This window comes from Benincasa hispida, chromosome 8 (genome assembly GCF_027475165.1).
Source record: "Benincasa hispida cultivar pf3 chromosome 8, pf3_genome.v1.1, whole genome shotgun sequence".
In the NCBI taxonomy this organism is placed as follows: Eukaryota; Viridiplantae; Streptophyta; class Magnoliopsida; order Cucurbitales; family Cucurbitaceae; genus Benincasa; species Benincasa hispida.
This window is the reverse complement of record NC_143485.1, coordinates 51007780-51068727: the sequence shown is the minus strand read 5'-3', so window position 1 is coordinate 51068727 and position 60948 is coordinate 51007780. Positions and strand designations below refer to the sequence as shown.

The following is a 60948-nucleotide window of genomic DNA, read 5'->3' as shown; positions in this document are numbered from 1 at the left end:
AACTGAAACACAAAATATTATATTAGAGAATATTAAAGACAAATACAATAAAAATGTGAATAAAATAATCAATTAGGTTAAGTGTAATGTACCTGTTCAGGTTGAAGCAGATCAAACACGTATCTATACTGGTTGACTACATGTGTGGCTGTCCTAGTCACACAAAATTTGTCTCTCCACCTAAATTTTTAAATTGATAATTCAGAATTTAAATTAACTAGATTAGTGATATAAAAATTAAATTGAATTAAAACAACATACCGAGAACCGTAGGCTCGTCCAACTAACTGAGCGTCATTAACCTGATGTAGCTGTGGAGCCATTGTTGGAAATTGCTCTCAAGCCCATAGTAGCAAAAGTATGAGAGACATACTTATCTCTCGAACCTCAGGTCTTGTTGCTTTGCATAGTTGTCTATACAACCATACCAAGCATGCTCCACCTCATGAATACCGGCCCGCATTATGAAGTTAGCTAACAGTGGCAGGAACATCAAGTGAACAAAATGACTTGATTTATCTGAAAAACAGACTTCCACCCATCATTTGTAGTATATATCTCGCGCATATCTTATGACGGTTTCCTCGTCTGCATCATCTGTGAGCTCACGAAATTATATTCCTAACCATATTAAATTTAACCTCAATCCTTTAATCTTGTCGGTAGGTGGGGTCGCACCGAGGTACAGTTGACAAACTTCTAACCAGACATCGTACATCACTCCGGTGACCGGCTCACCGTCAACAGGTAACCCCAACAACACTTCTATGTCTTGTAGAGTGATAGTGCACTCTCTAACAGACACATGGAATGTATGCGTCTCGAGCCTCCATCTCTCGACCAAGGCTGTGATTAGATGTCAGTCCAACTGAATAAATCATGCCTCTCGACGTCTGCAAGATATTTCTCCAGTAGTACGATCTCGCCATACAATATATGATCGATGAATGGACTGGTCGTACAAAACATCGGGATCAACAGATCATGGGTTTAAAGTTGAAAAAAAAAATATTAAAATTGACTATAATTGAATAGTAGAGAAAAGTGTGAGGGTAAAGAATAATGTAAAACTTTATTGATTACAAAAAAAAAAAAAATTGAATATACAATAGATTATAATAAAAAAATTGAATATAAAATAAATTATAATAAAAAAAAATTGAATATACAATAAAATGAATATATAATAAAAAAAATTATTTATTATTCAATCCCTAACTATCTGGAGCCTGTCTTAGTAACGAAGGACACTTCCTTCGATTATGTCCTAACTGGTTACAAAATCCACATCGTTGTCGAGTGGCTGGTTCTGTCCAATCCATCTCGTTGTGATAACGTGAACTTTTCGGTCTACCAGGTCTTCTCAACAACGATGGATCAGGATGTAAGCCGGGCATATTAGGGTGCATGATCCAGTAATCTTCATGCGATACAGGTTGAAATTGAGGAGAGTAACATTCAGCATACGTTGACAATTTGTAGTAGTCCTCAATAAAATCTTCGTAGTTCATGTTAAAATGTGAGCAAACGACCATAAAATGCGAGCATGGAATGCCGAATGCTTGCCACTTGTTATATGAACAGTACCGCTACTTTTTAGGACTTGTTACATGAACAGGTTGAAATTGAGCATGGAATGCCGAATGCTTGCCACTTGTTACATAATCTAATATATTCGAAGTGCTAAAAAATATTTTTAGGACTTGTTGGACGATAAATTATCCAAAAACTCAAAAAGTTTATATATATATATAACATACTTTGTAAAAATTAATAATAAGTTTGGATTAGTTCGTGTTGATTTGAGTTGTTTAGGTGAACTTCTGAATCAATCCAACTCATAAAAAAATTGCATTTATTTAAGTCCAATCCAACTTAATGAGTTAAATTTCCAACCTAAATCATAGGTAATGAATTGGATTGATTAGATTTTTCAGATCATTAGGTTTTTTTAACACCCTTTGTTAGTCAATGGAGAATTGGGAATTTTCTTCCATTGTGTGTTGTATACAAATTTTCAGCCTCATCCTCACCTCACCTCACATAAAGGACATTTTCAAAGTTTGGTTTCTTTTGTTAATACATTGCATTGCCATTAAAAGACCCCTGATTTGTTATTCTATGACTAGTTTGTAGATGGTAAATAATTACAAATAGAATGATAAGTCATATTGGCCCTAAAATAATACTCTCTAGTTGTGGATGCTAAATTACAAATAAAATGATAAGTTGTATGGCTTAAGACAATACTCTCTTTTTGTTTTCTAAAGTTTAAATTCTATTTTAGTTGATGAACTTAGTTTCTAACCCCCTTTTTTTTTAACTACTTTTGTTCATACTTTTATCTTAGTTTTAACAAATTAATAATGTCACTTTCAGCGTGTATCAACATACAAATACTATGAATTCAAGCTAAATTAGTTAGAGACAAAAACAGTGCAAACTGAATTTTATGTATGAAATGATTATTTCATAAAATTTTAGAGACTAAAATAGATATTTTGAAAATTTAGAAACTAAAGACGATAAAGTTGAAAGTATAAAGACCAAAACAAATATTTTAAAATATTAAGAACTAAAATATAACAAACTTGAAAATTGAGGGATTAAAGGGAGATTTGAACTTTTTCTTTGTATTAATGATGTTGACAATTGATATAATATATATGACGATCTAAAAATTGGTTATAAAGCATGCTAAATTAACCAAATTTTTATGACTCATTAGGACTGACTTTGGGGCTATTTGGGGCGCAGAGTTGAGATAGGATGTCTGGATTTCATATGTCTGCGGAGTTCATATATCTGTGGAGTTCATATGTTTGTGTTTGGGGGGTAAATTTATGTGATCCAAGTTTATATGTCTGTGTTTAGGGTGTATAGTTGAGTTCATATGTCTGGGTATCTAATGCAGTTTTTTTAACTCTAAATAATATGCTTTTATGATTATTATTTTTGTTTTGAAACTTTTTTATTCAATAATTCTACCCATCTTGGTTTGAATAAAATATGGATTGCAAATTTTTTTTTTTAATTTTGAAAATTTTTCTTTCTTTCTTTCTTTCTTTCTTCTTTCTTTGTTGGACAATGAACAACAATTAATCTATTACATTTCTTGTAGAGATATGTTTAAATAAAATGAGAAACCAAAGCGAAATCAAACTTTTAATTCTAGCTAATTTTTCTCCATGAATTTCATTATCATCTTCTTTTTCTCCTTCTTCCTATTGTTACTCTATATTTTTACCATGTCATGAATTTTTTTAATTAAATCTCCCTCATCATCGTAACAACCAATGGAATGTCACCACATGTTTTCAATAGTTTCACTTTCGTTTCCTCTAAATTTGGAGGATCATCAAAGAACAAATCTCTATTTTTCACTAATTTTTGTTGAAAAATGTTCAAGGAATTTTTTTTTGGTTATATGTTACATACTTTTCAACTACATACATACTTTTCGTTTAAATATTCTTAACACTCATTTGATATGTGAATTCAATTAAATAAAAATATTTTTTTACAAATATTTACGTATAAATATTGCACTTAATGTAGAAAAAATAATATATTTTTTTATATAACCAACAACCCTACAACATACTTTAACAGTCATCAGTCATATAGTAGTTGGAAGTGGTTGTCGAAGTTGATTATCAAAGATGATTTTTGCTGGAGTTTGTAATCGAAGGTGGTTGTCAGAGCCTGAAGTTTGTTGCATGAAGGTGTATTGGAGTTGGTTGTCGAAGTTTGTCATTAGAGGTGGTTTTCGAATGCCGGAGTTGGTCGGGTGAAAGTGGCTGTCGAAGTTGATCATCAAAGATGATTTTCACTAGAGATTGTAGTGATGGGTGACTGTCGGAGTTCGAAGTTAGTCGCATAAAGTTGGTATTAGAGTTGATTGTCGGAGTTTGTAATCGAAGGTGGTTGCCAAAGCCTCGAGTTGGTTGTCAAAGTTGCTCGCTCAAAGGTGATCATCAAAGGTGATTTTCATTGGAGTTTGTAGTCGGAGTTGGTAATCGGACTTTGTTGTCGGAGCCAATTAGTCGATGGAGTTGGTAGCGTGAAGGTGGTCGTCCGAGTTGGGTCACTGGAGGTGGCTGTTGGAGGCCAGAATTGGTTGTCGGAGTTGGTCGCAAAAAGGTTGTTGGAACTCAGAGTTGGTCGTTGGAGCTGTCATTGGAGGTAGTTATCGGAGTCAGGATTTTGTCACCGAAATTGTCATCAGAGGTGGTTGTTGGAGCCCAGAGTTGGTCGTCGAAATTTTCATTGAAGGTGGTTGTTGGAACCCGGAGTTAGTTCTCAGAGTGTGACAATGGCCGATGGATAGAGTCATTGAAAAGATGGGAAGAAAGGAGAGTTGGGGTGAGTTAGGGTGAGTTGGTAAAATATACCAACTCAACTCCACCAACATTTAAAGTTGGTGAGCTAAACATCCCCTTTGTGAATTGCTTAAGAAATTTAGTGTGCGTTTGGTTTAATTTTTCAACTTTTCAAGTGTTTTATTTTGAAAAAAAAAATTGAAATGTTTGACAACCACTCAAAATAGCTTTTCAAACACTTTCAAAGTTTAGTTTAAATAGTTTTTATCAAAAGAGTTTAAATAAAAATAACTTTTTTGTTTGAATTGATTAGAGAAAAAAATTTGTTTAAAAAAATGCCAATTTGAGAGATCATAAACTATGAAGTAAATTAGTATTAAATGAAGCTACTGAAGAATCAATAAGGGTTGTTGATGCAGCTAGTCCTCATCAAGAGTTAATGAAGAAACCAACACTTCGGGTCAGTCTCGTCCTTCTCAATCATTGAGAGTGCCTTAATGCATGGGAGGGTTATATCAAAATCTAACCGATACTTGGGTTTAACTAAAACTCAGCTTGTCATACCAGAAAATAGCGTTGAGGATCCATTGTCTTATAAACAGGCAATGAATGATGTAGAAAAGAATCAATGAGTCAAAGCCATGGACCTTGAAATGGAGTCTATATACTTTAATTCAGTATGAGAGCTTGTAGATCTACTTGAAAGGGTTAAAACCGTAGGGTGTAAATAGATCTATAAAAGAAAGAGAGATGTAGCTGGAAAGGTACAGACCTTCAAAGCTAGACTTGTAGCAAAAGTTTATACTTAGAGGAAAGGGGTTGACTATGATGAAACTTTTTCCTCTGTTGCTATGCTTAAGTCTATAAGAATTCTCTTATTGATAGCCACATATTATGACTCTAGCATATGGAAAATGGATGTCAAGACTGTTGATGACATGCAGAAATGCATGTCATCTTAGGCCTTTTACTTAGAATTATGAAGGTTGTTAGGCAGAATATGCGGCAATCATGATAGGAATTCACGAGAAAATGAGCTTACGTCGATCAGCATGATGAATCTTAGCTAACCCGTTATTTTGCATTATTATGCGTTTAATGTTTTATTTTTGTAGCTAAAACAGGAAATGGATGAAAACGCGGAAACCGGACCATCGCATAGACGACCGCATGCGGAGAAACTCTCCATCGCAAAGGCAAATCCATCAATCAATGCATGGATGTTGCGTTAATCAGCCATATGTGTCCATCGCATGGGAGTTGCACTCGTCAAGCGATTGCGGTCATCATGTAGAGTTGCGGTATTAAGCGAATGCGGTCATTGAATGATTGTGGCTACACGAAAACACATACTAATGGGATCAACGCAAGGTTGGTGGAATGAACGCATCAACGCATCTACCTCGAGAAAAACCAAAAGATGATGCTGAAATTTCACCTACCACGCCATTAGTGGCAGAGGTTCAGAAAGGACTAAAGCGCCGAATGTCAGATTCAGAGCAGTCCAATTAATGCTGTTGGCGACCGAAGCTCTATAAATAGAAGCCGATGAGCAGAAATTCAAGCTATCCAGGGATGATTCTTGTGAATCGGGGATTTTCCCCGTGATCCAGACAAACTGCGTGAGAAGATGGCTGAGAGTTCTTCACTTCTTTCATCCATTCCGAGTGACGATCGGAGCCTTCAACCGGAGCCAGATCTCGAGAGAGTCAGTTCCTCCACCCATCCATGGCACCACCAGTAGCCTTGATGCACATTCGCTGGAAGCAAGTTTCCAACCGGTCACTTCATTTCCCTTTAATTTTTCATATTGTATTGTATGATATTTTCTGATTAAGGAATTAATACAATTTGTTTTCAATGCATTTCTCTGTCTCCTTTGACTCCATCTTCATCTTCTTCGCTTAGCATCTTTTCTTTCATTGAAAAACTTAGTGAGACTGCTAGAGTATCGCATACTTAGTCGTGTAGATTAGAGATATGAAGCATGTAGCAACCCACCAAGAGGTGTGCATTGCATGAGTGTGTGAGAAAACCTTATTTTCTTAGTGTGAAGCTGCGGAAACGCCTGTCTATAGGCTAACACAATGCTTGTCTATGAGTAAAGTCAGCAACAACTAACTGTCTGGGAGGGTAAGTGGTTGGTCGCATTAAGCAATGTATGCATTGTTCACCAGAGATAGGAATAATCTTAGGTCAGCAAAGTTCATGCGGTTACCTTGTCTTATGTATGCGCCCATCACACCTTTAGAGTTGCTCGAGAGAGAGTCTAAAGAAAGAACCTAATGACTTGAGAGAGCTAGGTTAGAATCGGTGCTCGAGAGGGCTAGATTAGGTTTGCATAAGCAAGAATGGAGACTTAGGAATAAGCTCTGTTTGTTATTACACAACGTATGAACCTTACAGAGAGGACAATGACTGCGTCCAGGAAGTAAGATATGGTGGCGGTATGCGGTCATCTCGACATTTATGCATACACACCGCATACGTCCTAGATTTCGGCTTTTAGTGTGTGTAGCATGATCACATGGCTTGCGTTGACTAAGGTTGCCCTTGCGGTCACTCTTAAGTATTGCAATGAATTCATCTCCGCATTTTATCTATTTTCCCATACATTTATTTCATGTCAAGGGTTGTCGTATTTCTACCTCTCATGCATATTCTCATTGCGTTGTCTGTTAGATAGGAGTAGGAGTAAGGTTAGCTTAGCAACCTCCCTTCCATTCTTTTATTTAAACCACTGCATGCACATTACCGCATACATATAGCTACAAGTCCCTATGTTCGACCTCGGATTACCCGAGAAACTTGCGTTCACGTTATATTTAGCGTGAGTGCAAGAAAACTTGTGACAGGACGCATGGTCATCGCATACATTGATTAACGCATATTCATTCCAGCGCATGACCATCGACGCATGACTATCAATGCATATCTTAAGAACATGCATCGCATATCTGAATGGAAATCTTAAAGAGAATATTTCTCAGCCCAAAGGGTTCATAGCCCAAGGTCAAGAGCAAAACGTTTGCAAGTTGAATCGATGCATTTATGGGTTGAAGCATGCATCCAGATCTTGGAACATTAGATTTGATACTGTGATCAAATCTTTTGGTTCTGATTAAAACATTTATGAACCTTGTGTCTACAAGAAAATTATCAACGGTAAAGTAGTTTTCTTAGTACTTTATGTGGATTTGATATCCTACTCATTGGGAATGATGTAGGATACCTGATAATTGGTAGAAATACAAGTTATTACAGCTCAAATAAGCAAAGCAATGAGAGAATGCGATGGTAAAATAGGCAATATCATGTCCGAAAGTGCCAAACTGAAAGGAATTGCGATCGCAAGTGCTCATCGCATAAAAGTAGTTAATTTACCTATTTTGTGTAGGTACAATGCGATGGCGTACATGAAATTGCGATCCAAGAGCACAATGCGACAACGCGCTTGAAGTTGCGATCGCAAGTCATGCGATCATGAGAAGTTTCTTAAAAGGTGATCGCATAAAGACCTCGCATCAAGGCGACATCAAAATAAATCATGATGGGACGTAAAGCTGATAATGGTCGATTCCAAATTTAGTTGACAAGCCGTTAAAAGCCATACTGTAGCAAGTATATTTAACTTTCGATGACTTTTAAACGACGTAACAGAATAGGGAAATTAATGTCGCCCATCATTGAAATTATTTGTAAGAAAAGCTGCTTCACCTTGAAATCTATAAATACCGAATGCCACCAGAGAGAAAGGGGTCCATTCACGCACATACTTATACATATACATAGAGAACGAAGAGAGTAAGGAGACGAGGCGAAGTCGAGAGAAATCGCTCCTGGATAGATTGAGAAACTTTCGGAAAGAAATACAAATGAGAGAGGGCTAACCTTTGCGAGAGCAAGAATCACAAATAGAATAGAGTTGAAGTGATAAAGAATAGTGTAAAAGGCCACGGGAAGCAAGACATTGCTTACCGAGCTTGTTATCTCTCAAATCCATTTGTTATTTTGTATTTAGTACTTTATTTGCAGAAAATAAAACTTCATTTAAATCTATGTTCAATCTCTCCATACCATGCATGAGCAGCTAAATTTCTGAATGGGTTGAGAAGTACTTAGTTAGCATGATTTATGATTTACATTTTATGCGATCATCTTGTCTTATGTATGCATCATTCACCTTTTGGACGTACTTGAGAATGTAGTCTAAAGATAGAATCTAGGCTTGGGAGAGTTAGATTAGAATCTAGGCTTGAGAGAGTCGAATTAGAATCGCATAAGCAAGAGTAGAAACTTAGACATAAGTTCTATTTCTATTTACACATTGCATGCGCCCTAGAAATAGGAAATGGTGGTATGCGGTCACCTTGTTTTATGTGTGCATCATTCATCATTTGGACATACTTGAGAGAGTAGTCTAAAGGTAGAATCTAGGCTTAAGAGAGTCGGATTAGATCGCATAGCCAAGAGTAGAGACTTAGAAATAAGTTCTATCGACCGTTTCGTAAATACATCGAATGCGTCCTAGAAATAGGAATTATGGCATTCTACATGGAGAAAGTAGTATTGATATTTGTGTATAGCTTGATCGCATAACTTGTAAACCATCTTGGGAAGTGGTAGCTAAACCCCTTCTCAACCCCTTCATCGCATACTTATTGTAACTCTATGCTTTCATCACTCCGTGTTCAACTCCGTCGCATAGGAAACTTTAAATCAAAATACTATACACTTCTTTTTCACCACTGCAATAGAATCAAAGCGTCTGTCACATATCTACTTAGTAGTCCCTGTGTTCAACCCTGGACTTACCAGGAAACCTAGGAAGGCTTATACTTGGGCCTTGTTAGGAAAACTTGCATGATCACTGCATAACACATAAAATCGCATACTCACACCATCGCATCATAATTCTATGCATCAAGTTTTTGGCGCCGTTCCCAGGGACTATGGTATAGATTGCGCTAACATCAAACCTCTTTGATCTTTGTAGCTTTCGACCTTTGTTGCATTGCCATTCCTTTGGTAAAGGAAGAAGCAAGCGTAGCATGAACGAAGGACACCCTCCTAAGCCCAACTATGACCCCGAGATCGAAAGAACATTTTGCAGACGACAGAAAGATAAACGTTGACAACAAGGAAGAAAACGGACATACTCCCTCGACCCAGGAGAGATAACTTCATGGGAGAAAGTTGTGGAGAAGTTGATGAAGAAGTATTTACCTCCTACAGAGAATGCCAGAAGGAGGAAGTTAATCACCAATTTTGAACAAGAAGAAGATGAATCGCTTAGTGACGCGTGGGCAAGATTTAAGAGATTAGTGCACAATTACCCGCACAATGGATTGCCGGATTGCCTCCAAATGGAGATTTTCTATCATGGATTAAATTCTGCATCGCAGATAGCTACCAATGCAGCAGTAGCAGACGGTCTGCTGGACAAGACTTATGATGAGGCAAAGAACATTCTTGATCGCATATCGAAAAACCATTAAGATTGGCAAGAATGCGATCAGAGAGCGAAACCCAAAAAAGGTAAAGCAGTGCTATTGCTACGAATTATCTAAGTGTTAGTCAGAAAATACAAAGTTTGTGAAATGTTACTAAGGGTATGCATATAATTCATCACGGCAACGCAATTAATAATGTAAGATAGAAGATAAAGAACATCATAATAATTGACAAAAAATGATAAATAAGAGGCTAACGCATACGGAAAGAATTGTTACTCAGTTGTATTAAAAATTAACCAAGTATACAAAGAATTACAAATAACACAATACAAAATTTTAGCATGTACAAAGAATCAAGTAATTAGCTTCTATACATAGAAAATAATGAATGAAATTATCTTTTGTATTTGATTCAGACGGGTGCACGGTTAATGATTAACACATCCATTAATGCAAATGCATCTTTGCAGAGGATGGGCAACAACACATGTATCAACATAACACACCCCTCAACTCAACGCATTTCTGGAGGATGGGCGCACTGTATTTCTACTGGCGCAACACTACCTCAACATAGTGCGTTTTTGCTAAGGACAGGCGAAAAATACATACGAGTGCAACACACCCCTCAGCGCAATGCATTTGGGTTGGGTGGACGCAAAGTGTATCTTGTTATCACAAGATGCACCCATCATCGCAATGCATACCAATCTTTATTTTTCTTTTTAATTCATCAAACACGCAAGTCGATAAGACTTTGCGGTATTCATCATTTTAATCAGTCATTCACATAATTTTTAAGAACCATGCAACTAATGCAGAAAAGTAAGGAACTTGAACAAAGCATGGAAATAACGCAAATGAATTAAATTGAAAGTAAACTCATAAAGCAGTGAAGGCTATTTTAGTAAACAGTAAATAACGCAAGGCAGAAAATCGTAAAGAAAAGTTGTAAATAAAGCGATTAAACATAGATATAAGGTCGCTGATTGAAAGAAGCTTGTCAGAGTTACCGCAATAGCATCTCCTGCAGGCAGTCAAGCTTGCCTACGCAATGTCATCAAGGACATTGTTCACCTCCTTGCCTCATACCACAGTGTGTACGGGAAGAGATACAATCTAATTTCTTCGGGAATCACACCAGGTATGGAGAATGCGTTGCACATTTCTACAAAGCTGGTCAAATGAGCATGTAGGTCTTCTCCTTGTATTCAAATTGTTCCGCATTTTAGATCATTTGAAGCATGACCGACCTTATCTCAAACCTTGCATTCTCCGCAACCGTAGGTCTTGAAATTCCAGTGCTTAATTTGGTTCTGATGTGTTCCTACGCGAAAAATACCTGATCTCTGGGCCAGCTTAGAATTTCTGGATCAAGTCCAGTACTTATAAACCATCAGACTGCTCTTCGCGATAAACAACCAATACAAAGAGATCTGTCTTGCAAAATACCACAAAAGTACTCAACATTAACCATTACCAGTCCCCAGCAACGGCGCCATAAACTTGATGACATAAAATTGCTTCCTTATTATGCATGCACTGTGATGATAGATGATGTGCTAAATATGCACTCAAGTGCTTTGCAATAAAGAGAATTTATGCGATACTACTGCTAAATATGCGTTGTTAATGATATGTTTGTAGTATACGATAGAGTAATGCGTGTCCCAAGTTTCCTTGCGCTGAAACCAAGTATAATTCCAACGCAAGTTTCTTAGAATAATCCGAGGTCGAACACAGGGATTGTTTTCGTTAATGCGTTACTTTTGTGATACATGCGATCGGTTTTTACAATTAATAAAGAATTGAGTTTATACAGGAATCTAAAGTGCGATGAAAATAAAGTTGCATTGATAAAATAAAATTTCATTGGAAATAAAATCCTAAACTAATATGATACAAGATATAAGATACATGATACATGATACTGAGCTCGAGACTGATTGTGAAGTTATACAAAGGATCGTGGTATACGATGGCAAGTCTTTATGGATGAATCAGAAAGAGAAAGAATAACTAGTAAAAACAACGCAAGTTTGTTAATTACGTTAAAGAAGCAACTAAGGTTCCGCTTTCCCTTGGCATACACCTCTCGGTGATCGACCGCGTTCCCATATCTCTATGACGAAACAAGGATGAACGTGATGAACGCAAGGTTGCTTCCATCTCTGGAAGTACTTCTCGCTTTAGTTAATGCATTCTTCCAACCCTCTCTCGATAGGCGGAATAACATCTTCACTTCTGCTCTCACAGGTGAAGATGCCATCGAGCATGCTTTAGTTAAACATAATTATTTCCTTAACACAAATTAATTTACTTGCTTAATTCTTGCTAATTACTCAGTGAATTAGGAAAACGTCATGGAGAAAATGGATTATGGATGAACGGAAATAGACAGAGAGATGATAATGGTGATGATCATAACAATTAATACTAAGATTAAGCGTCTGATACATGGTGTGAATGATAGAGTAAAGAAGAAGATGAAAACAAGTGATGAAATAAAGATTTAGAGACAAATATAGAAGGAGTGTCAATGTCTTGACACAGATCTGAATAGAGGTTATGCTTGCCGGTGTGTGGAAGTAATGGAGAGGAGAACTTCCCTATCAGGCTTGCTCTTCTGGTAGAAGTGACCTTCATACAGAGCTTCAACGGTGGGGATTGGAAGGATTCTTTGCCCGAAGACTCACCTTTCGGCCTTGTCTCGTGATTCTTCCCGGATCAACTCTAGAAGTCGCTCAGACCAGTCTCTCTCTCAGATCAGTATATACACGTTTCTATGTATTCAAGTATATCTTTTAGTGAGTTTGAGAAGCTATTTATAGGCGAAGCTTGGCTCTTTGACTTTGTGGTCCCCACTATATGGTTATGGTAGTTCCTGAAATAGTGGAGTGAATATTCCTTCTGTTACGCAATCAACCCATCAGAAATGCACAACCGAAAGCTGTACACGTGTCAGAATCCTCTACAAATGCGTTGCTCTTTACATCTTCGATCGATCGCCGCATGCGGAATTGATTTTGATTATCGCATGCGGTTGAGATTGCGTTGATCGAAAAGCTCTTGATCAATTGTCGCCTGTGCCATCATTGCGTTGATCATCTCTTCATTCCTGAATGATGGACGCAATGCGACGAGATACGTTGTTTATTTTGCTTTTGAGCCGTGAACGCATGCGGTGACTGATTTCCTGCAAAACAGAGATTGAAACATTCTCTTTTACCATTACAATAGTGTTTGTGGGTGTATTGATGACATTTTATAATTTTCGCATTTCTTAGCCAATTTCTATACTATCGATGCAACTTTTTTTTCTTTTAGCTGTAATATCTAAATAAAACAGTATAAATAACTTGTATTTCTACAAGTTATTAGAAACCACCCTAATTTTTTCTTGAAAAAATAACCAACAACAAGGCTATCAACCTATGGTGCAAAAAAAAGGACCACCAGGATTTTTCCAAAGAACTAACGATCAATAGCAACAACAAGCCAACAGCTCTCAAATGCCACCATCATCGTCTCTGGGGAATTTTTTAAAAAAATACATCGAAAAAAATGAAATAGTCCTCCAGAACCAGGCGATTTCCATCCACAATCTAGAAATTCAAATAGGATAGATTGCGGGAGAGCTGAAAAATAGACCACAGGGAACACCGCCGAGCTCAAAGGAGCTCCTATGCAACCCGGGGAATACAAGGAAAGAACACTATCTGGCAATCACCTTGAGAAGCGGAAAGGCGACAGTGGAAGTCAGGAAGGAGCCTAGCAAGACCGATTCAAATGCGAATCAAAGAAACCATTGACGCAAACTGAGTTTGAGGAGCCTGAGATTATGGAATCTGAAGTTGCTGTTGACGGCGTGAAATTAAGATATACTGTGATTGATGTTCTATGCTCGAAATGATGCGATACTACCACTAGATATGCATTAATGATGGGTGTTCACGTAGTATGCCATGCATTGTTACAAGTTTCCTTACGATAGAACCAAGTGTAATTCCATCGCAAGTTTCTCGGTGTGATCCGAGGTCAAACACGGGGACTGGTTTAGTTTATTGTGGTATGTTCATGATATATGCGACCATGTTTTCAATCTTTAAAAATGTGTTTGTACAGGTACATAAATTGCGATAAAATAAAGTAAAGCAGTAAAGATGTGATAATAAAATGAAATACAATAAACCTAAGCTAGATGATACAAGATACAAGCTTCATGTACAAGATGCTAGGGTCAAGGCTGGTTGTGAAAGGTGTGCAAAGACGTGGAATGTGGCGGCAAGTCTTATGAACAAAATAGAAAGAGAAATACAAATAATATAAATAACGCAAGTTCTCAATTGCGTTGAAGCTACAAATGCTGTTCCACTCTTCTCTTGGTGTACACCTTTCAGTGATCGGCCGTGCTCCCACATGTCTATGGTGAAACAGAGACTAACATAATGAACGCAAGGTTGCTTCAATGTCTGGAAGTACTACTCACTTTAGTTAATGCATTCTTCTGACCTTCTCTCGATAGATCAGAATGGCATTTTCACTTCTGCTCTCACAGGTGAAGATGCCGTCTAGCATGCCTTAGCTAAACGCATTTTATATCTTTAACACAGATTAAGTACTTAGTTAATTCATATTGCTTATTAGGGAATTAAGAAGACATCATGAAGAAAGTGATTGATGGGTGAACGGAAATAGACAGAAGATGGTAAATGAAAGCTATCAAAACATTTAATACGTCTATTAAGAGTTTGATACATGGCGTGTGAATGAAAAGATAAAGGAAACATGAAATACAACAATGAAAGAGGTAGAACAGATACAAACAAGTGCCAATGTCTTGGCACTGATTCGATGGAGATCTGCTTGCCGGATAGGATGGATTTGATGGTAGGAAGAGCTTCCCTCTCAGGCTTGCCATACCGGTAGTAGGGATCTTTGCATAGAGCTTTCAATCGGGTGTTTGACAGGTTAGATATGAGATTCACCTCTCGGCCTTATCTCGTCTTCTTCCCGGATTTCTTCACTCAAGCACTCAGCTCAGCCTTTTCTCTCAACAATTTTACAGCATTTACCCCGTATCTTGTAGCATACTTTTTCTCTAAAATCAATGGGGTATTTATAGGTGCAAGTATTTGACTCCGGCCTTGTGATCCCCACATGATTGTCATGGTAATTCCGAAGATGGAGGGATATTATTCCTTTTGTTATGCAATCAGACCGTCAATTCTGCACAACTGTTAGTTATACAGTGTCTCAATCCTCTGCTTTTTCGTTGCTCAACTGCATCTTTCGATCATGGGTTCGCATGCGATGTTGTTTTTATTACTGCATGCGGTTGAAACATAGTTCTGGATCGGCTATCGCATTGCGCCGCCATTGCGGTAATTGTCTCTTCATTGTTGATTGACGGGCGCAATGTGACAGAGATGCGTTGATCAGTTTCTCGTGAGCCTTGAGCGCCAGCGATGACTTGGTCTCCTGCAAAACAGAGTAAAATTCGGCTTGTCTTCCATCTTTATGGTGTTAATGGGTGTAATTGCAAACATTTATAATTATTGTAATACTAGGCTAATTTTCATACAATCGGCATATATTTACTAACTTTTGGCTGAATATCTAGATAAGGTGGCATAAATAACTTGTATTTCTACAAGTTATCAGTTGCGACCACCTTTAAACCTCCAGACCATGAAACAGTGAAAGTACAGCTACGTCCATTCCCGCAAAGACTGAAAAAGAAGCAAAACGATTAAGGTCAGTATCATTACTTCCTGGAAATATTAAAACAACTACACATCAATATTCCATTTACAGAAGCGATAGAGCAGATGCCGATATATGCCAAGTTTTTTAAGGATATGGTGTCGAAGAAGAGAAGCACAGAAAAATTTGCCACGGTGGGATCTAGGCAGCTTTACGATACCCTGCTCAATAGGAGGGATCTACATCGGTCAAGCATTATGCGATCTAGGGCAAGCATAAACTTAATGCCCCTTTCAATCTTCAGATAGATGAATGTAGGTCAGCTGACACCCACGACGGTGACTCTCCAACTTGCAGATAGGTCCCTGGTACACCCTGAAGGAAAATTGAAGGATGTCTTGGTCACAATCGACAAATTCATTCTACTTGTAAACTTCATCAATCTAGACTATGAAGCGGATAAAGATGTGCCAATCATATTGAGACGACCATTCTTATCTACTGGTCGTGTTCAAATAGATGTGCACAAAGGAGAGATCACAATGAGCATCAATGGAAAGAAGCTCAGGTTTGAGGCGATCACCAGAAGATGAAGGCTTATCAGATTCCGACGATAAACACACTTACGTTGAAGATGAGGAGGCCGAGGAGGAAAATGAAGAAAGAGAGGATGCAACAATATCCTTAGAAACCTGCCATGCAATAATAGTGAACAATGAAGAAAAATTGAAGTTGAATGAAGAAAGAAAAACACAGAAACCCTCTGCGTTATCGAAAGAAAAAGAAACTACGCTACTCAGTATCCTATAAGAAATGAATTAGAACAATCGGAGGGACACGCGCAGATATCAGAAGCTATAACCAGATGATGATCGCGCCAGAGGATCAAGAAAATGAGGGAAAACCTCCGTGGACCTGAGTAAGCCAGAATGAAGAAGAAACATGTAGTCCCTGTGTTGATAAGCGACACACATTCATCAGGGACAAAATATATCCTTTTTTTTAGTGTCCTTTTGTTATTTTTCTTTCATGAATCTATCTTAATTTTTGCATGATTACTACTCTTTATAATTGCCAACTCTATCTTTCATACTTTTTATCCTCTTGATATTTCACTGATCGTGCGATGGAGCAATTGTAACTCGATGGGATATGTGTGACATTAAATGCTCACAATGATGCGATACTACTACTATTTATGCGTTAATTAGGGATTGCTTAGGTAGTATGCCCTGCGTTGTCACAAGTTTGCTTACAATGGAACCAAGTATAATTCCACCGTGAGTTTCTCGGAGTGATTCGAGGTCGAACACGGGGAAGTGGTGTCGGTTATTGCGGTATGTTCATGGTATATGCGACCAGGTTCTTAATTCTTTATAAAAGGTGTGTACAGTATGTAAATTTCAGGAAAATAAAGGAAAGCGGTAAAGATGCGATAAGGCATAAAAATACAATAAACCTAAGCTAGATGTTACAAGATATAGGCTTTATGTGCAAGATACTAGGATTAAGGTTGGCTGTGAAGGTTGTGCAAAGACGTGGGATGCGACGACAAGTCTTGTGAACAGATTAGAAAAAGAAAGATAAGTATTACAAACAATGCAAGTTCTTAATTGAATTGAAGGTACAAATACTGTTTCGCTCTTCTCTTAGCGTACACCTTTCAGTGATCGGCCGCGTTTCCCACATGTCTGTGGTGAAACAGAGTCTAACATAATGAACACAAGGTTGATTCCATGTTTGGAAGTACTACTCACTTTAGTTAACGCAATCTTCTGACCTTCTCTCGATAGATTAGAATGACATCTTCACTTCTGCTCTCACAGGTGAAGATGCCGTCTAGCATGCTTTAGCTAAACGTATTTTATAACTTTAATACATATTATGTTATTGGTGATTCATATTGCTCATCAAGGGATTAAGAAAACATCATGAAGAAAGTGACTAATGGGTGAATGAAAATGACAGAAAATGGTAAACGAAATCTATCAAAACATTTAATATTTCTACTAAGTGTTTGATATATGATGTGTGAATGAAGAGATAAAGAGAATATGGAATACAATGAAAGAGAGATAGAATAGATACAATCTGGTGCCAATGTCTTAGCATAGATTCGATGGAGATCTGCTTGTCGGATCGGATGGTTTCAACGGCAGGAAGAGCTTCCCTCTCAAGCTTGCTCCACCAGTAGCAGGGGTCTCTACACAAAGCTTCGATCGAGTATGTGATAGGTTAGATATGAGATTCACCTCTCGGCCTTATCTCATTCTCTTCCCATATTTCTTCTCTTCAGCACTCAGCTCAACCTTTTCTCTTCTAAAATCTTACAGCACTTAGTCCAGTATCAAATAGTATACTCTTCTCTGAAATCATTGGGGTATTTATAGGAGCAGATCCTTTGACTCCAGCCTTGTGGTCCCCACGTGATGGTTATGGTAATTTCACAGATGGAGGGATATTATTTCTTCTGTTATGCAATCAGACCATCAATTTGCACAACTGTTAGTTGTACACGTGTCTCAATCCTCCGCTCTCGCGTTGCTCAGTTGCATCTTTCGATCATGGGTTTGCATGCGATGTTTGTTTTTATTACTGCATGCGGTCGAAGCGTAGCTCTGGACCAACTTTCGTATTGTGCTGTTACTTCGGTAATCGTATCTTCATGGTTGATCGACGGGCACAATGTGATAGAGATGTGTTGATTAGTTTCTCATGAGCCTTGAGCGCAAGCGGTGACTTGGTCTCCTGCAAAACAAAGTAAAGTTTGGCTTGTCCTCCATCTTTTTGGCATTAGTGGTTGTAATTGCAAACATTTATAATTATTGTCATACTAGGTTAATTTTCATACAATTGGCGCATAATTACCAACTTTTGACCGCAATATCTGGATAAGGTGGCATAAATAACTTGTATTTCTACAAGTTATCACACCCCCAAATTTAGATATATGCTTGTCCTCAAGCATATCTTCTACTTAAGGCAATCATGCTCCATTCCTATCCTATATTTCTGCGATGATTGGTTGCTTCGAATGTTACACTTAGGCACATTACCTAACATCGCACTTCCCTTCTATCCTTACTAATTCTTAGCAAGCCTTATATTATTCTTCTATGTAACAAAATTTTGCTCAAAGACACTTTTCGAGTTTTCAAAATAGAAAGTTTATCTCAAAAACAACTTGATGTATCTATATGTGGTGAACAAAACCTTGCGTCATTTATTCACTTAGAGACAGTTGGTCATGGTTACACTCTTTGTTTTGGCTTGTCCCCACGGGTGTCATGCGAACATCCAACTACGGTAGTGTGCCAATTATAACTTTAACTCATGACAATCAGAGGAGTTGTCCCTTGCATTTTTTATTTTTTATTTATTCAACGTTGTTCTTGGAAACCCACCTTCATTTTGGCTTGCTCCTAAGGGTGTCATACGATCATCCAACTACGAGCAAGCTCCTTTCACAACTAAAATCTTATCAGGTTGGGAACAGTTTTGAAATTTTCCCTTGCGCTAACATTGGAGTTTTGCATAATTTTTTTTTTATTTGAAAACGAAAAGGGACACATTTTCTGAAATACTGCATACTTCTGAGTTCATCTGCTTAGACCTTCCCCACCCCTAAATTTAAAGATGAGCAAGGTCCTCATTGCGTTGTTTGGATAGATTAGACAAACACTTAGAAGAAAATTTCAAAAAGAAGGTTTGAGAAAGACTTTGAAAGATAAAAGGTAAAGTACTGCTAAACTAAGAGTTAACTAAGTGTTAATCAAAATTTACTAAGTATGGGAAATTTTTCTAAGTGTAACATATAATACGTCATAGCAACGCAATGAAGATTGTAAAAATACAAGAGTACAAATATAACATCGATTAACAAAGGAAGATACAGACAGAGGCGCAGAAAAAGAGTAGAGTGAATTATGTACTTTGATTGTATTGACTATTAACAAAGTATGCGAATAGATTATAAATGGTCGCATTACGAACAAAATTTTCTCATGCCTGTACAAGAGTCAAATAATTTTGTAAAGTTACAATTTACATAGGAAGGGTGCATGATTTACAATTCATGTCATGCTTCCAATAAACGCAGATACATTTTTGTTGAGGATGGGTACACGCATACATCCCTGCAGCACACCCCTTAACTAAATACATTTTTGGAGGATACCTCAACATAGTGCATTTAACTATGACCGGGCAAAGGAGGCATATGTGCGCAACACACCCTTCACCGCAATGTATTTGGGTGTATTAGATGCATATCTCCTCTTCTTTCTACTTACTACACCCAACCTTTCGTTATAGACCAGTTTATTTTCCTTTCTTCTTAACGCAAGTTGAAAAGGTCTTGTGGTGATTTATCGAACATTCACAAAGTCATGTGCCCATGCTACTACATTTAACATATGTAAATATTTGAGACTGCTAGAACAATAAGGCCTAATCCTATTAAACAGTGATCATAAAATGAAACAAATGGTACAAGAAAGCCATAAAGAAAGCGAGTAAACATAAATGGGAAGGCCGACTGAAAGAAGTTCTTAGAATTACCGCAATCCCTTTTCCTGCAAGCATTTTAATCCTGCTTACCCAAATCAATGGTGTCCATGCGTCGATTGAAGTTGCCTCCATAATAGGGTTTGATCCGCTGACCATTGACTTTGAATGCGCTACTCCCATCCAACGTTGTTAATTCCACTGCGTCGTGGGGAAAGATGGTCTTGATCCGAAATGGCCTGGACCAGCGAGACTTCAACTTTCCAGGGAATAGTCGCAATCGTGCGTTGAATAGCAATACTTGCTGACCTTTGGTGAATGTCTGTGGTCATCATGCCATTTCTTCATTTTCTTCTTATATATCTTGGAATTTTCATAGGCATCCCTTCACCATTCGACCAACTGATTCAATTGTAACTTCTAGACTTCCCCCGCACTGGCTAAATCGAACTTCAGCTTCTTGCATGCCCACATTGCCTTTTATTCCAACTCAAACTGCAGATGACAAGCTTTTCTGAAGACCAGGGCGTACGGAGACATGCCAATTGGTGTTTTGTAGGCAGTCCTGTAAGCCCATAGTGCCTCGTCAAGTTTGGGTGACCAATCTCTTATGGCAGTATTAACCGCCTTCTCTAAGATCGTTTTGATCTCTCTGTTAGAGATTTCTGCCTGCCCATTAGTCTGTGGGTGATAATCAGTTTCCATTCGATGGCTGACGTTGAATTTAGTCAACAGGTTAGCAATTATGCGGTTGATGAATTGAGAGCCCTCATCGCTGATTAAGGCATGTGGCGTTCCATAGCGTGCAAAAATATTCTTTTTCAAAAACTTCGCCACAGTGGCTGCATCATTCTTGGCACATGTGATGGCCTCAACCCATTTTGATACATAATCAACCGCAACCAAAATATATTGATGACCTTCGGATGGTGGGAACGGGCCCATGAAGTCAATTCCCCATACATCAAATACTTCAACTTCTAAGTTTGACGTCAATGACATTTCATTTCTTTTAGACATATTCCATATCCTTTGGCACCTGTCGCATTGCACAACATGAGCATGGGTATCCTTAAACAGAGTTGGCCAAAAGTAGCAGCACTGTAAGACTTTTGCTATAGTCCTTTGGCCCCCAAAATGTCCTCTATATGGGGACTCATGATAGAGTTCTAAAATGCTCTTGGCTTCGTGCTCAGGAACGCATCGACGTATTATATGATCAGGTTCTTATCGATATAGGAATGGATCGTCCCAGAAATAAAATTTGCGTCATATCTTATCTTTTTCTTTTGCTAGTAGGTATAATGATCCGGTAGTTTACCGCAAACTATAAAGTTTACTATGTCCGCATACCAGGGGACATTAACGCCTACTGCCATCAGCAGCTCATCGGGGAATCTTTCCTCAATATCTTTTTCTGTCCCTTGAACCTCACAATTTTCTAGTCTTGACAAATGATCTGCAACTTGGTTCTCGGTGCCCTTCCCATCTTTAATTTCCAGGTCAAACTCTTGCAGGAGCAACACCCATCGTATCAATCTTGGTTTTGCATCCTTCTTTGTCATTAGATATTTAATCGCAGAGTGATCTGTATACACCACCACATTTGTTCCGATCAGGTACTGTCGAAACTTCTCTAGTGAAATACCACTGCAAGCCTTTCCTTCTCCGTGGTCGTATAGTGCTCCTGTGCATCGTTCAGTGTTTTGTTCGCATAATAAATGGGATGCAACACCTTTTCCCGACGTTGACTCAAAACTGCGCCCACAGCATATCCGCCAGTGTCACACATCAATGCAAAGGGTTGCGTCCAATCTGGCGCAACCAAAATCGAAGCAGAGATAAGTGCATCTTTTAATGTGTTAAACACTTTAGTGCAGGCATTATCAAAATTGTACTCGCGGTCAACTTCGAGAAGTGCACTAAGGGGTCTTGCAATCTGAGAGAAATTGTGAATAAATCTTCTATAAAATCTCGCGTGACCCAGAAAGCTCCTTAGTGTTTTTACATTCACTGGTGGGGGTAATTTGGAAATTGCGTCGATTTTTGCTTGATCAACTTCCAACCCTGCCTTGGAGATTTTGTGACCCAGAACTATTCCTTCCTCCACCATGAAGTGGCATTTTTCCCAATTCAGTACAAGATTTGTTTCCATGCATCTTTTCAAGACTTTCTCAAGGTTGGTCAAACAGGAGTCATAGTTACTGCCGAAAACTGAGAAATCATCCATAAAACCTCGATTGACTTCTCCAAGTAATCCAAAAATATTGTCATCATGCATCGTTGAAAAGTGCCTAGTGCATTACAGAGTCCAAATGGCATGCGCCGGAACACGAACGTACCAAATGAGCACGTGAAAGTTGTCTTTTCCTAATCCTCCGGCGCAATTGCTATTTAATTATACCCTGAATAGCCATTAAGAAAGCAAAAAAATTCGTTCCCTGCAAGTCTGTCCAACATCTGGTCAATGAACGGGAGTGGAAAGTGGTCCTTTTTGGTGGCCAAATTTAGCTTGCGGTAGTCCATGCAGATTCTGCACCCTGTAGTTGTCCTTGTGGGAACCAATTCATTCTTGTCATTGGTGATGACTGTCATCCCCTCTTTCTTTAGAACACACTGCACTAGGCTTACCCAGCTGCTATCAGATATCGGGTAGATGACATCGGCATCCAGCCACTTCACTATTTCCTTCTTTACAACCTCTTTCATGGCAGGGTTTAAGTGACGCTGCCTTTCTACTGATCCATTCTTTCCTTCCTCCAGAGGAATCTTTTGCATGCAATACGAAGGACTGATTCCTCGAATATCTGCCAAGGTCCATCCTAAGACTTTTGCGTTGTTCCTTAGGATCCATATGAGAGAATCTTCTTTCTCCTTACTTAGTGATGCAGAGATGATAATTGGTAACGTGTCGTTACTTCCCAAGTAAGCATACTTTAAGTGCACTGGAAACGGCTTTAGTTCAACACAGATGGCTCTTCTAAAGATGGCTTAATGCGTTGTGAAGTTTGTTCAGATAACTCGAGTGGTTAGAAATTAGATTCAGCATGAATTGCGGCGCAATCCTCCTCCAATATTGCGCCATTTTCAACATCTTCCTCCTTCATTTCCTTCAGGGGTTCGTGCAACTGTTCTTCCTGCAGTTCTTCAATATATTGACAGTTTTCCACATCTTCTGGATACTTCAACGCATTGAGTACGTTGAACTTTACCTCTTGATCATCGACTCGAATGGTAAACTCTCCTTTCTGCACATTAATCAATGCTCGCCCTGTGGCGAGAAATGGGCATCCCAGGATGATAGGGATTTCTCTATCTGCCTCATAATCCAATATAACAAAATCTGCCGGGAAGATAAACTTGTCTACCTGCACGAGAACATCTTCTATCTTACCCTCTGGAAGCTTTATTGATCTATCTGCTGACTGTAATGTAATCGTGGTTAGTCTGGCTTCACCGATGTCTAGCTTCTTAAAGATTAACAAGGGCATCAAATTTATGCTCGCACCCAAATCACACAGTGCGTTCCCGACCATCTTCCCTGCTATGACGCAGGGTAATGTAAAGGTCCCAGGATCCTTCATTTTAGCAGGGAGATTATTTTGAAATAAAGCGCTACACTTGTATGTTAGTGCAACTGTTTCATTTTCTCCGATCTTTCTCTTATTGGCTAGAATGTCCTTGAGGAATTTCACATAGCTCGGCATCTACTCTAATGCTTCTATTAAGGGAATATTAAGATACAGCTGTCGAAGAATGTCCAGGAACCTCTAAAATTGCTTACTATCGTCTTTCTTTTTCAGCCTGGATGGGAAAGGTGGAGGATCCCAGCGTGTTTCCTACTTACTTTGCTGCTTAGTGAAGTCCTACACTTGCTGTGTGTTATTGGTTGGCGGTTGCGTTGATTGAGAATTTAAGTCTTGAGAAGCTTCATCTTTTGTAAATAATCTTGCTTCTGAATTGGGGTTGCTTTCATTATTTTATACTTGGTCATCATCAATAGTTAAATCAGCTGGTATTGTTACCGCCTCTAGTACCTTCAGCGTAATGGGGGCTGTTGTTCTGCCGCTCCGCAATGTCACGGCATGACATTGTTCTTTACCTTTTTGCCCCAATATTCCTGAACTCTCTTGTGATGTACCAGACATTTTCTTCTTTATTTCTCTCGTAAGATGATCTATTTGGGCTTATAATTCTTTGAGAGAGTCAGCTTGCGACTATCTCATTCCTCGCTCTTTTCAATGTAATGCTTCAGTGACATTTCCAGAGACGAGGTACTGCAAGAGGTATCATATGCAAACAGTTGGTCATATGGCTGTGTACCCTGAGAATCACTTGGACTACAGTTTGGGGTAGTGAAGACTGGAGGGTTGCCTCGATCCTCTTGATAACTAAATTGATAGAAACTATGGCCCTCGTGAATGAGATTCTCATCCAAATCGAAAATTAGGTGATCCCCTCAATCATAGTTGTGGTCGTTGCTCCATGATTCATCATAAATAGCATATACGGGTAGTTGATCCCATGGATAGACGTCTGCTGGATGTACCTCTCCCCATTGAATGCAATCCATAGCGGTCAAATGAGTCATCGCGTTAACTTGCGCTGCTCCTTGAGAGAGAGTTTTCTGCTGATTAGCCATTGTCTGGAGGAGCGATGCCATCGTGGTCATTTGCTTGACCAGTGTGTTCATTATGTCTGATGGCACATCAACCCTTTCTACTCTTTCTGGTTCCAGACATCTTAACTCAAGCCCATTATCAATCCATTCATCAAAATGTCGCGATATACGATCCAATATGCCCTTTGCTTCCGTATATGACTTATTCATTAATCCTCCCTCTGCAGAGGAGTCGGCAACTGCTCGCGTTGATGGGTCTAGACCATTGTAAAAGGTTTCCATCAAGATACTATCAGGAATCCCAATATGCGCATAGTTTTTTACTAACTATCAGAATCGCACCCAAGCGGTGCTCAGGGTTTCATAACTCTTTTGCTCGAAATTCAACACCTCTCTTCGCCTCCTTGCGTTGACAGATGGAGGGAAGAATCTATTCATGAACCTATCAACCAATTGCCCCCATCCCTGAATTTCGCCCGGCTCTAATGCTTAAGCCCACCTCTTTGCTTCATCCCGTAATGTGTACAGGAATAGATACAGTTTAAGACTTTCTTGAGTTACACCAGGCGAAGAGAATGCGCTATATATGTCTGCGAAGTTTGTTAAATGTGCGTGTGGGTCTTCTCCCTATAATCCTCCGAATTGTCACACATTCTGAATCATTTTCAGCATGATAGGTTTCATCTCAAAGCTTACATTCCCCTCAACTAATGGTTTTGAAATTCTCGGTGAAAAATTGTAAAGATCTGGTGCTGCATACTCCCTGACAGGGATGTTCTGATCAACGGAAAGAAAATAGGATCTTGCACTGGCAAATCTCCTCTCAGGTTTCCAGCAGGAGCCATACTCTCTTCAGCCATACTTCTTCACCAGTTAATTCAACCCCGATTAACTCTTCGCGAAGAATATACTTGATCTCTGAGTCCACTTAGAGTTACTAGACCACCCCTAGTACTCCTAAGTCGTCAGACTGCTCTCCGCATTGAACAGTCAGTACAAAGAGATCTGTCCTACACATAACATGAAAATATTCAACATTAACCATTAACCAGCCTCCCTGGTAACGACGCCAGAAAATTGTAACTCGATGGGATATGTGTGACATTAAATGCTCACAATGATGCGATACTACTACTATTTATGCGTTAATTAGGGATTGCTTAGGTAGTATGCCCTGCGTTGTCACAAGTTTGCTTACAATGGAACCAAGTATAATTCCACCGTGAGTTTCTCGGAGTGATTCGAGGTCGAACACGGGGAAGTGGTGTCGGTTATTGCGGTATGTTCATGGTATATGCGACCAGGTTCTTAATTCTTTATAAAAGGTGTGTACAGTATGTAAATTTCAGGAAAATAAAGGAAAGCGGTAAAGATGCGATAAGGCATAAAAATACAATAAACCTAAGCTAGATGTTACAAGATATAGGCTTTATGTGCAAGATACTAGGATTAAGGTTGGCTGTGAAGGTTGTGCAAAGACGTGGGATGCGACGACAAGTCTTGTGAACAGATTAGAAAAAGAAAGATAAGTATTACAAACAATGCAAGTTCTTAATTGAATTGAAGGTACAAATACTGTTTCGCTCTTCTCTTAGCGTACACCTTTCAGTGATCGGCCGCGTTTCCCACATGTCTGTGGTGAAACAGAGTCTAACATAATGAACACAAGGTTGATTCCATGTTTGGAAGTACTACTCACTTTAGTTAACGCAATCTTCTGACCTTCTCTCGATAGATTAGAATGACATCTTCACTTCTGCTCTCACAGGTGAAGATGCCGTCTAGCATGCTTTAGCTAAACGTATTTTATAACTTTAATACATATTATGTTATTGGTGATTCATATTGCTCATCAAGGGATTAAGAAAACATCATGAAGAAAGTGACTAATGGGTGAACGAAAATAGACAGAAAATGGTAAACGAAATCTATCGAAACATTTAATATTTCTACTAAGTGTTTGATACATGATGTGTGAATGAAGAGATAAAGAAAATATGGAATACAATGAAAGAGAGATAGAACAGATACAATCCGGTGCCAATGTCTTGGCACATATTCGATGGAGATCTGGTTGCCAGATCGGATGGTTTCAATGGCAGGAAGAGCTTCCCTCTCAGGCTTGCTCCACCGGTAGTAGGGGTCTCTACACAGAGCTTTGATCGGGTATTTGACAGGTCGGATATGAGATTCACCTCTCGGCCTTATCTCGTTCTCTTCCCAAATTTCTTCTCTTCAGCACTCAGCTCAGCCTTTTCTCTTCTAAAATCTTACAGCACTTAGGCCAGTATCACATAGCATACTTTTCTCTGAAATCACTGGGGTATTTATAGGAGCAGATCCTTTGACTCCGGCCTTGTGGTCTCCACGTGATGGTTATGGTAATTCCGCAGATGAAGGGATATTATTCCTTCTGTTATGCAATCAGACCATCAATTTTTCACAACCGTTAGTTGTACACGTGTCTCAATCCTTCGCTCTCGCGTTGCTTAGTTGCATCTTTCGATCATGGGTTCGCATGTGGTGTTTGTTTTTATTATCGCATGCAGTCGAAGTGTAGCTCTGGATCGACTGTCGTATTGCACCATTACTTCGGTAATCGTCTCTTCATGGTTGATCGACGGGCACAATGTGAAAGAGATGCGTTGATTAGTTTCTCATGAGCCTTGAGCGCAAGCGGTGACTTGGACTCCTGCAAAACAGAGTAAAGTTTGGCTTGTCCTCCATCTTTTTGGCGTTAGTGGGTGTAATTGGAAACATTTATAATTATTGTCATACTAGGTTAATTTTCATACAATTGGCGCATAATTACTAACTTTTGGCCACAATATCTAGATAAGGTGGCATAAATAACTTGTATTTCTACAAGTTTTCAACAATGCGATAACCTCAAACACGCAATCGGTTCGATCAGCCCATCACAATCAAAGAATCAACCCACTGCAGGAAAGGATGCGATAAAAAATGATGTGGGCGACAAAGCAAATTTGGGGGTTTTGTCTTTCCTTGCCTCATCTTATTTCAATTTCGCACTTCTCACATTTTAATTTAATATTGCTAAAATCTACTATCGCACCCTCTTTATTTTGACTTAATCTTGAATTTTTTATTACTTTATTTGGTCGCTGCATTCACCTCGTGCCAATTATGACTTTAATGATGAAATTCATGCCTTAGTTTCTTATCGCATGTACTAGAGTCAGATTAATTTCAGAACAATCGATTCATGAAATAATTCTAAAATTTAGCGATCTACTAGCTTTCCTTCAAAACCAATTTTACGAAATTTCCTAAGTCCATCGCATGAGTTATTTCGTCTCTCAGTAATGAGGACATTGCTGTGTGTTAAATTTGGGGGTGCTAGTAATGTTTTTTTTCAACCTTGGTACTTTTAGAAATTCATGTTCAATTAAAAAAAAAAAAAAAATTTAACGTTGAGATTGGATCCCGCTCGTAGTTGGATGTCCGCATGACACCCGTGGGGGCAAGCCAAAACGAAGGGAATCATGATCAATGCATAAACCAAGTGATCGCATCTCCGCTGCGAAATAAAGAGATGGGCATGAGTTTGGACTGAGAAAGAGCGCCTTGCTCGTAGTTGGATGTCCGCATGACACCCGTGGGGGCAAGCCAAATCGAAGGCTGGGCACTTGGCACAAGATCACAAAACGAATATCTGAATCGCGCAAGGGTGAAAATCACTTGAACACCCCGGTTGGAGGAAGTTTGAAATAAATCATGCGATGTCCTAGAAATGAGTAAATTTTTTTTGAAAGTTAAACTTGCGGTCCCTAAAGATTAGAAATATTTTAGGAAGAGATCAGGATAGTAATTAAGAAGGCATTGGTTCATTAAATTTGAATAAGGCACCTTGAGAAGTCTAGGTAGGGTAAAGGCGATTGAATTTTTAAAGAAAATCTTTAGTTTATGCTTGAGGACAAGCATTGTTTTAAATTTGGGAGTGTGATAACTAGTAGAAATACAAGTTATTATAGCTCAAATAAGTAAAACAATGAGAGAATGTGATGGTAAAATAGGCAATATCATCGCATAAAAGTAGTTAATTTACCTATTTTGTGCAGGCACAATGCGATGGCGCACATGAAATTGCGATCCAAGAGCATAATGCAACAATGCATTTTAAGTTGTGATCGCAATTCATGCGATCGTGAGAAGTTTCTTAAAAGGTGATCGCATAAAGACCTCGCATCAAGGCGGCAGCATAATAAATCATGATGGGATGTAAAGCTGATAACGGTCGATTCCGAATTTAGTTGACAAGTCGTTAAAAGCCACACTGTAGCAAGCACATTTAACTTTCGGTGACTTTTAAATGGCGCAACAGAATAGGGAAATTAATGTCGCCCATCATTGCAATCATTTTTAAGAAAAGCTGCTTCACCTTGAAATCTATAAATACCGAATGCCACTAGAGAGAAAGGGGTCCATTCACGCACATACTTATAGATATACATAGAGGTTGAAGAGAGCAAGGAGACGAGGCGAAACCGAGAGAAATCGCTCTCGGACAGATCAAGAGACTGCCAAAAAGCAATACAAAGGAGAGAGGGCCAACCCTTGCGAGAGCAAGAATCACAACTAGAATAGAGTTGAAGTGATAAAGAATAGTGTAAAAGGCCACTAGAAGCAAGATCTTGCTTATTGGGCTTGTTATCTCTCAAACCTATTTGTTATTTTGTATTCAGTACTTTATTTGCAGAAAATGGAAACTTCATTTCATCTATGTTCAATCTCTCAATACCATGCATGAGTAGCTAAATTTCTGAATGGTACTTAGCTACCATGACTTAAGATTTACATTTTATGCGATCATCTTGTCTTATGGGTGCATCATTCACCCTTTGGACGTACTTGAGAAAGTAGTCTAAAGATAGAATCTAGGCTTGAGAGAGTCAGATTAGAATCTAGGCTTGAGAGAGTCAGATTAGAATCTAGGCTTGAGAGAGTTAGATTGGAATCGCATAAGCAAGAGTAGAAACTTAGACATAAGTTCTATTTCTATTTACACATCGCATGTGCCCTAGAAATAGGAAATGGTGGTATGCGGTCACCTTGTTTTATGTGTGCATCATTCATCATTTGGACATACTTGAGAGAGTAGTCTAAAGGTAGAATCTCGGCTTGGGAGAGTCGGATTAGATCTCATAGCCAAGAGTAGAGACTTAGAAATAAGTCCTATCGACTGTTTCGTATATACATCGCATGCATCCTAGAAATAGGAATTATGACATTCTACATGGAGAAAGTAGTATTGATATTTGTGTATAGCTTGATCGCATAACTTGTACACCATCTTGGGAAGTGTTAGCTAAACCCCTTCTCAACCCCTTCATCGCATACTTATTGTAACTCAACGTTTTCATCACTCAGTGTTCAACTCCATCGCGTAGGAAACTTTAAATCAAAACAATATCAACTTCTTTTTCACCACCGAAATAGAATCAAAGAGTTTGTCACATATCTACTTAGTAGTCGCTGTGTTCGACCCTGGACTTACCAGGAAACCTAAGAAGGCTTATACTTGGGCCTTGTTAGGAAAACTTGCATGATCACTGCATAACACATATCATCACATACTCACACCATCGCATCATAATTCTACGCATCAGTACCTTACCAATATTAAGAAATGGCTGGCAACTCAACTCCAAATGAAAGATTTGGGAGAGGCGCAGTACGTACTTGAGATCTAAATTATTAGGGATTGCAAGAACAGAACGTTGGCTTTATCTCAAGCAACTTATATCCACAAAATGTTGACCGATATTCGATGTAAAACTTTAGGAATGGTTTGTTACCTTTCAAGCATGAGGTTCAATTGTCTAAGGAACATTGTCCTAAGACACCTTAAAAAGTTGAGGATATGAGATGTATTTCTTATGTCATGGTTGTGGGTAGCTTAATGTATGTTATGCTCTGCAATAAGTGAGAACGGGCAGAAATGCACGTTATTACAATGAAAGATATAAAACAATGAAGGATTGCGACGATAAAAATATATGAAATTGCATCCAAAAGTATTAAGTTCATAACATTGCGATCGCATGCATCCATCGCATTAAAGTAGCTAATTTATGTATTTTGTGCAGAAAATGCGTTGGCGTAAGGCGGAAATGCGATCCAAAGAAATTACGTCTGAGCGCATTGAAAGATTGCGACTGCAAGGCTATGCGATCATGAAAATCTGCTCAAGAAGGTGGCCATAAGAGCCGGCGCATCAAGGTGAAAGCTTAATAAATCACGATGGGACAGAAAGCTGATGACGGTCGATTCCAAATTAAGTTGACAAGCCGTTAATGACACTGTAGCAAGTACACTCAACTTTTCGGTGACATATATTCGGCGCATCAGACAAAGAATTAATGACATCCCATCAGTGCAATCATTCGAGAGAAAAAGCTCTTCACCCTAAAGCTCTATAAATACCAAAGGTCACCTTCATTTAAGAAGTTCGGAGAATTCGGTTCCGTTAGTTAGAGTTTAGAGTTCATCTTCACCATATACTTAGATTTTACATACTTAGAAGGCGGAAGCGAGGGAAGGGAGAATATGCCGAGAGATCGTCCTAGTTAACTCAGAAGAGTGCCGGGAAGCAACGACAACAGAGAGAGGACCGACTCTTGCAGAAGCAAGAACATCTTTTGAGCAAAGTAGAGAGACTCAGTGTAAAAGCCTTGGGAAGCAAAGAATTGCTACCAGGCTCTCTATCCTTATTTTCCATTGTCATTTTGTATTCTGAACCTAGTTATAAAATGGAATTTGCATCTCTGTATCTGTTCATTCTCTTTACAGTACGCATGAGTAACTAAACTGTCGAATGGGTTGAGAAGCACTTAGCTAGCATAACCTGAGATCTTCATTCTATGTGATCATCTTGTATTATGTATGCGTCATTCATCCTTTAGAGATACTCGGGAGGGTAGTCTAAGGATAGAATCTAGGCTTGGAAAAGTCAGATTAGAATTTAGGCTCGAAAGAGTCAGATTAAAAACGCATAATCAAGAGATAGAAGATTAGGAATAAGTTATGTTTGCTATTAATGCATCATATGCACCCTAGAGATAGGATATGATTGTATGCGATCAACTTGTACCTGTGTGCATCGTTCATCATCGCATAGGCAAGAAGTAGAGACTTAGGAATAAGTCCTATCGACAATATCGCATTGATAACTTGTAGAAATACAAGTTATTTATACTGTTTTATTTAGATATTGTGGCCAAAAGGAAGAAAAGTTGCGTCAATTGTATGAAAATTGGCTAAGAAATTCGAGAATTATAAACTGTCATCAATACACCCACTGACACCATTGCGATGGTAGAAAAAAATATTTCAAGTTTGTTTTGCAGGAAATCAAGTCACCGCATGCGTTCAAGGCTCAAGATAAAAAGAACAACGCATCTACGTCGAATTGCGCCCATCATTCAGGAATGAATAGACGATCAACGCAATGACGACACATGTGATAATTGATCAAGATCTAAGCGATCAACGCAATCTCAACCGCATGCAGTAATAAAAAACAACACCGCATGCAGGTAAACGATCAAAGATGTAAAGAGCAACGCAATTGCAGAGAATTCTGACACGTGTACAGCTGACCGTTGTGCATTTCGGACGAGAGTGATTGCATAACAGAAGGAATATTCACTCCACCATTTTTGGAACTGCCTTAACAATAAAGTTGGGACCACAAGTCAGAGAGTCAAAGCTTAGCCTATAAATAGCTCTGGGCATTCCACTAAAAAAATATGCTTGAATACAGAGAAAAATGTATATACTGATATGAGAGAGAGACTGGTTGAGCGACTAATCAGAGTAGATCCGGGAAGAATTAAGAGACAAGGTCGAGAAATGAGTCTCTGGTCAAAGAATCCTTCCGATCCCCGCCGTCGAAGCTTTGTACGAAGGTCACTTCTACCAAACAAGCAAGCCTGAGAGGGAAGCTCTTCTGTTCATCCATTCCACACACCGACAAGGAAAACCACCATCCAGATCTATTTCAAGACGTTGATACTCTTTTGTATTTGTTTCTATCTCTTTTCATCAATTGTACTCATCTTCTTAATCTCTATCATTCACACCATGTATCAGATGCTTAATCGTAGTATTAAATGTTATGATCATTTCCATTATCATCTCTTTATCTATTTTCGTTCCTCCATGTTTCACTTTCTCCATGATGTTTTCCTAATCCCCTGGTAATTGGTAAGAATGAAGTAAGTAAATTAATCTGTGATAAGGAAATAATTAGGTTTAGCTAATGCATGCTAGACGACATCTTCACCTGTGAGAGTAGAAGTGAATATGCCATTTCGCCTATCGAGAGAGGGTTGGGAGAATGCGTTAACTAAAGCAAGAAGTACTTCCAGGGATGGAAGCAACTTTGTGTTCACCACGTTCATCCCTATTTCACCATAGAGATGTGGGAACGCGGCCGATCATCGAGAGGTGTACGCCAAGGGAAAGTGGAACCTTAGTTATATCTTTAATGCAATTAATAAACTTGCGATATTTTTACTAGTTATCCTTTCTATTTCTGATTCATCCATAAAGACTTGCCATCGCATACCACGATCCTTTGTATAAACTTCACAGTTAGTCTCGAACTCAGCATCATGTATATCATGTATCTTGTATCTTGTATCACATTAGCTTAGGTTTATTTTCATCGCAATTTATTTTATTATCGCAACTTTAGTTTATCTGCACAATTTTACTTTACCGCAATTTACTTTCCTGTACAAACACACAATCTTTATTAATTGTAAAAACCAATCGCATATATCACAAATGTAACATATTAACGACAACAATCCCTGTGTTCGACCTCGGATTACTCTAAGAAACTTGCGTTGGAATTATACTTGGTTTCAGCATAAGGAAACTTGTGACAACGCATTACTCCATAGCATACTACAAGCATATAGATAACAACGCATATATCTAGAAGTAGTATCGCATAAAATGTGCATGAGCAATAACATAGCATAAAATTACATTTTACGTTACAAGTTTGTGGCAAAATGAGCTTGTAGCACATCATCATGCATGCACATTACACTCATCAATCTTCAAGTCAAGTTTATGGTGCCGTTGTCGGGGACATGGACTTGTATCATGCATCTTATATCGTAGTGCATATGCCTAAAATAGAAACATTGAATCAATGCCAAGTCTATCAACATCGCATGCGTCCTAAAACTAGGAGCTATCGCATTTGCATTGGAAAATGAATTGTTGTTGTATGTGTGTAGCATGATCGCATAGCTTGAACGCAATCATAGGAAATGCTAGCTAAAGACCTTCTCAACCCGTTCCTCCACATACTCTTTGTATATTTCGCATTATTAACTCTTTTCTTAATTCTGCTGCATAAACTTTATACCTTAAACAACAAACCAACCAACACATTGAATTATTTGTTACCGCAAAGTAATCGAAAATTACCATCGCATACTGTTTTCTTATTCCCTGTGTTTGACCCTGGGCTTACAAGGCAACTCAGTAGGATTTATACTTGGATCTTGTTGAGAAAACTTGTATGCACAATGCATATTCCACCATCGCATTCTACACCATTATTTCATCGCATTAACCATGCATCAAGTTTTTTTATTTGCCGTGTCACAAGTTTTGGTTAATGCGATGAAATAATGGTGTAGAATGCGATGGTGGAATATGCATTGTGCATGCAAGTTTTCCAGCAAGATCCAAGTATAAATCCTACTGAGTTTCCTGGTAAGCCCAAGGTCGAACACAGTGACTATGGAAATAGTATGCGATGGTAATTTTCGATTACTTTGTGGTAACAAATGATTCAATGCATTGGTTGGTTTGTTTTTAAGTTTATGCGACGGAATTGAGAAAAGAGTTAATAATGCAAAAGATACAGCTACTAGAGAATAGGCCGCTAGGGGTACGGATTTGCTAACTTTTCAATTCACCAGTGTTCTATTTGCAATTGAATGCGTATCCGCTGTGATTAAATCAGTAAGCGCAGGTTCAAGACTTTGTATACAAAATTTGACGAGAGGTATTTTTTAGGCAAAAAAATTCTCTTTTTCTTCTTTGTTAATAATGCAAAAGATACAATGAGTATGTGAAGGAACGGGTTGAGAAGGTCTTTAGCTAGCATTTCCTATGATTGCATTCAAGCTATGCGATCATGCTACACACATGCGATAGTAATTTATTTTCCAATGCAAATGCGATAGCTCCTAGTTTTAGGACACATGCGATGTATGCAATGATGTCGATAGGACACATTCCTAAGTCTCTACTTCTTGCCTATGCGATGATGAACGATGCACACAGGTACAAGTTGATCGCATACAATCATATCCTATCTCTAGGGTGCATACGATGCATTAATAGTAAACAGAACTTATTCCTAAGCTCCTATCTCTTGATTATGCATTTCTAATCTGACTCTTCCGAGCCTAGATTCTAATCTGACTTTTCCAAGCCTAGATTCTATCATTAGACCACCCTCCCGAGTATTTGTAAAGGACGAATGACGTATACATAATACAAGATGATCGCATAGAATGAAGATCCCAGGTTATGCTAGCTAAGTGCTTCTCAACCCATTCGACAGTTTAGTTACTCATGCATAATGTAACGAGAGTGAATAGATACAGAGATGCAAATTCCATTTTATAACTAGGTTCAGAATACAAAATGACAATGAAAAATAAGGATAGAGAGCCTGGTAGCAATTCCTTGCTTCCCAAGGCTTTTACACTGAGTCTCTCTACTCTGCTCAAAAGATGTCCTTGCTTCCTAATGCATTATTTTATTAAGTGGAAATATGGATGATATGCGTTGATAGATTGTGTTGTTCACTCAAGTTTCCCCAGCGGAATTCAAGTGTAAATTCCTCTCAGTTTCCTGGTAAGTCTAGAGTCGAACACAGGGACTTGTGAAAATAGATTGCGTTGATAATTTTTTTTTGATGAAAACTTTGCAGTAACCGGGAAAATAAATAAAGTGTTTGGTTTTGGATTGCGTTGATTAAAAATAAATAACTAATGCGGAGGAGTTTAAAAAGAGTTGGTAAACAGGAAATGCGATGAATATGCGGTGAACGGGTTGAGAAAGATTTCGGCTAACACTCCCTTGAATGCGTTCATGCAACATGCATACAATAGTAAACCACCTCTCGATGCGAATACCATGGCTTCTGAGGCTAGAACGCATGCGATAATTATGCGATAAGTCTACAGGGTTTACACATAAACCTCTATCTCTATTTATGCGGTGAGAACATGACATTTACATAAATATGCGACCACATAATATCATTCCCATTCTTGGGATGCATGCGATGCAAGTTGACAAACAGAGCTTATCTCTAAGTCCCTATCTCTTGTTTATGCAAGCCTAATCTTGCTCTTTCGAGTCCAGATTCTAACCTAGCTCTCTCGAGACATTAGGTTCTTTCTTTAGACTCTTTCTCGAGTAACTCTAAAGGGTATTTTGCATAGCATAAATTAAGACAATTGTAAGCAATGAATCCTAGGTCATGTTAGCTTAGTTCTTCTCAACCCATTCAACTAGTTTAGCTACTCATGTGTATTAAGAGAGTGAGCAAATGTAGAAATAGAACTTCCATTGAATAGATATGAAGATGAAGTACAAATAACAATGCAAGTATAATAAAAAGCCTGGTAGTAATTTCTTGCTGCCAGGCGTTGATAGAGGCATAATTTTTAATCTAAGCTACAAGTCCATGTCCCCATTACCAGTTCCCTGACAACAGCGCCATAAATTTGTTGCAGCATAAGAATGCGATGATGCCATACAACGCTTAAGATGGGGTGATTCTAAATAGGCATATGGATTGTGATGAATGATGGATCATGCAAGCTCATGTTACCATAAACTCAATGACTTGAAATGGGAATGGAATGTTGATGTTGTGTTATGCTTATTCAGACACACTTAATTTATGCGATACTACTTCTAGATATGCGTTATTCATGCGAATCTTGTAATATACTATGCGTTGTCACAAGTTTCCTTGCGTTGAAAACAAGTATAATTTCACCGCAAGTTTCTCGGTGTGATCCGAGGTTGAACTCAGGGATTGTTTTAGGTTAATTGCGTTATATTTGTGATATATGCTACTGGGAGTTTTTCAATTCATAAAAAGGTGTTGTTTGTACATGTGATAAAATAAATTGTGCAATAAAGTAAAGATAAGCGATAAAAATGCGATAATAAAGTAAATTACGATGAAAGTAAAGTGCGATAAAATAAACCTAAGCTAAGATGACATAAGATACAGGTTTCATGATACAAGATACCGAGGTTGAGATTGATTGTGAAGGATATACAAAGATTGTGTTATGCGGTGGCAAGGCTTATGTGTGAAATAGAAAGAGAAAGGATAATTAATATAAACAGTGCAAGTTTCTTAATTGCGCTAAAGATATAAGTACGGTTCCGCTTTTCCTTGGTGTACACCTCTCGGTGATCGGCCACATGTCCCACATCTCTGTGGTGAAATAGGGACGAACGTAATGAACACAAAGTTGCTTCCATCTCGGGAAGTACTTCTTCCTTTAATTAACGCATTCTTTTAACCTCTCGACAGATCAGAATGGCATCTTCACTTCTGCTCTCACGGGTGAAGATGCCGTCTAGCATGCTTTAGGTAAACATATTTATTTCTTTAGCAAAGATTAAGTTACTAGTTTAATTCATATTAATCACCAAGGGATTAAGAAAACATCATGGAGAAAGCGATTAATGGAGGAACGGAAATAGATAGAAATGTGGAAATGAAAGTGATCATGACAATTAATTATATAATCAAGCATCTGATACATGGTTGTGAATGATTTAGACTAAGAAGATGAAATAAAATGGATGAATGAGAGTTAGAAACAAATACAAATAAGCGCCAACATCTCAGCACAGATCTGGAATGGAGAATCGCTTGCTGGTGTCTGTGGATTGACTGGAAGGATGAGCTTCCCTCTCAGGCTTGCTCAACCGGTAGAAGCGATCTAAGTACAAAGCTTCTCGACGGGGATTTGGTAGAATTGCACTGAGATTCACCTTTCGGCCTTGTCTCTTCTCTTCCCGGATTTCTTTCGATCAGCACTCAGATCAGCTCTCTCTCAATAGCCTTGTATCAATTATACCCCCGTATCAAGTACATCTTCAGTGAATTCTTTCAGGGTATTTATAGATGAAAGCTTTGACTCTTTGACTTGTGGTCCCCACTTTATTGTTATGGAAATTCCGAGAATGGTGGAATAAATATTCCTTCTGTTATGCAATCAGTCCATTGAACATGCAAACCGTCAGTTGTACACGTGTCAAAATTCTCTGCGATTGCGTTGCTCATTTCCATCTTTCGATCATTTGCTCGCATGCGATGTTATTTTTATTACCACATGCGGTTGAAGTCCAACACTGGATCGATTGTCGCATGTGCCGTCATTGCATTGATCATCTATTCATTCCTAAATGATGGGCGCAATGCGACGTAGATTTGTTAATTTTTTCTCTTAAGCCATGAACGCATACAGTGACTGGATTTCCTGCAAAAAAGACTTGAAATATTCTTTTCTATCATCTTGATGGTGTTAATGGGTGTATTGATGACAATTTATAATTATTGTATTTCTTAGCTAATTTTCATACAATCGACGCATATTTTCCCTCTTTTGGCCGTAATATCTGAATAAGCCAGCATAAATAACTTGTATTTCTACAAGTTATCAGGCGTTTACATTGTTTCTACTTGTGCTCTAAAGATATTCTCGCTCTTGCGAGAGTCGGCCCGCTCTCTGCCCTTACGCCCCAAGGTTCTCTCTCGAGTTGCCCTAGGTGATCTCCGGTGCCACCACTCTTCTCTTGCTCTGCCTTAAAAATGGAAGAAAATTATGAATAGAAGATGGTGAGCTGATTATATTGTGAACTTGTTAACCGATCAACCCCTTTTTTTAAGAATGCACTTGGTATTTATAGGGCATCAATGGTGAAAGGCGGCTTCTCTCTCTCAGTTGTACAGATGGGACAACTTTAATTCCAGATTGACGTGCCGAATGATTGTTACTGATAAAGCTGAATGTACTTTGTGACCGTTATTGGCTATCAACTTAATTTGGATTCGACCGTCATCAGATTTCTGTCCCATCGCTCTTAATTGGCCTTTCACCCAGATGCGCCCACCATGTTGCGCTGACCAAGTTGCGAAGATCCTTCTTGGGCGAATATTTGCGAGCACAATCAACGCAAAGTCTTGCGGTGAAGTTGCGCTCGACCGATAATTTCCTATGATCGCATTCTTGCATTGCGTTAACGCATATTCTGCACAAAAATACAAAAATCAATAGTTCTAATGCGTTGAACGCATGCAACCGCAATATTATAGAATTTATGCTTAATGGATGCAATTTAACATATTTTATCAATGCAATCCAACATTGTTTAATAACTTAGCACTATGATAACGTGCATTTCTGCCCGTTATCACACCCCCAAATTTAAGCAATGCTTGTCCTCAAGCATAAGCTAAAGATTCCTTAAGCAAGTCCACCGCAAGGTTCTTTTCCTAGATTTATCAAGGATACTTCATTCAAGTCCTATATACCAGAATTTTATTAAGTCTTATTCAAGTCTCTTCTTAAAATATTTCTATGACTTAGGGACTGCAAATTTAACTTTCAAAAGAACTTTACTAAATTCTGGAACATTGCATGATTTATTTCAAAGAATAATTTTTTTTCTTGACCTTGCACTGATCCGAGTGCCTTACGTTCGTTTTGGGTTGCCCCCACGTGTGTCATTCGGACATCCAACTACGAGCAATGCATTCTTTCTCAGACTAAACTCATACCAATTTGGCAATGGAGTTGCGATCATTTATTTATGCATTGATCCTAGTGACTTACTTTCGTTTTGGCTTGCCCCCACGTGTGTCATGTGGACATCCAACTACAGGTAAGTGCCTTTCACAACTTAACTCTTATCAAGATGGGTTTCCCATTGCATTGACAGTGGAGTTGTTATTCTCAAATTTTTTTTTGAAAGAAAATAGCAAGGTCGAAAATAAATACCTCACCCCCAAATTTATAATGCGACAATGTTCTCATTGCCAAAAGATTAAAATAAGTCATGCGATGGTCATAGAATGTGTTGTAAAGAAGGTTTGAAAGAAAGCTAGCAAACCTTTAATTTCGAGAAATATTTCATGAGGTGACCGTTTTAAGACTAAGTTGACTCTAGTGTATAAGAAAAAAATAGCAGCATATTTTTCATCATTGAAATCATACTTGGATAAGAAACAGAATGCGGTGACTCACTAAATTTATCTATATCAAATGATTGCGGTGATTAAAGAAGATGCAGTGATAAAACTTTGAAGACTAAAATGCAATTTGATAGCGCAAAATTGGAAATAAGAATAAGGAAGAGTACACCCCTAAATTTTGCGCTGTCGCCCGCATTGTATTGACACATCCATCTTTGCGGCCATCTCTCTTCTTTGGGTTGCGGTGATGGAATAAGATAAGTGCTTCTTCGCGTAACATCTCCACAATCCAGTGCCTCGATCGTTGTAAGAAAAACAAAGAGAGAGTCAAATTATTTTAAACAAAATAAAAATCGTTATCATAATTTTTTTTTTGAAAGAAGGAAATTATAAGAATGAGTAGGATGCAGATAGTTTGAATAAAAGTAAAGTGACGAAGGAAAGAGAGTTCAAAAGTCATGTAAGAAGGTAGTCCAGAGTTTTCAACTTTGCGGAGGCTATTTCTGGCTGGAAATCTCCTCCGTAATATGCCTTGATCCGTTGTCTATTAACCTTGAATGTTCGACTGCCATCCTCGGTGATCAGTTCCACCGCACCATGTGGAAATATTTCTTTGATGGTCAAGGGATCGAACCAGCACAATTTTAATTTTTTGGGGAAGAGCCGCAATCTTGAATTGAAAAGTAAGACCTTTTGCCCGACTTGGAGGTTTCTAGCGCATATGCGTTTATCATGCCAGCGCTTGGTGCGCTCTTTATAAATCTTCACATTCTCATATGTGTTGATCCTTCATTCTTCTAGCTCGACCAACTACATTTTTCGCGCTTCCCCTGCTTTCTTTAAATCAAAATTTAACTTTTTGACCGCCCACAATGCTTTATACTCCAGCTCCAAAGGCAAATGACATGCCTTGCCAAATACCAACTCATAGGGGGACATACTTATTGGTGTTTTAAATGCGGTCTGGTATGCCCACAATGCATCATCAAGCTTCATTGCCCAATCTTTTTGTGAAGGTTTTATACCTTCTCAAGTATCAATTTAATTTCACGATTGGACACTTCATCCTGGCCATTCGTTTGTGGATGGTATGTGGTAGCTACTTTGTGAAGGATATTGTACTTGCACAGCAACTCCTTGATATTGCGATTGACAAAGTGTGATCCTTCATTACTTATGATGGAATGGGGAGTGCCAAAATGCGTGAAAATATTTCTCTTGAGGAACTGGGAGACTACCGCCGCATCACTTGCGGCACATGTTATTGCCTCTACCCACTTGGAGACATAATCGACGGCCAATAAAATATAGTGCTTGCTATGTGAAGGAGGGAATGGCCCCATGAAATCAATCCCGCATACATCGAATAATTCCAACTCCAAGATAGTGTTCATTGGCATTGCATTGTTCCATGAAATTTTGCCGGTGCGTTGACACCGATCACATTTCGTTGCGTAGTCAGCAGCATCCTTAAATAATGAAGGCCAAAAGAATCCACTTTGCAAAACTTTGGTTGTGGTGCGCTGCCCTTCAAAGTGCCCACCATATGGTGAGTCATGGCGTTGCGACAATATATGTTGTTGAGCAGCATTTGGTATGCATAATCGAATGATTTGGTTTGCACCTCTTTTATACAGATTCGGCTCTTCCCAATAATAATGTTTGCATTCATGCTTGAGCTTCTTCTGTTGATGGTAGGTGTAATCTTCAGGAAATTGTTCACAAACCAAATAATTAACGACGTCCACATACCAGGGCAATTCTTCTATGTGGAATAGCTGTTCATTCGAAAACACGACACTCACTTCAGATTCATTGCGGTCAACCTCGGGATTTTCCAGTCTGGACAAGTGATCCACAACTTGATTCTCTGTCCCCTTCCGATCAAATATCTCGATATCAAATTCTTGAAGGAGGAGAACCCATCTGATCAACCTCGGCTTTGCGTCTTTTTTTGTCATTAAATATTTGATTGTCGAGTGATCAGTGTGAACGAATACCTTGGTTCCCAATAGATATGCCCTGAATTTCTTCAGCGCAAAAATCACAGCCATGAGTTCTTTCACAGTGGTGGTATAATTTAATTGAGCAGGGTTTAGAGTTTTACTCGCATATGCGATGGGGTGCAAAATAGTTTTTTTCTTTTGCACTAATGCAGCCCCCATCGCATACCCGCTTACATCACACATGATTTCAAATGGCATTGTCCAATCCGGTGCAATTAGTACGGGGCGCGGTAATCAGAGCATGTTTTAATACTCTGAATGCGTTGAGGCAATTGTTGTTAAACTCAAATTTCCTGTCGCATCCAACAACGCACTCAGTGGTCGTGCAATTTTAGAAAAGTCCTTGAAAAATTGTCTATAGAATTCAGCATGCCCCAAGAAGCTTCGCACAGCCTTCACTCTGGTTGGAGGTGGGATTTTTTCAATTGCTTCAATCTTTGCTTTGTCCACCTCCAACATTTCCCAAGAGACTTTATGTCCCAACACTATACCCTCCTTAACCATGAAATGACACTTTTCCCAATTGAGCACCGGATTTGTCTCTTCACATATTTTTAGAATCTTCTCCAAGTTGGCTAAGCAGACTTCATAAGTGTTCCCATAAACAGAGAAGTCATCCATAAATATTTCCACAGAGTCCTTGATGTGCTAATTTGGTTAAGTGGAAATATGGATGATATGCGTTGATGGATTGTGTTGTGCACTCAAGTTTCCCCAGCAGAATTCAAGTGTAAATTCCTCTGAGTTTCCTGGTTAGTCCAGGGTCGATCACAGGGACTTGTGAAAATAGTTGCATTGGTGATGTTGTAAAAACTTTGTGGTAACCGAGTAAATAAATAAACTCTGTGTGTGTGTTGTTGCGTTGATAAAAAAAGGAGTAAATAAAGGCGGCGGATTTGAGAAAGATAGTTGTGTTGATAGATGCAATGAGTATGCGATGAACGAGTTGAGAAGGTCTTTTAGCTAGCGTTACGCGGGAATGCATCAAACCTTGCGATCATGTTACAACCATGCACAAAAAGTCATTTCCCAATGTAAATGTGATGCTCCTAAGTCTAGGATGCATGTGTTGAATGCAAAATGTCCATAGAGCTTATCCCTAAGTCTCTACTCTTGTCCTATGCGTTGATGCACAATGTATGAAGGCAAGGTGACCTCATACAATCATACCTTATTGCTAAGATGCATATGATGCGTTGATAACAAATAGTGCTCATTCCTAAGCGCCTATCTCCCGTTTATGCGTTCTAATCTGGTTTTTCCAAACCTAGGTTTTGACCTGACCTTCCCAAGTCTAGATCCTGTCTTTAGACTACCCTCCCGAGTATCTCTAATAGACGAATGAAGCATACATAAACAAGATAATTGCAAAGATGAAGATTCCCTCATTATGCTAGCTAACTACTTCTCAACCCATTCAACTAATTTAGCTACTCATGCATAAATAACAGAGAGTGAACAAATATAGAGAAAGACATTCCATTCTTATCACTGAGTTGAGTACAAAATGATAATGGAAAATAAAGGTAGAGAACTTGGTAGCAATTCCTTGCTGACCGAGGCTTTTTACATTGAATCTCTATTTTGATCTACAAATTTCCCGTTTCCACAGGCGTCGGCCCTCTCTCTGTCTTGGATCTTTCGGTGCTTTCCCAAGCTTGCCAGAACGATCTATCGGCACACCTTCTTCCTTGCATCCGCCTTAAAATGAAAGAAGACTATGGACAGAGACGTGAACTTGTAAAGTGATGAAGTAATCGACTGCTTAACCCCTTCTCTGAAGAATGCACTTGGTATTTATAGAGTTTCCATGGTGAAAGACGGCTTCTCTCTCCCGGTTGTACAGATGGGAAAACTTTTATTCTTGATTGATGCGCCAGATGATTGTTACCGATAAAGCTAATGTACTTTGTGACCGTTATCGGCTGTCAACTTAATTCGGATCCGACTGCCATTAGCTTTTTGTCCCATTACTCTTAATTATCCTTTCACCCGGATGAACCCACCATGTTGCGCTGACCAAGTTGCGGTGATTCTTCTTGGGCGAATGTTTACGAGCACGATCAATGCAAAGTCTTGCGGTGAAGTTGCGCTCGACCAATGTATTCCTGTGATCGCACTCTTTGCATTGCGTTAACGCATATTCTGCACAAAAATGTAAATATCAATTGCTCTAATGCGTTGGACGCATGCGACCACAATATTATAGAATTTATGCTTAATGGGCGCAATTTAACATATTTCATCAAGGCAATCCAACATTGTTTAAGAACTTAGTACTATGATAACGTGCATTTCTGCCCGTTATCACACCTCCAAATTTAAACAATGCTTTTTCTCAAGAAAAGATTCCTGTAACGCTAAAAATTAAGTCCTAATTATGCATGCACTATGATGATAGATAATATGCTACAAGCTCATGTCCCCGACAACGACGCCATAAACTTGTAACGCTAAAATGTGTCTCTTACTTACAACATGTGAACAAATATGAATATGGATGAATGAATGACAAGCTCATGTTGCCATAAACTTGATGACGTAATGATGGAAATGGAATGTGGATGCTGGTTATGCATTATTACTTCTAAATATAGGCGTAGCTAACTATATGCTTGTAGTATGCTATGGAATAATGCGTTGTCACAAGTTTCCTTGCGCTAAAACCAAGTATAATTCCAACGCAAGTTTCTCAGAGTAATCTGAGGTCGAACACAGGGATTGTTTTCGTTAATGTGTTACTTTTGTGATACATGCGACCGGTTTTTACAAATAATAAAAGATTTGGTTTGTACATGAATTTAAATTGAATAAACATAAATTGCATTGATAAAATAAAAGTGTGATAAAAGTAAAGTCCTAAACCAACATGATACAAGATACAAGATACAAGATTCATGATACATGATATTGAGTTCGAGACTGACTGTGAATTTATACAAAGGATCGTGGTATGCGATGGCAAGTCTTTATGGATGAATCAAAGATAGAAAGGATAACTAGTAAAAACATTGCAAGTTTGTTAATTGCGTTAAAGATATAAGTAAGGTTTAGCTTTCCCTTGGTGTACACCTCTCGGTGATTGGCCGCGTTCCCATATCTCTATGGTGAAAGAAGGATGAACGTGATGACGCAAGGTTTCTTCCATCTCTGGAAGTAATTCTTGCTTTAATTAATGTATTCTTCCAACCGTCTCTCGATAGGCGGAATGGCATCTTCACTTCTGCTCTCACAGGTGAAGATGTCGTCTAGCATGCTTTAGCTAAACATAATTATTCCTTAACACAGATTAATTTACTTGCTTAATTCTTATCAATTACCCAGGGAATTAAGAAAACATCATGGAGAAAGTGAATCATGGATGAATGGAAATAGACAGAGAAATGATAACAGAAATGATCATAAAAATTAATATTAAGATTAAGCGTCTGATACATGGTGTGAATGATAGAGTAAAGAAGATGAGTACAAGTGATGAAAAAGATATAGAAACAAATACAGAAGAGTGTCAACATCTTGACATAGATCTGGACGGAGGTTTTGCTTGCCGGCGTGTGGAATGGATGAAGAGGAACCCTCTCAGGCATGCTCTTCTGGTAGAAGTGACCTTCGTGCAGAGCTTCAACGGCGGGGATTGAAAGGATTCCTTGCCCAGAGACTCACCTCTCGGCCTTGTCTCTTGATTCTTCCTGGATCTTCTCTGGAAATCGCTTCAGACTAGTCTCTCTCTCTGGAAAGCTTTGACTCTTTGCAATGTGGTCTCCACTTTATTGTTAAGGCAGTTCCTGAAATGGTGGAGTGGATATTTCTTCTGTTACGCAATCAATCCCATCAGAAATGCACAACTGACAGCTGTACATGCGTCTGAATCCTCTGCAATTGCATTGCTCTTTACATCTTCGATCATTTGCTCGCATGTGGTGTTGTTTTTGATTACCGCATGCGGTTGAAATTGCGTTGATCGCAAAGCTCATGATCGATTGTTGCATGCGTCGTCATTGCGTTGATCATCTCTTCATTCCTGATTGACGGGCGCAATGCAACATAGATGCGTTGTTCATTTTATCTTTGAGCCATGAACGCATGCGGTGACTTGATTTCCTGTAAAACAGACTTGAAACATTCTATTCTACCATCGCAATGGTGTCAGTGGATGTATTGACGACAATTTGTAATTCTCACATTTCTTAGCCAATTTCCATACTATCGACACAACTTTTCTTTCTTTTAGCTGCAATATCAAAATAAAATAGTATAAATAACTTGTCTTTCTACAAGTTATCACACCCCCAAATTTAGATATATGCTTGTCTTCAAGCATATCTTCTACTAAGACAATATTGCTAAATTCCTATCCTAAATTTTGCATCGATTGGTTACTCCGAATGCTCCACCTAGGCAACATTACTTAACAACGCAATTTCCTTTTATCCTTGATAATTCATAACAAAGCCCTACTTTATTCTTCTATACAACAAATTTCTACTAAAAAATGCTTTCTAGTTTTAAAAAAGAATGTGTACCTCTTCTTGTAAAAACAACTTGATGTGTCTGGATGCAGTGGTCAAATTTGTGTCATTCATTTAGAGATTATTGATCATGGTTATGCTCTTCAGTTTGGCTTGTTCCCACGGGTGTCATGCGAACATCCAACTACGGTTGTATGCTAATCTCAACTTTAACTCTTGAATTTCAACTAAGTGTAACTTTGCTGGTCAGAGGAGTTGTCTCTTATATTCTTTTATTTTTCTTCTTCTCATTTTTTTTCTCTTTTCATATTGTGTCGTTCTTGGAAACCCACCTTCGTTTTGGCTTGCTCCCACAGGTGTCATGCGAACATCCAACTACGAATAAGTTCCTTTCACAACTTAACTCTCATCAGGTTGGATTGTTTTGGAATTTCCCTTGCACTGACATTGGAGTTTTGGATGAATTTTTTTTCTTTGTTTTTTTAAGACAATAATGAATGCATTTTTCTTAATGACCGCATTTGCTTGATCACATCTGCTTAGACCTTCCCCACCCCCAAATTTAGAGATGCGCAAGGTCCTCATTGCGTTGTTTGGACAAAATAGACAAACTCTTAGACAAAATTTTGAAAAGAAGGTTTGAGCAGAATTTTGAAGGATAAAAGGTAAAGCAGTGCTATAGCTACGAATTAACTAAGTGTTAGTCAAAAAATACAAAGTGTAGGAAATGCTACTAAGTGTATGCATATAACTCATCATGGCAGCGTAATGAATAACGCAAAATAAAAGATCAAGAATATCGCAAACAATGAAAAAGGATGATCAAGAAGAGGCAAAGGCATAGGGAAAGAATTGTTACTCAGTTGTATTAAAAATTAACTAAGTATACAAAGAAATACAAATAACGCAATACAAAATTTTTGCATGTACAAAGAATCAAAGAATTAGTTTCTATACAAAGAAAACAATGAATGAAGTTGTCTTTTGTATTTGCAGAGGACGGGCAACAACACATGTATCATCGCAACACACCCCACAACGCAATGCATTTCTGGAGGACGGGCGCACGTACTTCTACCAGCACAACACTACCTCAACATAGTACGATTTCGCTAAGGACGGGCTAACAATACATACGAGCGCAACACACCCCTCAATGCAATGCATATGGGTATAATGGACGCAAAGTGTATCTTGTTATCACAAAATGCACCTATCATCGTGTTGCATACCAATTTTTATTTTTCCTTTTTAATTCATCAATAATGCAAGTCGGGAAGACTTTGTGGTGTTTTATTCAGTCATTCACAGAAATTTTAAGAACAACACTACTAATGCATACAAACTAAAGAATTTAACACGACATGGAAATACACAAATGAATTAAATTGAAGGTAAATTCATAAGCATTAAAGGCTAATTTTAATAAGCAGTAAATAACGCAATTTAGAAAGCAGTAGATGAAAGCTATAAAGAAAGAAATTAAACATAGATATAGGGATGCTGATTGAAAGAGTTTTCCAGAGTTATCGCAATGGCATCCTCCGTAAGCGGTTAATCCTGCTTGCCTAAGTCGATGGTCTCCATGTGTCGATCCACATCACCCCCAAGGTAGAGCTTAATTCGTTGACCATTGACTTTAAATGCATTGCTCCTGTCTTCAGTTCTTAGTTCCACTGCGCCATGGGAAAGATGGTCTTGATGCAGAATGGCCCAGATTAGCGGGACTTCAACTTCCCTGGAAACAATCGCAAACACGTGTTAAACAGTAATACCTGTTGACCTTTGACAAATGTCCGATTGTTTATGCGGTCATCATGCCATTTCTTGGTTTTGTCCTTATAGAGCTTGGCATTTTCATAGGCGTTCATTCGCCACTCGACCAGCTTGTTCAATTGCAACTTCTAGACTTTCCTTGCACTTGCTAGATTAAAGTTCAACTTCTTGCATGCCCATATTTCCTTGTGTTCCAACTCGAGAGGCAGATGACAAGCTTTTCTGAATACCAGGGCATATGGGGACATGCCGATTGGAGTTTTAAAGGCAGTTCTATATTCCCACAGCACTTCGTCGAGCTTGGGTGACCAATCCTTCCTGGAGGTACTGACTACCTTCTCCAAGATAGTTTTGATCTCTCTGTTAGAAATCTCTGCCTGCCCATTAGTTTGTGGGTGATAAGCGGTTGCAACTCTATGGCTGACGTTAAATTTAGTCAATAGGTTGATGATTATGCCATTGATGAAATGTGAGCCTTCATCGCTGATTAAAGCCCGAGGCGTTCCATATCGGGCAAAGATATTCTTCTTGAGATACTTCACCACCGTGGCCGCATCATTCTTAGCACATGCGATGGCCTCAACCCACTCCGATATGTAATCAACCATGACTAGGATGTATTAATGACCTTCTGACGGCGGAAATGGGCCCATAAAGTCGATTCTTCGTACGTCAAATAATTCAATATCTAAGATTGACATCGAAGGCATTTAATTTCTTCTAGACACGTTCCTCGTTCTCTAGCATCTATCACACTGCACAACGTGGGCATGGGTATCCTTAAACAGTGTTGGCCAGAAAAAGCCACTTTGAAGGACCTTTGCGGCAGTCCGCTACCCCCCAAAATGTCCTCCATAAGGGGACTCATGACAAAGCTCCAAAATGTGCTTGGCTTCATGCTTAGGAACACATCGACGTAAAATGTGATCAGGTACAAGTCGATACAGGAAGGGGTTGTCCCAGAAATAAAACTTGACGTCATGTCTCACTTCTTTTTCTGCTGGTAAGTATAGTCTTCCGGTACTTGCCCGCAAACGATGAAGTTTACCATGTCCGCAAACCATGGAACATTAACGCCTACTGACATCAACAGCTCATCATGGAATCTTTCTTCAATATCTTTTTCTTTCTTCTGAACCTCGCAATTATCTAATCTTGATAGATGATCAGCGACTTAGTTCTCGGTGCCTTTCCGATCCTTAATTTCTAGGTCAAATTCTTGTAGGAGTAACACCCACCGTATCAGTCTCGATTTCGCATCCTTCTTTGTCATAAGATATTTGATCGCAAAATGATCAGTATACACCACAACGTTTGTTCCGATTAAGTACTGTCGAAATTTCTCCAGTGCGAATACCGCCGCGAGCATTTCTTTTTAAGTGGTTGTATAATTGTCTTGTGCATCATTCAACGTTTTCCTAGCATAATAGATAGGATGCAATATCTTGTCCTTGCGCTGACTTAAGACTGTGCCCACTGCATATCCACTAGCGTCACACAATGCAAATGGTTGCGTCCAATCCGGCGCAATCAGAATGGGTACGGTGATGAGCGCATTCTTCAGTGTGTGGAATGCTTCAGTGCATGCATCATCAAAATCATATTCATGGTCAGCCTTAAGGAGCGCACTTAAGGGTCTTGCGATCTGAGAAAAGTTGCGGATAAATCTTCGATAAAACCCTATATGTCCCAGAAAACTCCCAAGTGTTTTCACATTTACTGGTGGTGGTAGCTTGGAAATTACGTCGATTTTCGCTTGATCAACTTCCAAACCTGCCTTCGATATTTTGTGACCTAGCACAATTCTTTCTTCAACTATAAAGTGGCATGTCTCCCAGTAGTTTCCACACATCTCTAGTGCATTACAGAGTCCAAACGGCATGCGACGGAATGCAAATGTGCCGAACGGGCACGTGAAGGTTGTCTTATCTTAATCCTCTGTCGCAATCACAATTTGGTTGTACCCTGAGTAGTCGTCAAGAAAATAGAAGAATTCATTCCCAGCAAGTCGGTCTAACATCTGATCAATAAACGGTAGTAGGAAGTGGTCCTTTTTAGTGGCCAGATTTAATTTGCGGTGATCCATACAGATTCTCCACCCCATAGTTGTCCTTGTGGGAATTAATTCATTCTTGTCATTGGTGATGATTGTCATTCCCACTTTCTTCGGAACGTACTGCACTAGGCTCACCTAGCTGCTGTCTGATATAGGGTAAATAACGCTTGCATCCAGCCACTTCACTATTTCTTTCTTCACAACCTCCCTCATGGTAGGGTTTAAACGACGTTGTCTCTCTATAGATCTCGTTTTTCCTTCCTCAAGACGAATCTTGTGCATGCAATACGAAGGGCTGATCCCTCGAATAGCCAAGGTCCATCCTAAGGCTTTTGCGTTACTCTTTAGGATCTGGATAAGTGCATCCTTCTTCTCTTTACTCAGTGAGGCAGATATAATAATCGGTAACGTGTTATCGCCTCCTAAGTAAGAATATTTGAGGTTCACAAGCAACAGCTTCAACTCTAACACGGGTGGTTCTTCTAAGGATGGCTTAGTGCATTGCGTTGTTCGTTTAGATAACTTGATCGTTTCAAAATCTGACTCAATTTGAATTGTGGCACAATTCTCCTCCCATATTGCGCCGATTCCAAAATCTTCTTCCTCTAACTCTTATAAGGGCTCGTGCCAAGGTTCTTTCTGCAATTCCTCAACATATTGACAATTCTCCATATCACTTGGATATTTCAACGCATTGAGAACGTGGAACTTCACTTGCTGATCATCAACCGTGATGGTAAGTTCTCCTTCCTGTACATCGATCAGTGCCTGCCCTGTTGCATGAAATGGGCGACCCAAGATGATAGGCACCTCTCTGTCAGCTTCATAATCTAATATGATGAAGTCAGCAGGGAAGATAAACTTATCTACTTGCACAAGTACGTCCTCTATTTTGCCCTCGAGATGTGTTATTGATCTATCAGCCAACTACAATGTAATTGTGGTTGGTCTTGCGTTGCCGATATTTAGCTTCTCGAAGATCGACAAGGGAATTAGGTTTATACTCGCCCCCAAATCACACAGCGCATTTTCGACCTTTCCCTCTATTGAGTAGGGAAATGTGAAACTCCCGGGATCTTTCATTTTGGTGGGGATATTGTTTTGAAACAGCGCACTACACTCATATGTTAATGCAACTGTTTCATTTTCCTCGATCTTTCTTTTGTTAGCAAGTATATCCTTGAGGAATTTCATATAGCTTGGCATTTGTTTTAAAGCTTCTATTAAGGGAATATTGATGTGTAGTTGTCGGAGAACATTCAGGAACCTCTGAAATTGTTTACTATCATCTTTCTTCTTCAACCTGGACGGGAAAGGTGGAGGATCCCGCCGTACTTCCTATTCAATTGGCTGTTCATTGAGGTCCCGTGCTTGCTGTGTTTTAGTAATTGGAGGTTGCGTTGATTTTGAATTTAAGTCTTGCTGAGATTCATCCCTTGTAGATGTACTTACTTCTGAACTGGTAATTCTATGATTAATGGTTGATTGGTCATCGTTGGTGGTTAAGTTTACTGGTCTTGTTATTGAATCTGGTACAGGTGGCATAGGGGCTATTGTTTTGCCACTTCTCAATGTCACTACTTGACATTGTTCTTTACTGCGTGGCCCCAATGCTCCCGAACTGCTGGGCAGCGTACAAGGCATTTTATTCTTAAGTTCAATCGCAGGCAGTTCAATCTGCTCCACCAGATTTCTAAGGGAGGAAGCTTGTGATTGCCTTACTGCCTCTCTCTTCTCGATATAGTGTTTCAATAACGTTTCCAGAGACGAGGTACTGCAAGAGGTGTAGAAAAGAACAGTTGGTCATAGGGTTGTATACTTTGAGAATACCTGAGCTGTGATCCTGATTAATGAAGACCGGAGGGTTTCCTTCATTCCCCTGATAACTTTGGCTCCCCTGGTTGTGATTCCCGTCCCAACTGGAAGTTGGGTAATTCCGCCAACCAGGGTTGTAGGTGTTGCCGAACGGTTCATTGTAGACAGAGTTTACGAATTATTGATTCCATGGGTAAACTTCCACTGAATGTCCCTCTCCACATTGAACGCAATTCATTACGGCCACGTGTGTCAACACATTGACTTGCGCTGAACCTTGAGAGAGATGTCTTTGCTGATTAGCCATAGTCTGAAGGAGCGAGGTCATTGTGGTCATCTGGTCTACCAGGGTGTTCATTGTATTAGTTGGTACAACGACACCTTCTGCTCTTTCTTGCTCCAAACCTCTTTCCTCAACCCGATATCTAACCACTCATCTGTATTTCACGAAATGCGATCTAAGATGCTCTTTGCTTCCGTATACGACTTGTCCATTAATCCTTCTGCTGCGGAGGCATCAACAACTGCTTGCGTTGGTTGATCCAAGCCATTGTAAAAAGTCTCCATCAGAATACAATTGGGAATCTCGATATGCGGACAGCTTTTCACTAATTGTCTGAATCGCACCCAGGCGGTGCTCAAAGTCTCATAACCTTTCTGTTCGAAATTCAACACATCCCTCCGTCTTCTTGAGTTGACGGCTGGAGGGAAGAATCTATTCATAAACCTTTCAACCAACTGATCCCATGCGTTAATCTCATCTGGCTCTAATGACTGAGCCCATCTCTTTGCCTCATCCTACAGTGTATACGGGAAGAGATACAATCTAAGTCCTTTTGAAGTCACACCAGGTATGGAGAATGCACTGCACATGTCTACAAAGCTCGTCAAATGAGCATGTGGGTCTTCTCCTTGTAAACCTCCAAATTGCCCCGCATTTTGGATCATTTGCAACATAATCAGCCTCATCTCAAAGCTTGCATTCTCCTCAACCGTGGGTCTTGAAATTCCAAGTGAGAAGTTATAAAAATTCGGCATCGCATAGTTCCTCATAGTGATGTTGTGGTCAGCCGCAAGAAATACAGGGTCTTGCTGATAACTTGTAGAAATGCAAGTTATTTATACTGTTTTATTTAGATATTGCGGCTAAAAGGAAGAAAAGTTGCGTCGATAGTATGAAAATTGGCTAAGAAATGCGAGAATTATGGATTGTCGGCAATACACCCACTGACACCATTGCGATGGTAGAAAAGAATGTTTCAGTTCTATTTTACAGGAAATTAAGTCACCGCATGCATTCATGGATCAAAGATAAACTAAACAACGCATCTACGTCACATTGCGCTTGTCAATCAATAATGAAGAGACGATCAACGCAATGACAACACATGTGACAATCGATCAAGTGCTTTGCGATCAACGCAATTTCAACTGCATGCGGTAATAAAAAACAACACTGCATATGGGCAAACGATCGAAGATGTAAAGAGCAACGCAATTGCGAAGGATTCAAACGCGTGTACAGCTGTCAGTTGTGCATTTCTGACGGGATTGATTGCGTAACAGAAGGAATATTCACTCCACCATTTTAGGAAAATGCCTTAACAATAAAGTGGGGACCACTCTGCAAAGAGTCAAAGCTTCGTCTATAAATAGCTTATGCAATTCCATTGAAAGATATACTCGATACAGGAAAACTTGATACTTGTATATTCAAGAATACATAGAAATGTGTATACTAATCTGAGAGAGAGACTGGTCTAAAGCGATTTCCAGAGAAGATCCAGGAAGAATCAAGAGACAAGGCCGAGAGGTGAGTCTTCGGGCAAGGAATCCTTTCAATCCCCGTTGTTGAAGCTCTGTACGAATGTCACTTCTAACAGAAGAGCAAGCTTAAGAGGGAAGCTCTCCTCTTCATCCATTCCACACGCCGGCAAGCAAAACCTCCGTCCAAATCTGTGTCAAGACGTTGACACTCTTCTGTATTTGTTTCTATCTCTTTTTCATCACTTGTACTCATCTTCTTTACTCAATCATTCACACCATGTATCAGATGCTTAATCTTAGCGAGACCCCCGTACTAGGTTGTTCGAAGCGCCAACGAACAGATTCAAGGCATTTCAACAAATCTTCACCTTGACTTGCATTCTCTCCCAGATAACAGATGTACCAAATGCAACATAAATCAATATCACCAGACATACTCAGACTTCTCCCTCATGCCTCAAAGTGTCTCACAAAGGGGACCACTAACAATTCAAAACATTTAGCAAGTCCAAACAATGTTGGAACTTGCCTTGTGGAACCGGTTTGGTGAACATATCAGCAGGGTTATCAGCAGTACCAATTTTCATCACTTTAACTCTCTGCTCACCTCTTAATAAGTGATATCTTACATCTATGTGCTTATTTCTCTCATGATGAACTTGATCCTTGGCTAGGCATATTGCACTCAAACTATCACAATATACAATAGCTTGGTCATGATGCAAACTAAGATCACCAACTAACCCCCTCAGCCATATTCCCTCTTTAGCAGCTTCTGTCAAGGCCATGTACTCTGCTTCAGCAGTAGACAAAGTAACTATAGGCTGTAAGGTTGCCTTCCAACTAACAACAGAACCACCCAGAGTGAACATATAGCCAGTCATAGACCTCCTACTGTCAACATCTCCAGCATAGTCATAATTAGAATAACCAGTCACCAAAACTTTGTGCAATTCCCATAAACAAGACCAACATCAGATGTACCTCTAAAGTAACGAAAAATCCTCTTAACGGCTTGCCAATGCTCCTTCCCAGGTTGACCCATGAACCTGCTGACAACACTAATAGCATGGGCAAGATCAGGCCTAGTACAGACCATAGCATATATCAAACTTCCCACTGCACTAGCATAAGGATCTCGAGACATGTACTCCTTCTCAGCTTCAGACTGTGGTGAAAACTCAGATGACAAACGAGCATTTACAGTACTAGGAGTATCTATAGGCTTAGCTGATGACATACCAAACCTGGACAATATTTTCTGAATATATCCTTTCTATGACAAGAAGAGCTTATTCTTACCTCTGTCCCTATAAATCTCCATACCCAGAATTTTCTGAGTAGCACCCAAATCCTTCATATCAAACTCAGCACTGAGAAGATTCTTCAATTTCAGAATATCAGACTTGGACTTTGTAGTATGATCATATCATGTACATATAAAAGTAGATAAATCATCGAACCATCATCAGCTTTGTTGTGATATACACAACAATCATATGGACTCTTGTTATAGCCAAGTTCAATCATATAACTGTCAAATTGTTTGTACCATTGCCTTGGACACTGCTTTAACCCATACAAAGATTTCTTCAACTTGCAAACCTAATCTTCTTTACCTGGACACTGGAACCCATCTGGTTGGGTCATATAGATCTCTTCCTCCAACTCTCCATGTAAAAAAGCTGTCCTCACATCTAGTTGTTCAAGTTCCAAATTCTGATGTGCTACTATAGCTAGTAACACCCTGATAGAAGTATGTCTGACTGCTGGTGAGAAGATCTCATTATGATCAACTCCTTCCCTTTGTGTGAACCCTCTAGCAACAACTCGAGCTTTATATTTAATTCCCTCTGAAGGCGATATTTCCTCCTTTTTCTTGAAGACTATTTACAAGTGACAATTTTTCTTTCCTTTGGTCGTTTAACTAATTCCTAAGTCTAAATTTTGTCAAGAGATTCCATCTCATCCCCCATAGCAGCAAGCCATTTAGCAGACTCACCACATGACACAGCTTCTCTATAGGTGGATGGCTTATGAGGATCCACCTCTTCAGCAACCTGCAATGCAAAAGTAACCATATCTTCAAAACCATACCTCACAGGAGGTCCAACACCAACTCTCCTAGTTATATCATGAGCTATACTTGGTTGATCTACTCGTGATCTAGAATTCTCAGGCAAATCAACTTCTGACGGTCTAAGCACTTTAATTTTTGGTTGCACATCAGTTTCTATAGTAGTGTGTTGCTCTTCTCCACCTTGATGTTGTAATTCATTCACAGCTGAAGTGAATTGCATCTCCACCTGTTTATCAACACTACTACTTTCTCCCACATCAGTAGACATCACAAAAAGCTTTACAGTTGAGTTAAGCATGGAATTTTCATCAAATATTACAGTCCTACTAAGTATGACTCTATTCTTAAAAGGTGACCATTAACATGAAAGTTGATAGTACAACCAAAAACTTTTAATAAAGAATAATCTACAGGCTTACCAGACCACACCTCGTAAGGTGTTTTACAATCAATAGCTATGTGACGTTCACGATTGATCAGATAACATGATGTATTCACTGCTTCTATCCAAAACTTTCTAGCCAACCCTCCACTAGAGAGCATGCATCTTGCTCTCTCCAAAATCGTCTGATTCATACGTTCTGCAACCCAATTTTATTGTGAAGTATTCCTAACAGTATGATGGCGATCAATCTCCTCAGCTTTACAGAACTCATTAAATTCAGATCCACAGAATTCCAGACCATTATCAGTTCGCAGCCTTTTGATCTTCTTCCCAGTTTGATTTTCAATCAATATCTTCCACTGCTTGAAATTCTTGAAGGCTTCACTTTTATGTTTCATCATAAAAACCCAAGTCATTCTTAAGTAATCATCAATTATAGACAAAAAATACCTACTGCCTCCAATAGATTTAACTTTGGAAGGTCCCCAACAGTCTGAATGAATATAATCAAGTGTCCCTTTTGTACGATGAACACCTCTTGAAAACTTGCTGCGATAAAGCTTCCCAAATACACAATGTTCACAAAATTCAAAATCCTACACCTTATGCCCACAAAGAAGATCTCTTTTTGACAGAATTTGCATCCCTTTTTCACTCATATGACCAAGTCTCATATGCCATAACTTATTCATATCATCCTTGTGAACGACCGACGATGCAACAGCAACATAACCTGTTATTGTGGAACCTAATAGAAAATATAGTGTTCCACACTTTATGCCTTTCAGAACTACCTCAGAACCCTTATAGACATACATTGCTTCACCTTTACCTTCAAAACCGTAACCCTTGCTATCTAGTACACTAAAGGATATCAAACTCTTCTACATTAGTGGAACATTCCTAACCTCTTTTAAAGTGTAGAAGGCACCATTATGTGTTCGTATCTTGATAGAGCCGATTCCAACTATCTTGCACACAGCACCGTTAGCCCTGTTAACATTCCCTCCATCTATTTGCTGACAGGTTGAGAATCACTCTCTATTTGGGCCATATGATAAGACGCCCTAGAATCAAGAACCCACACATCATCAGAATGTGACTGTTCATTCACAACTAAAGCTAGATCTCCTTCAGAATCGATCTTGACTTCTTCAAAATCAATCTCAACTTGTGCAACAGAAGCAGATGCTTCCCTTTTGTCACTCTTTTCCTTCTTTTCCTAATTCCTTTTTATCTTAGGACATTCGATTTTCCAATGCCCTTTTTCTTTACAGTAGTTACAAATATCATTTGATCTAGAACCTTTTGACTTCGAAGACCTTTTATTTTGGTTCAACTTCTGCTTACCAGAATTCCTAAGTCCCTTGCTTCCTGTAGTAGCTAACCCAGATGCCTGACTTTCTGTAACTGAACTTCCTACATTCTGATGGTCCTCTCTCATAAGCAACATGGACTTTGTATCTTCTAAGGTCAGAGTTTCTTTCCCTCCAATATACGAGTCGACGAAAGTCTCATAAGACGATGACAAAAATGTCAACAGAATTAAGGCAGCATCCTCATCATCAACCTTAACCTCTACATTATGCAGATCTAATAAAATTTTATTTAATTGATCAAGATGGTCTTGTAGAGACGTACCTTCTTGCATATGTAGATGATACAAACATTTCTTCAGAAACAACTTCTTGGTTAAAGATTTCGTCATGTAAAGACTCTCCAACTTCAACCAAAGACCAGTGGCAGTTTCTTCATCTACGACCTCGATGATGACGTCATTAGCCAAACATAGCATGATCGTCGAATGAGCCTTCTCCTCAAGAGTCTACCACTCTTCATCATCAACGAAAACCTTCTTTGACTTACCCGTCAGCGGCGCCTACAGCTCCTGCTGCTTTTGCAGGGATCGCATCTTGATCTGCCATAAACCAAAACTATTCCTCCCAGTAAATTTTTTTATCTTTATGTTCACGCCCGACATCTTCAATTGTCGAACAAATGCGGAATTTCAAAAAAATCCTAACAAGGCTCTGATACCAGTTTGTTGCGAAATCGATAATTAAAGAAACAAAAAAGGAACGTAGAGTAAGGAAGATCAACACAGATATACGTGGTTCACTAATAGTGTGTGATGGAACACGAGACATATCAGTGGATTTGGGATCTAATTACACTGTAATTGCTTCTAAATTAAAGGAAAATAGCATGCAATTGAAGGAAAAACAGTGAATTAAAAGTGTAGAGATGCTACCCTTGAAGCTCCCGAAAGTTGCTTCTCCTTGTTGAATCTCGACCCGAACTCTTTTGAAACACCACTAGAGCTGACCTACTATCCTCTGGACTTAGAACCGAGTTGTGGTACCCGGTGGATGAAGAGAACCAAGAGAGAGAAAAGAGATGAAAATAAGGAATGGAATTTTGAGTAGGTTTGGGTGTTTCCTTTGTTTTTCACAAAGTTGTAATTTTCCAGCCCAAATATCAAAAAACTAATTTTCAAAATGGCAAAAGTCTTTTAACTAAATTGAAGAGCCCAATTTATAGAAAAAAGGCATGCAACAATTGCATGAAAAAACTTCACAAAAACCCAACACCTAGAATCCACTCACTTAGTGGGCTTAGTGTCTCCACTATAAGCCAACACCTAGCCCACTATTTTGTTAGTGGAATTATCCAACAAAAGTTTAGATTTTCCCACTAACTATAGTCAAAGGGCAAAATAGTCATTTGGTCAAAGTCAAACTTTGACCAAAAAGTCAACATTTTGACTTTTTATGATTTTATCCGTGTTGACTAATTTTGACCTCCCGAGAATGAATCCACATTCATTTTTTCGAAATCTAAATCACATTTGAATATAAGGTCGGTCTAAGTTTGACTTTTCAAAGTCAAAAAACAACTCTTTGACTTTTTACAACTTTGACCATTTCCATTATTTCCGAGCTTCCGAATATGAACATATTCATATTCTTGATATTTAAATCACATTTAAATATTAAAGCTGTATTTCTAAGATGAAAAACCCGACCACTATATCACATATACTTGTCGGTTTCTCTCTCTCTACCTAATTCGAACAATTTGAATTATTCTATCATACTATTCTAAGTTTATTCCATATGAGCTAGTAGGGGAACCTAATGGATCTATAGATCATAGGTTCCAACGACCCGAGATTAGCTAGCTAAACTCTTTAGACGGAGCTAATCAACATTCATTAACTAACGGGTCATTCCACTAAAGTCCCGTAGTTACACTCCCCTCACTATAGATATATTTGTGTCCATTTGATATAACCATGATTAGTAAGTTAATCCTTCACAGGTTGTTCGTAATCTCGGCTGGTTCATAAAAACCATTTTACCCCCAAGACCACATCTTGTTCATTAAGTTCCACTGATTCTCTAATGAACAATTGGTTTAAGGTCCAACCTATAAACCGAATCCCTCTCGGGCCAAGGAGACGGTGGGGCCCCTTGTTCAAGACCTGGATTTAGTACTAAAGGGAACAACCTATCTACTGTCCCTATAACGGGTAGGAGTGAATTCCGTCTTACACTCTATGTTCCTAGCTATCCACCCGATCTTACCCCTAAAATGGGAGGCTTATTGGGCCAGCGATATTGAGCTGCCCTAACCTATGCAGATCTAAGGATAATTCTGAGTGAACAGGAGTTCATAGTTAGCTCAGGATTAAGATTAAGTTACCTAGGTCATCAATTAACGAAATAATCATTTTTATACATAAAACGGTATTTAGAACGTAAAAGGTGACTATTTCATGGTTCAGTCTTATGTAAACTCTTTACATAGGATGCCCTCACTTACATATCTCTATATGAACGATTCAGGATCACATCGTTTGTACTAACTATAAAGTGGGCCGCATCCATAGTGTCCCCAGAATAAGGCGCCCAACCTTATTCATATACTATATTGGCTATATATTTGAACTTGATCCACCTTTATGTCACTACATAAAGTTCACACTACATTAAATAGCCTCAGGACCTTAGTTTATTGGATTCAAGATTACAATTTCAATAACAAATTTATTGAAAAACAAAATAGAATATATTTATTAATTTACAAACTACGAGATTTAGGACATAAAATCCAAACTACATTAAATAGCCGCCAGCTGCATGGGAAGTACGGCGGGATCCTCCACCTCTTCTGTCCAGACTGAAGAAAAAAGATGATAGTAAGCAATTTCAGAGGTTCCTGGATGTTCTCCGACAACTACACATCAATATTCCTTTAATAGAAGCTTTGGAGAAAATGTCGAGCTATGTGAAATTCCTCAAGGATATACTTGCTAACAAAAGGAAGATCGGGGAAAATGAAACAATTGCATTAACATATGAGTGCAGTGTGCTATTTCAAAATAACATCCCCCAAAATAAAAGATCCCGGGAGTTTCACATTGCCGTGCTCAATAGGGGGAAAGAAGGTCGGAAATGCGCTATGTGATTTGGGGTCGAGTATAAACCTAATGCCCTTGTCGATCTTCAAGAGCTAAATATCAGCAACGCAAGACCAACCACAATTACATTGCAGTTAGCCGATAGATCAATAACGCATCCCAAGGGCAAAATAGAGGATGTACTCATGCAAGTAGATAAGTTTATCTTCCCTGCTGACTTTATCATATTAGATTATGAAACTGACAGAGAGGTGCCTATCATCTTAGG

General features: G+C 38.9%; 1 protein-coding gene across 1 annotated transcript; it reads right to left on the bottom strand.

The window, feature by feature from the left end:
* Positions 1 to 23019: 23019 nt before the first annotated feature.
* On the bottom strand, positions 23020 to 23697 carry LOC120084096 (uncharacterized). Its single transcript, XM_039039997.1, has one exon. The coding sequence runs from the start codon at positions 23695 to 23697 to the stop codon at positions 23020 to 23022; it is 678 nt and encodes a 225-aa protein (XP_038895925.1).
* Positions 23698 to 60948: the final 37251 nt, after the last annotated feature.

Excerpts from the sequence above, each read along its gene's own strand:
- LOC120084096 (XM_039039997.1), bottom strand. The coding sequence starts at position 23,697 with ATGCCGAGCTATGTGAAATTCCTCAAGGACATTCTAGCCAATAAGAGA.